This window comes from Ahaetulla prasina, chromosome 3 (genome assembly GCF_028640845.1).
Source record: "Ahaetulla prasina isolate Xishuangbanna chromosome 3, ASM2864084v1, whole genome shotgun sequence".
In the NCBI taxonomy this organism is placed as follows: domain Eukaryota; kingdom Metazoa; phylum Chordata; class Lepidosauria; order Squamata; family Colubridae; genus Ahaetulla; species Ahaetulla prasina.
In genome coordinates this window covers 204,654,459-204,726,547 of record NC_080541.1, presented here as the reverse complement: position 1 = coordinate 204,726,547, position 72,089 = coordinate 204,654,459, and the positions used below count along the sequence as shown (strand labels likewise).

The following is a 72,089-nucleotide window of genomic DNA, read 5'->3' as shown; positions in this document are numbered from 1 at the left end:
AGACCACAGTATGGTTTACCATGTTGTGGGAATGTGACAGTTATGAATAAAAGAAAGCCGTTTGTGCTGCCTTATACAGGTGTTTTTTAAACTTGGCAACTTTAAGATTTGTGAACATCAACTCTCAGAATTCCCCAGGCAATATCCTAAAGTTGCTAAGTTTGAAAACACTGCTTTATACTATGTCATGGACAGCTGCCCAAATGTAAAAACATAACAAAAATGATTAAAATGGCACGAGGTCTGTGAGAATACAGAGATCGTGAAAGACTTGGTTATCTCATTTTGGTTTTATGAAAAAGAATACTTCAATTATTTTTCAAAAATGGGATGATCATAAGTCTGCAGATAAATATAATTCAAAATACTGAACTGTGCCATTTGCAGAAACGTTCTGCCAGGAGAATTTAACAGAATTCTGCAGAAAATGTTAAATAGATATTTTCTGCTTTTCTCCCTATAAGTTCTCACTGAATTTAAAGAAAGAGAATTTGGTCTTGGGATTTCTTTCAAAAGAGAAGAGTATTTTGATAAGGTTTTTATAAGCAGAAGATGCAGTTCTGGAACTTATTTACTTACCAGATTGGTTAAGAAGTTTGTATGTGTGTGTTCTATCTTTACACAAGTATACCCTTCATATTAATCCCTTCAGGAGTACAGCGTGCAGAAAAGGAATCAGAAATCAAAGAACCAGAAGGCATGAGATAAGATAAAAAGAAAAGAAACTGTAGATAAACTTGAATTTCTTCATGCTTTCTGTCTTTGGAAAGTCTTTGTATGTCCACCACATTTATATAATACTTCACACATTTCCTATTGTTCTCTCTTTTTGATGATCTCATCTATCCAATCCATCTGCAGATGTCTTGGTTTTCCCTCTTCCTTCATATATTTGTTTGCAATTCTATCTGTATCGGAAATCACCCCAACATATTTCTATTGCAGATTTGTTTGTCATTCATTCATTCTTAAACATAACTCTTCTTGCAATCCTCCTTATTCTTAAATCACCATACTCATATCCACTACAGTCAACTTAATTTTGTATTTGTCCCGTGATACCCATCTGTACTTCCAAATTATAAAGTAAATAGGTACATGTTCATATAAATGGCAATTTTTATTTATTTTTTAAAAACCATTCTTTACAACAAATCAAATATTACCCACTACCTTTTTACCAGCATATCTTCATGTTTCTCCATTCATGTTCCCAACTTTAATAAATATTCTATCAAGGCATAAAATTTCTCTAAGTTGCTCTAGGTTTTTGTTATTTATGTATAATTTGCAATCATTCACTTCATTTTCTCTGCCAAACGCAACTACTTTTAGAATAGAATAGAATAGAATAGAATAGAATAGAATAGAATAGAATAGAATAGAATAGAATTTTTTATTGGCCAAGTGTGATTGGACACACAAGGAATTTGTCTTTGTGCATATGCTCTCTATACCTCTCTATGCTCTTTACCCTCACTATACCATGTTTTCCCAAAAATAAGACCCTGTTTTATATTTTTTGAACCCTGAAATAAGCATTTGGCCTTATTTTCAGGGAGGTCATTTTATTTGGGGTGCGTGGAGCAAGATGGGGCTCCTCTTGCTGTCTTACCTGATTTCCAGCTCTGCGTTTAAATATTTTCAGGGAGGGTTTATTTTTTTGGGGGGAGGCTTATTTTAGCACATGCGCTCAAAACCCCGATTTGGCTTATGATCAGGGGATGTCTTATTTTCGGGGAAACAGGGTATTAATTTGCAGATCCATACTCTGCACTGGAAAATGTAGTCTATTTAATATTCATTGCAAATCATTTAGGTTTTCAGTAAACAACAAGGTGTCATCTGCATACAAAACACATATATATTTCAATTTCCAACCTACACACTTCTAATATAACTCCAATCATCCATAAATTAAATAAACATGGGGATATCACACATCCTTGTCTCATTCCCTGCTCAAAGCTGAACCATTTCCTAAATATTACATTTTATTCTCATGGATGTTTTACTTTCAGCACACATATCTTTTATCAACCAACAACAACCAACCTTCAACTGCATGTTTGCAGGAAACATTCCATATTTCAAGTCTATTTACCTGATTGTATTATCATATGCTCAAATGATGATTAACAAATGCACAATAAACTTGCATTCTTATATTTCTTAATTATTTATAAAAATAATTTCCAATGGTTTCCAAAAAGTAAAGAGTGAAGATCTGGTCTGCTCAGCATAAAAACCCACATGCCAAACTTTGCTCATTGTCGCATTTTATAACCTTACAGTCAAATTTCTTCTAATCACCTTTCCAAATGCATCTAATTCTCCTGTATTTTTTGCATTCATTCTTGCTACCGCTCTTTTTGAATAGTGGAAAGACAATAAATTCTTTCAGTCACCAGGATTAAATTAAATCTTCACACACACATCAATCCATATAACTATTCCATAAGAAAATAATATCCTTATAAAATTTAACCCTTATGCCATCTACACCTACAGTCTTAATATTTTACAATTTTCTTTTATTCATATTAATTGGATAATGACATTTATAACATTTGTTTTGATTCTACTCTTCAACATATCACTACAGCTCTCATACAATATTCCATCCAGCATTCCTTCACTTTAGTTTCATCCCAATTAATTTCATCCCTTTTAATTAAACAGCATTCCCTCTTCTAGAGGTTCCATGTTTAGCCTGCTCCAGCTGCTTTCAAAATCATATCTATTCCCATCATAGTTGTTCTGCATTTTCTCTGCTTCTTTTAATCTTGATCTTTCTTGTTTTCTTTGACTACATTCTTCACAGCTCCCTTTTTTCTTCTATTAACTTTACCCCAGGGGTGTCAAACTCGCATCAGGGTTGTGTTTGACCTTGGGGGACAGAGTGGGTGTGGCTAGGGTGGGCATGGCCAGCTCAACGTTACTCGTGTCAGGAGTGCCTGTGGTGGCCCGAGCACTCTGCCAGAGAAAATGGGTTCCTGAGTTCCATTTTCAGTCACGATGGCCTCCTGCAACTCTCTGCCAGTGAAAATAGAGCTCGCGAGGGCTGCCTGCAGCCCTCACGAGCTCTGTTTCACTGGCAGAGACATCTCGGGCCAGTTTCCAGGGTGGCCCCATGGGTCAGATCTAAGTATCCCATGGGCTGGATCCGACCTCCGGGCCTTGAATTTGACATCCCTGCTTTACATAATTCTCTCATAGTTCTTTTGCAGGAATCAATTTATATGGATTTTTCTCATCATAGTAATTACTTATAGTAATCATCTTTTTCATCCTTCTCCATGCATTGCTGTGCCACTCTAATAACTGTTTTCCCTCTATTCAAAGTAGTTTCTGTATAATAATTCCTTGTGTCTTTTTTTTATTTCATTCTGTTTTATCTTAAAATACAGGACTTGCATTTTTATTTATTCCACTCCTTTTCTCTGTTACTTCTATGTTCATTTTTCTTCCAAATCCACTCTTGATAACACCCAAAAATCATTTCTTCTACATGCTGAAAATCCTTTCATGTGTTTATTAAATTCACATATCAATATTCTTATTCATTCTTGGACCTCCAAGAAGCCCAATCACATTTGGCTGTGCTCTATCATTTTGTCTCCCACCAATACATAGCACATGCTCAGAATACTTCCTTTTGTTGTGCAATCATTGAAACAAGAGCAACAGGTGGTATAATCAAGGAGTTTTCAAGCATTTTGAGAACAAGGTAGAAAACCAGAGGAAAAAATGAGAAATTGAATAGATTTTGGCATTATAGTTAAAATAGAGGTTAATTAGAATTATTTATTTATTAGCCAAGTGTGATTGGACACACAAGAAATTTGTCTTTGGGGCATATGCTCTCAGTGTACATAAAAAGAAAAGATACATTTGTTAAGAATCATAAAGTACAACACTTAATGATAGTCATAGAGTACAAATAGGGACTTGATGTCAGGCACAAGTAACTAGGAATAGCAATTGAATTCAAAACACCAGAAGTTTATTACATGCTACCCATACACAAGAATCTGGTCTACTAACAGTCAAACCAAATTGGTACAGGCAAGGGTGAGCAAAATTCACAGGGATGGACTTGGGTCTTTTGTGGTTGTGCAGCAATTCTAAACTGATGGTGCATTTAACCCCACCTTCAGGCTTAGCCTGCTCATCTCCTATACTTCAGGAATAAACAGAATCCTTGTGGTTGATATAAAATTGCCTTACACACTGTAAGCCGCCCTGAGTCTTCGGAGAAGGGCGGGATATAAATGTAAATTTAAAAAAAATAGGTGCCACAAGTAGATGCTTTCTTACCCGTACCCCAACCTAATTCAAAGTTTTTTAAAAAAACTATACAACTGTGCTTGTGCTGGGCTCAGCAAATCTCCCAACCCAACACTTGGAGAGGAGACAACTCAGCTTCCGGGGAAGCCAAGAGAATTGCGTAGCTTCTTCTCCAGAAAGATTACACTACTAACCAGAGCATACAAAACATTTGCTAGACCAATTCTCGAATACAGCTCGCCTGTCTGGAACCCACACCTCATTTTGGACATTAATACAATTGAGCGTGTCCAGAAATATTTCACAAGAAGAGTTCTCCACTCCTCTGATCACAACAAAATACCTTATGCCACCAGACTTGAAATCCTGGGTTTAGAAAATTTAGAACTCCGTCGCCTTCGGCATGACCTGAGTATAACTCATAAAATCATCTGCTACAATGTCCTTCCTGTCGAAGACTACTTCAGCTTCAATCTCAACAATACACGAGCACACAATAGATTTAAACTTAATGTAAACCGCTCCAATGTTGATTGTAGAAAATATGACTTCAGTAACAAGAGTTGTTAATGTCTGGAATGCGCTACCTGACTCTGTGGTCTCTTCCCAAAATCCCCAAAGCTTTAACCAAAGACTATCTACTATTGACCTCACCTCATTCCTAAGAGGTTTCTAAGGAGCGGTCATAAGAGCACCAGCGTGCCTACCATTCCTGTCCTAATGTTCCCTTTGACTGTATCCAATTTATATGGTTATTTCAAGCTTATACTTATATATACTGTTGTGTTTGACAAATAAATAAATAAATAAATAAAAAATTGAAGCGCCCAGATCTTGGGGGAGGCTGTGAATTGTATAGCACCAGGACAGAAATGACACATTTCTTAGGTCCCATCAAATGACTTTCTTCGATTCTGGAATGGCATTGATACAAACTATATGATCCCTGCTTCATTATCTAACAAATGTTAGAAACCAGTATCTAAATATGTGGTTTTGACATGAGTTTTAATCTATTTGTTTTTAATTGGAAACAATTTTTTTCACATGGGAGATAATGTGTGAAGACAGTTTGCATCTTCTGCTATTTTCCAGATATTGTTATATTTAGAATTAAGGAGAAATTTTCCCTCTACTATCAAATGTCACCGAGTGGGTACAGATGACTTTTCTACAGTAAAGTAATTATATTATAAAAATCTGATATATGTTGGAAACAGTTTTGAGAAAATGGAAATGTTCTGTGATTTGGTGGTTATTTTCTGTTACATTACAGGCAATTACCGCTAGTCCTTGACATACAACAACTTGTTTAGCAGTTGCTCAAAGTTACAGCATGGAAAAATGTGACTTATGGCTGGTCCTCATATGTCCATCCATATAGCATCCCCATAGTCACATGATCAAAATTCAGGTGCTTGGCAATTGGCATGTATCTGCAATGGTTGCAGTGTCCTGGGTCAGGGGTCTCCAACCTTGGCAACTTTAAGACTTGTGGACTTCAACTCCCAGAATTCCTCAGGAATTCTGGGAATTGAAGTCCACAAGTCTTAAACTTGCCACGGTTGAGACCCCTGTCCTGGGTCATCTGACTGTCATTTGTAATCTCCTCACCTGACTTTTGACAAAGAAAGTCAATGCCGGAAGCCGGAATCATTAATGAGCACATGATTCACTTAAGAACTGCAATGATTCCATTAGTAACCATGGCAAAAAAAGGCCATTAAAAAAGTACTGATTCACTTAATAATCACCTTAGGTAGCACTATAAATTATGATCCTAATTGTACTTGTAAATTAAGGACTACTTGTAAAACCAGGAAGAAGAATAGAGGGAGAGGTTTCAAAAAGTGTTATGAATTAATGAATCACCTCCATATTCTCACCAAATTTCATAAAAATGGTATGAGCTATGGCTATAAAATATAAAATATTTTTAGATATAAAATATCTAAAAATCTGGCATATGCCCTGCCAGATCCCAGCAACATTTATCTGTGGGAACACAAACCTGGTCCCAACGTTAAATTGGATTTTAGGCATCACAACTACAAGGAGATGAGGAAGGTGTGTTCTTTCTCACAAAGGGCTCAAGGGTTTGTCTCTTCATTAATTCTCTTCTCTTAGGAAACGATAGTATTAAAGAACCAGGGAAGGAGGATTATGTAGACCAACTTGCTGGTACTGGACCAGAATTTGATAGATTCTTGCAAATTAGAAAGAAATAGATATAATATAAATTCTTCATAAGACCATACCTGGGATACCGCATCCAGTTTTGGACACCACATTACAAAAAAGATTTTGAGACTTTGGAAAAAGTGCAGAGAAGAGCAACTAAGATGAGCAGCTAAAACATAAGGAACTGTTGTAGGAATTGGGTAGGGCTAGCCTAGACAAAAGAAGGACTAAGGGTGACATAATAGTAGTTTCCCAGTATTTCAGGAGCTGCCACAAAGAAGAGGGGGTCAACTTATTTTCCAATGCACCAAAAGGCAGGACAAGAATCAATGAATGGAAACTAATCAAGGAGAGAAGCAACTTAGACCTAAGAAGAAACTTCCTAACAGTGAGGACAATTAACCAATGGAACAACTTGCCTTCAGATGTTCTGGATGCTCCATCACTGGAGGTTTTTAAGAAGAGACTGGACAGTCACTTGTCTGAAATGTTATAGGGCAGTGATGGCTAAACTTTTTGGCACTGAGTGTTGAAACTGGAGCATGCGTGCCGAAATGCCAGAACCCGGAAGAAAACAGCTATTCAGTGTGCATGCATGTCGGACCAACTGTCTGGTGCATATGTGCATGACGGAACCCGGAAGAGCAGCTGGCAATGACGCATGCTCCCACAGAGAGGGCTCTATGTGCCACCTCTGGCACGTGTGCCATAGGTTCACCATCATGGGTATAGGGTCTCCTGCTAAAGCAGGGGGTTGGAGTAGAAGACCTCCAAAATCCACCTTCTTCCAGCTCTATTCTGATTGATTGATCTATATTAGCATCACCATTAGTCTGTACCTGCAGTCTGGGACAGACTTTGGCTTTCTATGTGAGGTTCCTGCAGATAGTTGAAAAAAATTGTTCCTGTACTCCCCACTCCAAATCATCCTATACAGACTTCTCCTTTGGGCTAAGGTCTTCCATCTCCTGTAGTCTTTCCTCATAAGACCTCATTTCTAGTCCACGGTTCACGTAATTACTGTTCTCAGATTGGGGTTTCAATTTCTTGAAATCTTTCTTGAAATAAAATGTCCAGAACTGGACACAATATTTGATGTACAGTCCATTCAATATATAATATATAGGAACTGCTATGATCTGGAAAGTATACGTCCATAAATAAAATCTCCTTCGGATTTGACTCCTGGGAGTTGATGGATACGTGCATGTTATTTTCCTAGCAACAAGATAGTTTATTCCTAATTTATTCCTGGCTATTTTCTCATTTTCTACTCTAGTTCCACTACTAACAATGTCTAAGTCTGCTTAGAGATTTTTTAAAAGATCAGGCTAAATTGACTAGATATGAACATAGATGCAGCCTTAATGTTTAGCTTGTGATCCACTACAGTTCCAAAATCACAATTACATTTTTTTAAGCTAGGCATCCCCTGCCCTATATTTGGTCCTTCCAATTATTGTTCAACTGAATATCTTCATATTCCCTCTATTCAATTTCATCCTGTTAATTTCAGCCTGCTTCTACCTAGCAAGCTCATTTTTAATTTTGTCTCCCTCTTCAAAAGCTTCAGCTATCCCACTGGTTTTATATTACTTGAAAATTTTGGTAAACATTCCCTTCATCAAATCTATAATGAATACGTTGAGTATTACTTCCAAAAAGTGAATTCTTGGGATAGTCTACTTCAGATTGTCCTCTAATTTGCCAAGGACTCAAGGAGATATTGCTGACCATTGACTGAGCAGTTTTTTTCTGAGCTAATTCTGGTTCATAATCTCTGATTCATGATTAATTCTGATTAATGATTTCTCCTGAGTTTTCATAAAAGTATGGCTAGACCATAAGCAATTTCCTTCAGTATGATAGAAGGAAATTAATCTGGCCCTGGATATCTGAACTCATTTAAGTCACAAGAAATCCTTCACTGTATTTTTTTATCAAGCACCAGCTAAAGTCCTTTCCCTTCAACTAGTGGTTCATAATTGGCTGGCATAACATACTGTATATCTTCTTCTCAGAGACGTCAGAGTCAAATAAGACATGAATAATTAACCTTTATTATTTGTGGTATTACACCGAGCAGCTGGTATTCTGTTTCTTTTCCTTTCCTTTCTTTTTAAACCCACCAGAAGACCTTTTTGTAGTTGTTACTTTTGGCTCACCTCAATTCATTCTGACTTTTAACTTTCCTGAAACTATATATAATCCTGACCTGTTTTCTTTTAATATCTGTCCTTTTTTAAAAAAGAATTTCCTTCTATTCTGAGCTTCTTCTCCTATCGTGGAATCCTTCTTATTATTGCTTTGAGTTTATCAATATCTGCTTTCTGACCTTGATTGTATGTGTATTAAAATACCCCTATTTTAGGCAGGTGCATTCCAAACTAAATGTCAAGGCCTCCCAACATTTGGAGAGTAAGATCATTGATTCAGGGGAAAAAAGTATCATTATGGGTCAGACAATCGTCATCCCCCATCTGGTTCTTCAGAGCCTTTATGTTTTTCCTTTCCTTTGGAAATCACTTTTTGAATCTGAAGTATTACTTCAGACATCACAACCATCCTAAATATGAGTAAGTTGCCAAGTGTCTGGATTTTGATCATGTGACTATGGGGATGCTGCAATGGTTGTGAAAAACAATCATAACTTGTTTTTATCAAGTGCCTCTGTAACGTTGAACCGTCACTAAATGAACTGCTGTACAGGATTACCTGTATAATGTGCAGATTCTTTTTCCCCCAGGAAAGTAGAGCTATTTCCAAGCAGTATGCATAAAAAGCAAGTAAGAGGGAAGGATGGAAAGTGAGCCTGGCAGGTTTTCAAGGAGGTTCTTCAGATTCTGTGTGATCAACAGCAAAGGGCCATGACTTCATTTAACATCTAATACTCACTGGAATTGCTATCTACATTAAGCAACAGAAAGATTGGGTGGAGGCGGTAGATTTCTGCATTTTCTCAGCCTCATCCAAGACTGGTGTTTCAGACTCTTAACACTGCCTGATTATTTTGCCTGTGGTGTAAAGTAAGTTTCTGGAAGTGCCCAGTCTCTGGCCAAGATGTCACATGTGACATAGCCAGTGGGAGACTGAAGATGCCACTTAAGAAGAGGGAAGTCTGTTATGAAATCCTGGAGCCAGAGATTTAAAACAGCCATCTCTTGTTTATTTCCAGCTTTGTGGAAAAAAAGTCCTCTGAGTAAGTGGCAGAAAGGGCAGAGAGCTGTGGGATAAGGTAAGGGAGGGCAAGTGATAAGGCACGCAGTGTGATGTTATGACACAAACTCTGTGCCTTACATTCTCAACATCTGATATAGCAGGGCTGTCAAACTCCCAGGCCGGATGTTTCATGCGCCAGCCATGTCCACGCCCGGTTTAGTGAAGGGGGAAAAAGTCCCAATACATCACGTGACGATGCCATGACACCGTGAGCTTGACACCCCTGTGATATAAGGACACTAGTGTTCATATTCAGCAATAGATTCCTTTCTTAATTCAAAAGCTTCCCTCATCCCTCAGATTTGTTCCTAATCCTCTGCAGGAAGTCAAAAAGACCCAAATGATAATTACCCCTTGGCTTGAAGGCCAACGTCCTGCCAACGCAGCAATATGCAGCCAAATATTGTATGGGGTCCAGTTAAAATCCATTGGCAGGAGGCATTGGCAGTTTAACACCAATTAGTGTGTTAAAATACTCTTGCTCTCTAAGCCAATTTGCTTGCCACTTGAAGTAATTAGCTCCATCTGTCTAAGTAGAGGGCTGAATCTGAACTTGACTTTAAAAAGACAGAGAGTCACAATAACAGTTTGTGGGTTTTTCATTTGTGAAAGAAAATCATCAGGCACTTGGTGAAAAGAAATACTTTAGGAAATGTTCTAGGAAGTCAAGCATCAAAGTTTCATCAAAGTCTATAATTAGGAGCATGACCTAGAGAGGTAGGTATTGCAGTGGGAATCAGGTACATATCAGATGTAATCCCAGCCTGACATTTGGATGTCTGAAGGAAGCTTTCTCAGTGCTTTAATATGTTTTTTTTTCTATTTGTTTTCTAACCTAAAATTAGAATCAGCTTTTTTTTAAAAAAAAAAAAAAGCAATTGAGAACTACAAAAAAAAATTACAAATAAATATTTGGATAGAGTCCTAACAAATCTAAATCTTTCTTCTCTCCAGAGACATTATTAGAATGGATGATGAGACATTACTAGGGGTTCAATGTAGAAATGAAACTATGAAGGGAATTCTTTGCTTTGATCTTCTGTTCTGCTTTTAACCTCTTGCCCCCCACCATCCCAAAAGAAAGAAGTCGGGATACTATACAACCAGAGTGGGTTACTATTTGAATTGGAACAATGGTGCATGACAGATATGACTGTTTTAGTCAACCTTCTTTCACAACTGTCTTGGATTATAATACAGGACAATCAATGGGAAATGCAGTATGACGTTTTTGAGGACTTCTAATTGGGAAGCCTAAGTATGTTTTTAGTCCTATCCTGAACTGCCAGATGGGCTGCTAATAAATTTGACAAATAATAAATTTGATAAATAAATAAATAATTTTTTCCCCTTAAAAACTGTCAATTTACACAACTAGTAATGATCTACTGTTCCTCTGTGCTCCCTTCTCCAAGAATTAATCCTGTAGAAGAGTATGTTTCATTGAGAAAAAAAGATGTGTGGGCATTGCTTTGTAAGCTAGAGTTTTTTAGGGCAAATATTTTCCTGCTCTTTTTCTACAGTTTTTACTTGACAAAAGATATACACAATTATAGAAAATGAAGAGAGAAAGGAGGAGAAAGTTGCAGTGATACAGAATTTTTAAATGGAAATAAATAGAGATGAAAAATCTGAATTGTTGGCTTATTTTAAGATAAACAGAAGCATAATTTAATGTCTGTGAGCCACCCAGAGTTACCCTATAGTAAGATGGGTGGCCAATAAATAAAATAAATAAATAAATGATCTCACCATAATGAAAACAGGACCTGGGTTTAGCTCATAGAATCATCCGTTGTAATGTCCTTCCTGCCAATGACTACTTCAGTTTCAACTACAGTAACACAAGAGCTACCAACAGATTTAAACTTAATGTCAACCGTTCCAGTTTAGATTGCAGAAAATATGATTTCTGTAACAGAATTACCTATGTTTGGAATGCGTTACCTGACTATGTGGTCTCTTCTCATAACCCCAAAAGCTTTATTCAAAATTTATCCACTGTTGACCTCACCACATTCCTAAGAGGACTCTAAGGGGCATGCATAAGAGCACAAACTTGCCTACCGTTCCTGTCCCATTGTTTCTTCCCCTATATATATATATGCTTATACTACCTTGTTTCTCCTCATATATATGTTTATATATTATATAATCTTTTGTGTTATGTTTGTGTATATTGTTATGACAAAATTAAATAAATAAATAAATAAATAAATAAATAAAAGAATGGTTAGATTATCTGCATGCCTGCTCATTTTGCTACCTAGGGGTTAAACTGAGAAGTTTGCTTTTTAGTTAAAAACAACTTAGAGTAAAATGCTCTAAATAATAGTAACTATTGGCAGGTGAGTATTTTGTCTTCTCTTCCTTCCCACCCCCCCAAAAAAATCTGTATTTAGATTGGAAAACATTCAAACAGAAATAATCTTCGAGCAGAAAATATGGATTGCTAGCTCTCCAAATAGAGAGGATTCCCAGCTATGAAGTAGGATCCATGCCAATTTTAAATCCAAAGGAGAATATTGATTTGGAAGCAGGCTCAGGAAGAAATATTTGTCTTGCTCACAAGCATTTGGCCAAGGAACAACCTCTTAAATGAGAATAAACATGCTTTTTTACTTACCTTCATGTTCTCCTTGTCATACAAATTGTCAAGATAAATTCAGAGAACCAACCACAAGTGTGTAGCTTAATGGTAGTAAACAAACTATGTAAATGGAAGATGGTAAGTTCAACCTCTGACAAAGTTCTTGCTTTCCTATAGAACTCTTGCAAGATAAATAACAGTTCCAAATTGGGGAAGATGTGGTAGGTCAGGGGTCTCCAACCTTGGCAACTTTAAGACTTGTGGACTTCAACTCCCAGAGTTCCTCAGCCAGCAAAGCTGTTAAGTGTTAAGTTTTAACTTAACACTTAACTTTAACTTTAATAACTTTAAGTTAAGTTTTAACTAAACACTTAAGTGTTAAGCTGTTAAGTATTAAGTGTTAAATTTGTACCCTATGACCATCATTAAGTAGTGTAAGCAGTGGTGGGATTCAGCCAGTTCGCACCACTTTGGGAGAACCGGTTGTTAACTGTCTGAACAGTTTGGCAAACTGGTTGTTGGAAGAAATCATTAGGGCAGAGAACCAGTTGTTAAATTACTTGAATCCCACCACTGGTTGTAAGTGTTGTACCTTGATGAAGGTACCTTTTCTTTTATGTACACTAAGAGCATATGCACCAAGACAAATTCCTTGTGTGTCCAATCACACTTGGCCAATAAAATTCTATTCTATTCATGACCTGTTTTCCTTGTTAACCTTCTGGGAGGAGGCTTTGTGATATCCGAAGCAGAATATCCAGATTCAGCCACAGTTTTGTTTCATATAGTATTGATCTTGGAAACTCTCAAGTTTCCTCTTTCCGCTATGTATTCAAGATGGACAGTGATTAATATTTATATGTAAGGCTGTAGGTATAGATAGATAGATAGATAGATAGATAGATAGATAGATAGATAGATAGATAGATAGATAGATAGATAGATAGATAGATAGACAGACAGACAGACATATACATATACATATACATATACATATACATATACATATACATATACATATACATATACATATACATATACATATACATATACATATAGCATATTTATATGTGTGTTATATATGTATACACTTTTGAGAGCAGGCAACCAAATTTCATTTTTAATGTGTGCCAGTGTGCACACAGTTAAAAGTGACAAATGTTTTCCTTCCTTCCTTCCATCCATCCATCCATCCGACCCTCCATCCCTCCCTCTCTATCTATCTATCTATCTATCTATCTATCTATCTATCTATCTATCATCTATCTATCTATGTATCAATCAATCAATCATCCATCTATCTATCCTGCAACACTTGACATATCTGAAAACCTGTTTTTTCCCCCTGAAGCTTTAGGGAAAATTGGATGCGGTCAATTGATACTAAGCCTGCAAGACTAAGCCTACAAAACTAAGAAACAAATGCCGTGTAGATCAGGACTACTTTTATGGTAAAGCTACAATAACAGAATCTTGCAAGTCAAATGTACTTTCCACCCCCACCCTGTATGTGTATCTGTATGTGAGTTGGGGACACGTTCACATGTCTGAGACATTTTCTCAAAATAGTTTCTTGACTGGGCCTCACGCCCCACTTATCTGATCATTGACTTGGTAGTGGTTCTTCCTCCTGCCCTTCAAGGTTGTTCCTTATGTCCTGTACATTTGATATGCAATGTCTGCTGTTTTGGATAAGGTGTGTTTGTTGCCCCATTATGTTTTTTGCCTATCTTTTTCAGTTCTAGGTATTGCATCTGTTTTTAATCTTTATGCTATCTAGGGAGGGAGGGAGGGAGGGAAGGAAGGAAGGAAGGAAGGAAGGAAGGAGAATCCAGACATCATTGTTCTGCATTTATGCTGTATTATCCTTAATCCTATAAGGTCAGTACCAGTGATGGGCTTATTACTAAGGCAGAATAGAGGTCAGCTGCAGGAAAAATTATGCTGGCCCATTATTGTCTTGATTCAGGGATGGCGGAAATGCACATCATACTTTGGACCAGGGTCTCATATTCTGCAGTGGTATGAAGGTGTAGGACAGTATTAATGCAGGCTTTAGTAATTTCAAGCTAATTATGAAACCAGCTTCCCCCAACTCACTGAACATTTGTTCCTTAAAAAAATTAATAAAGGGATTCCCCCCCCCCACTCCACAAACACACACACTTGTTATCAGTAAGGGAAAGGAATACTTTGCGGGGTGAGAAGACATTCCACACGTTCCACTCCATTACCCCCTATTAACTTTCCAAGCACCCTGGAACCTTTGCATAAAATACCAAGAAAACTAATTAGGGCAATAAAGCATGATGATTTTTGTCAGGCAGTCAGAGGAAGTGAGCAACCCTTTCTGATTTTTCTCTTTACTTTTGTGTGTGTGTGTGTGTGTGTCTGCGCACACATTAGCAAGTTGCAAGACTTTGTAATGAGAAATTATTTTGCAGTCAACAACAGAAAGCAAAAGCTTGAAGGAAGCAGAAAGGAGTAAAGTCTTTTGCAGAAGAATGGTATATACCAGGGGTCTCCAACCTTGGCAACTTTAAGCCTGGCAGACTTCAACTCCCAGAATTCCAGAAAAACCAGCAAAGCTGGCTGGGGAATTCTGGGAGTTGAAGTCCGCCAGGCTTAAAGTTGCCAAGGTTGGAGACCCCTGGTATATACAGTTTAGAATGGCATTTGTATTTCCCCTTCCTTTTCCTATGCTCTCAGACAGAGACATATATGGGTAGTCCTTGACTTACACCAGTTCGTTTAGTGTCCGTTCAAAGTTACAATGGCGGTGAAAAATGTGACTTATGACCATTTTTCACAGTTTGCAGATCATGTGACCAAAATTCAGTGCTTGGCAACTGGCTCAGAGTTATGACCTTTCTGACAAGCAAAAGTCAATGAGGAAGCCAGATTCATTTAACAACCAGGTTACTAACTGGACAACTGCAGTGATTCTCTTAATAGCTGTGGCAAGAAAGATCATAAAATGGGCAAAATTCACTAAAAAAATGTCTCACTTAACAACAGAAATCTTGGCAATGACTCAATTGTGGTCATAAGTCGAGGACTACCTGTAAATGTTATATCATGTGTCCTTTCTATTGAGTTTACCAAGGTTTCTAGCTCCTCTCCTACTGGGTAGGAATTGGTGGTGTACAGTACATCCTGAATGGTATTTTTATTTATCTTGACCATCAGGAGGCAGTATACAACTGGTTCTATTTGGAATTTGCATAGCTGATTCTATAGAGCAGCAGTCACCAACTGGTGGTCCGTGAGAAAATTTTGGTGGTCCTCAGAAAAATTATTTGCATTTTTTATATTGCACTAAATCAGAGGTCCTCAAACTATGGTCCCTGGGCCGGATACATGCAATGAATGGTTGTGAGAATGTCTTCCCCTTTGGGGTCTTTTTGTGTGGGTCAGAGGGGGGCAGAAATTCCAACTTGGGGTCTGCTTCAGCCTTCTAGTATGGGGTTTTGGGCAAAGGCTAGAAGGAAGTGCTTCTGATGGCAAAGAGCCAGGGTGCCTTGTTCCAGTGGGACTGCCTCATGGCCTGGAACTGGCTGACCATCTGAGCCTGCTGAGCCTCCAGGTGCCGGTACCTGGCCTTGTACTTGGAAAGCCTATGCTCATGGTCCTCAGTGAGGTGCTTCTGCTGAGCCTCCTTCTTGGTCATATCCAATTTGAACTGAGCCAGATGTTTGGCCAATTTTTTCTCATGGTGGCTGCTTAGCTCCAACAACTGCTTCCTGTTGGGGCCCTAAGGAGCCTGGGGAAGCAAGGAGTGGCTGGGAGTAGCGAGTAGAGGCTGGTGAGGCCCCCTCCATGTGAGTGATACCGAGTTGGCCATGCCCACTCATTCACATGACAACCTAGCCATCCCTATCCAGCCGGTCATTAGGCAGATGATATTAGTGGTCCACAGGATTTAAAATTATGAATTTAGTGGTCCCTGGGGTCCAAAAGGTTGGTGACCCCTGCTAAGGAGGGCATTATTCAGATGCCCAGCAATGTTGCAAGAACAATATTGGAACAACAGGTGGAAGCTGTGGCCAGGCTGCTGTTCCTGTGGCAAGTACATGGAGTTTGCAAAGCCAATAGGCCTTCTTGGTTTTGGCAACTATGCCTTCAAACAGAATGCATTAGGTCTCTTCTTCTTTGTATTCCATAACATAGTAAAAACAAAGTACATTTGTGTCTGTCTATCTGTCTGTCTGTGTGCCCATGCACATGCCTTCCAAGTCAATGTTGACTCCTGGAAAGTGTCTGGACAAGTAACTGCCGTGTTTTGTTCAATAAAGCATTTGAGTAGTCCCTATATCAAATTAAAACAAGACAACATAAAGGACACATGCAGTGGCACAAGTGTTAACTAACTGTGGTGAAGTTGGGTTGTTGGTTATAGGTAGTTTGAAATGTCTCATATCTTATAAAAGAGTCAAGGGAAGCGTCTTCAAGCAAATGGACAGCACAAGGATCTCTTGGAACTACCTGGTTTATAAGGCATGTGATTTACGATGGACATGATACAGATTTTAGGAGTACAAATGTAGATGTTGTGGCTTTGCCCCCAATTGGAAGCAGAAGCAGCACTGAAATGATCCAATGCAGCCTTTCCTAATTTAGCGCTCTTGAAATATGATTGACTACAATTTCCATTCTCCCCAAAACATGCCGACTGTCAGAGAACAAAGGTTGTAATCGATATATTTGGGGAAAGTTAGCCTAATACCCGCCCCAAACTATTATGTGCTTAGATCAAGGAGAATAGTAGGTTGAAGATAATTGAATTATGTTCATGATGAAATCAAGAAATATGCTTCAGGCAAACCTGTCTTTTGGTCAGGGCAGGTTCTATAAGCTTTGTTGCTTTTGCAATTAAGTTGTTCAGTTGTAATGAGACTGAAACCTATTTCTCACTTGGAGAATCGCAACCACTTCAGATTGTGGCTGGGGGCTCACAAGATTGTATTTACTTTAGTGGAATAAAAACAATATATTTGAGGCAGTTTACAAACACCATAAAAGCAATATAAAGCAAAAGGATCTGTTATAATTCGGATGATCTAAAGCTTTCCTCGGTTAAGAGGATTCATAAAACATAGCATACGGAAAGTGAGATAACTTTTCAGGGATGAAATGAGTGTAGAAGTTAAAGTAAGTAGGTTCAAAATACCCACCACCACCCCGTTTTTATTTTTACTCTATATAAGAATGATTAAGAAATTCTGAGACATATCTGCTTTCCAGATCAATTCAATCTTTGGAGGGAAGATTGTGCATAACAGAATATCTGTTTTCATTGTAGAAATATATTATTTCGTAGCCTATAGCTAACACTGTAAATACAATTTGACGCCAGGAAGAAATAGTCATTTGGTTTTTCTTCAAAACCTTAGTATTCTATAATATCTCATGCCACTCTATACCTTGGGAGGGGCATTCAGATTTTGATGTATTTTATTTCTTTTCACATTAGTTTGCTTCAAACAGAGCGAATGCACAAACATATCTGCCTGAAAATTCACATTTGTGTTGAAATCAGAATAGCTTGCTGCGCATCACATGCAAATACACATCCCCTCAAAACAAAAGAGGAATTGATTTTAATTCCTTGAATACTGATTTATAGAACTTTTAGAAATAATTACTTCTATAGTGAGGAGGATTATTTATTTTTTATTATATCTTTTTATAATAATTTTTTTCTATAAACAATTTAAGGCAGTGAACATATCTAATACTTCTTCCTCCTCCTATTTTCTCCACAGCAATAACCTCTGAGGTAGATGTTGAGACTCTATGAGGCTTTCATGCCTAAGGTAGGACTAGAATTCACAGTCTCCCAGTTTCTAGCCTGAAGCCTTAACCCCTAGACCAAACTGTATCTCCTATGAACTTGTTTTGTCTTCTCTTCATTGGTTATAGGTGGACTATCAATCTTTAGATTTAAGCCACACCTGAACTGGACAGTGGACAACCCTTCAAACAGAAGGCACCTCTAAATACAACATGGTTATATCCAACACACAAATATAGAACTATTGTCTGTAAAACTGGACAACTTGGCTTCCTACTATAATTAAGCTAATGAAAAAGTGGTAGGATTTTATCAACTCTAAAGTATGAAAATTAGGAGCTATTGAAAAGATTAGTGGTGTACACCTTTGCAACCATTCTTAGATAACTAACTGAAAAATGAACTACTTTTTTTAAAAAAAAAGTGCTAAAAGGAAAATGATTTTGATCAAATTCTCATGGATGGCTGCAGAATTCAGAAAAGCATGAATGTGATTATCCCACCAACAGAAAACAAATGGTAAAACAATAACGAAGAGCACTATCAAAATAAATTCTAAGGACATTCTGAAGAACTTTTCAGACTGTGGTAGAAACAAACTAGCATACAATTGAGGGTGAAAAAAAATATATTTTCCAACATTATACACAATAGTGTGTAAATTTACTCCATACGTTTACACAATAGCTTGGAGGGGACGACTCAGGATATTGGACTTTCTTTCTGAGGCAATGAGCTCAGTGGCATCTGCAGCAAATTGCAGGGATACTAAAATTGTGACACCCGCATAGTAATGAAACTATTGCCATTATGTCCTTGCATCCCAAAACCTGACTCATGTCACTTGTACAATGATGTCATTCTTCACTTTTGTCATTTGTTCCCTCTTGCCTCTTTCCTCCAAAGGGATCACCCAGGAATATACAACTAATGTCCCTACTCAAATACTTGGGACAGTTTTTACTTGTTTTATGAATGCAGGCAAGCATTGCCTTTAAATCCCATTGATTTCAGTTAAGTGATAGATAAAACAGGCTTATCACTGAAGAGATCACAGAAATCAGTGATACTTAACAAGTGTTTAACTTTAGCTGGATCATGAGGGGAGATTTACAAAATGTCCAAAAGTGATGCCGATTCAATCTCTTTTATTGACCTGCATGATGCGCTATAAATATTTATCTCCAGGAACAGAGCATGTTTTAAATTGATGGTTTTATAATAATGTGTGGGTGGAACTTCAGAACTAATAATATCTAATCTTTGTTTTGAAGATTGAAATATACAGCAGCTTTGAACCTTGCAAGGACAAATTTCTCTTTAGAAGATTGCTCAATTCAAGTCCAGTGAAAGATAAAAAAGAGAAGAGCACAGGCCTTGATGCTGCCCATCAGTGGTGTGGATGGCAGTCTAAACAATTACATAAGTCACCTGGACCAATTTTAACTAGTTTCCCCCCCCCTTCCTTTTATAACGCAACGTCTGTACACTCATGCAACACTCAATGCATTCTTTGTATTGTTTGCACTGGGCAAAATAGTTGTTTCCTGCAACTATTTCTTCCTGTACCTAGTTTTTCTAGACCTCTTTTATGTTTGTTTGTTTGTTTTTAATGGTTGTTTTCAGTGTGGCTTCTATGAGAAAAAAAGTACAAGTAATAGAAAAAATATATAAACTCAAGTTGCTAATATGAATGTCTTTATACAAAGCCATCATACAATCATACTGTAAATACAGTTTGGGTTGTTTTAACTTTTCTCTATTGGTAACATCCAAAGATGGCAAAAGCCACAGCACTATCCTTCTAATTTTGTCCCAGATTAATCCAAAATTAATTTGTCAATTATCAAAAGCTTGAAAAGATACGGAAAAATAAGCCGGGAGGATGGGGAGGGCAGAGCAAAATTGCTGAATAAAAGCTTAGTAAATCTTTTATGTTTGAAAACCTCATAATCCCGTCCCCCCATTCCCCAAAAAAGTTTTGTGAAAGTTGACACATGCCAGTGTTTTCCCCTACCAAACATCCATTGTAGGAAGGGGTGGAAGTGGAAGATAAGTACCAGAATCAAGCAGCTTGTAGATGGTAGGATGTCCAGTTGTGCTTAAAGATGTAATTTCATCTAGTCGGGGTACAGAGGTTTCAAAGCACCTGGCTGAACAACTTGCTTCTGTTTAGATTAAGCAGGCAAAGCTTACTGCAATTAACATAAAGTCTTCAACAGACAGCCCAAGAGTATATGTGAGCAGCAGAGGAGGCCAGAAGCTTGGCAGAACTTGGAACAAACAGTATTCATGAAAGCACAGCAGCTGAATCTGCTTAGTGGTCTTTTCTTCCCAAATCCCTTCCCCGCTCCTCCCCTCCCCTTCCTCCCTCCCTCTCTCTCCCTCTCATATATGCTAATTAACATATTTTATTATTAAATGCACAAAGCCATAATTAAGTAAGATTACCACAAATTGGGTGGCCCAGCCAGTTTCTATTATCTGCCGGCTGCACAGCCCAGATCTAAGTGCCAGCATCCATATGAACAGTTCATCTTTTTCTTCACGGCAGTATGCTTGCAATCCCATGCTTGATTTGGTCGAAGCTGACAGCCAAGAAGGAACACGCTGCCTTTGGACAATGTTCTGTTTGAGAGTTGGAGCAGGGGCGGGGGGCGGGGGAGTTGAATGATGCAGTCTGACCAAACCGAAGCTGACTGGCCTTTGCTTCCTTTTCTGTTTTCTGATTTATCTCCAGATGGAAAATGCCTCCAGTGCCCCAGCGTTCTTGTCAACTTTATCTGAAGGAGAAGATCTGATCTTTGGAACTCTCTATTCATTCTTTGGTAAGCTTGGGAGGAAGGGAAGCATTTTTGCAAGAAAACAATTTGGAGAGTAATCACCCTGTTGGATGAGGCCAAGGCCTGTATTATTCCACATCTCACCCCTCACTTTTTAAAGCAATTCAAGTTAGTGATCATTGTGACAATAAATTCTATAGGTTCATTATGGTACATCCCGGGCAAATTATTACTGTATATTCTTGGGACTGTCCTAAGTTTTCTTCCCATTAACTCCCAGCATTGCAAGCTTTCTTTTTTATAAATAAATATTTGGAATTTTGGAATTTGTTTCAAAAAGCATCTTATTTTCTTGCAAGTACTTGACGAGTTTGCATGGCTGGAAAATCAATCACAAGATTTTAAAATTTAGTGGATCAAGGCAACACTGCCTAAGACAACATCCAGAATTTAAAATTTCCTAAGAATTAAAATCCAGGCATCATGTATTCAGTGTTTTTTTATTAATAAAATTTATAATAAATGGATAGCATTTCCCTTCAGGCTACATATCTCCGTATACATCTCCACCTCAAGCAGAAATACATTGTTCAGGTGTTTATTCAACAAGCAGATGGCCTGAAACTCTCCCTTTTAGCTAGAATGAAACATGATTAGTATTTTTAAAAATAAAGCAAAAGTTGCTGAAGAAGAGGCTGGAAACCACATTTCCCTTCCTCAAACTTAAACTAGAATCTGCAGGAAACACAATTTTCAGGTACCATTATTGTAACAGAGGCCACATCTATTCAGAAGTTTATCTATTTTTTGGGTACAAATGAAAAATTAACTAAGGATGTGTTGGAAGAAATGTCCTTCTGGGTTCAGTTCCAAGTGGGGAAAAAGACACTGGATTCATGGAAGTTGCTTGGAAAGAAGGTTTATTGATGAACAGGATCACATGGCTTCCTGAGTTCTGGAGTAGGAAAAGGGCCGAGATGCTGAGAGTGCCTTGGTTTTATGCCCTCTGTTGGGCTTTGAATTTGAGCTTGTATTATGATTCGTTGTCAGACTCCCATGGGGCCATGCAGGGGCAACTCTGTAGGCTGTCCTGAGTCCCAAGCTTGCTTGAACCTTGCTGGGTGATGCAATCTCCCCAGGTGCCATGTGGTGAGCTCTGTTGCTAGATGGGTAAAGGGCTAATCCTACCTTTGTTGGATTTTGTTGGTGAGGGTATTTGCTTATGAATAGACCTAACTATCTCTTTATCTCTTAAGTGCTGACGTCTGCTGTGGAGTATTGAGGATAGTGGGGGCTATTAAGAGTGAGTCAGCTTCCTGCCTAAAAACATGTTTCTCCATTTCTCATCCAGGGAAATATAATATTCTGCCTTTTTAATATTTCCTAGAATATTTCATTTTCCTAGGAGACTAGAGATGGGTTTCAGCAGGTTCTGACCATTCTGGAGAACCGACAGCGGAAATTTTGAATAGTCTGGAGAACCGGTAGTAAAAATACTGACTGGCCCTGCCCTCATCTATTCTCTGCCTCCCGAGTCCCAGCTGATTGGGAGGAAATGGCGATTTTGCAGTAACCTTCCCCTGCCATGCTCACCAAGCCACGCCACGCCCACCAAGCCATGCCCACAGAACCGGTAGTAAAAACATTTGAAACCCACCACTGTAGGAGAGGGTGGTGCTAACTTCCTACAGATGGCACCAAGTTTAATTTCATTTCTGTACCTACTTTATGATGTCATGAAGTCTGTCTGTTAATGCTTGAGATACTTATGTTCCCTGGCCCATCAGAGCTATTTCATTATGAGTAGAATGTGTCTGCCAAGAATTGTATATTATCTTTTATTGTATCTCTATGGAAAATTCATTTCAGATACTTTCTGTGTTTAAAATACCTGTACATTTCTCCTCTTTGCCCTGAAATGTTTTACATATGATTACTTAAAGGGGAGGGGAGTATCGTCTTCTCCTTTTTTTAAAGAATAATTGTATTACTTGTCACAGTGATCTATCTTCCAAATGGAGTGGGAGATGCTACTTATCTCACACTACAGGCCAAGGATGTGATCCTGTAAAATGTATTTCATTTTTACTGAGTTTATTTTCCCACCAGTTGCGAGTGAGTTATGCTGGCTGTGGGGTCCTTGCCCATCCCACATGTCACATTTTAAGGGGAATACAGAAGGTAAAAACTTTGTCCTGAAAGATAGCTGGTGGTAGCAATAATTACCAGACAGTTCCAGAAAGGTAGGGCTAAGGGGTATATAGTCAGAGAATATCTAGAAACGAAGGTTGAGTCTTTCATTCGATAGACTCATTTACTCTAGGCATGAATAATGATGCAATTAAATAGCAATAGCAATTGCACTTAGACTTATATACCACTTCATAGTGCTTTACAGCCCTCTCTAAGTGGTTTACAGAGCCAGCATATTGCCCCCAACAATTTGGCTCCTCATTTTATCAACCTTGGAAGAATGGAAGGCGGAGTCAACCATGAACCTGGTGAGATTCGATCTGCCAAACTGCAGGCAGCCAGCAGTCAGCAGAAGTAGCCTGCAGTAATGCACTCTAACCACTGCGCCACTATGCCACTGCAGCTCAGAAAAAAGTTTTTCTTTTTTTAAAATTGACAAAAGTGTGAGTGCAGCATGTTCTTAAAGCAAATGCATTTTTCAGGTTTCGGAGCTGATCTGAAAAAAAAGACATCCATTTTTTAAAATCTACTTATTAAAGCAGCCATATCCTTTTTCCCCAGGCTCCTTAAGCATTTTCTTCCAACTCTTTTGTCAGCATTGCCAAACTTAATACTTATGTGCTTAACATATTTACAGATTGCTTTCTAATCCTATTCACCCACATAGCAGCAGATCTAGCATCAGCACAGGGCATCCTTAGGCAACTAGTAGGCTTCATCACAAATGCATTGTTCCAGGTTTTTCTTTAAACAATGTTTGACCAGTGTCTTGATCAGCAACAGGCAGGTATCCTGTTCCAGTTTGTTTGTTTGTTTGATTGATTGATTGATTGATGAGATTTATATTGCCTCCTATTTGCACATGGTGACTCAAGACGGCTTACAAGAATATAAAAACATCACCTAAAAACAATAAAATTAATAAAAGAGAATCATATATAATATGATTATATACCCCACCCCGGCGACAACACATCTTACGAGCCATTTAATGGGCTCCATCCTGCTCTGCATTCCCCAGGCCCACTGGCAGAATCAGGTCTTCAGTGCCTTCTGGAAGAGTGTTAGAGTGGGGGTCATTCTAATCTCTGAGGTAATGATGTTCCAGAAAGAGGAAGCCACCACAGAGAAGGCCCTTCTACTGGATCCCACCAGGTGTATCTCCCTAGGGGATGGGACCCATAATGTTCCTTGCAGGGGTGGGTTCTAATTTTTTTTACTACCAGTTCTATGGGTGTGGCTTATTTTGTGGGCATGGCTTGATGGTCATGTGACAGTGGATGTGGTTTATTTTTGGGCGTGGCTTGATGGTCATATGACTGGGTAGGCGTGGCCAACTCAATGTCTCTCATGTCAAGGGGTACCTCGCCTGGCCCCTCCCCTCCCAGCCATTCCTTGTCACACCCAGCCTCAACATATCTATAGTTCTGCAAAAATGTTGTTCATCTTTTTTCAACTTTATTATCTACATACTATAGATCAGGGGTCTCCAAACTTGGCCACTTTAAGACTTATGGACTTCAACTCCATATGGGCCGGTGAATAGCGCAGGCTGGTAAAGCCTGTTATTAAGAACACAAAGCCTGCAATTACTGCAGGTTCAAGCCCGGCCCAAGGTTGACTCAGCCTTCCATCCTTTATAAGGTAGGTAAAATGAGGACCCAGATTGTTGGGGGGGCAATAAGTTGACTTTGTAAAAATATACAAATAGAATGAGACTATTGCCTTATACACTGTAAGCCGCCCTGAGTCTTCGGAGAAGGGCGGGGTATAAATGTAAACAAAAAAAAAACAACTCCCAGAATTCCTCAGCCAGCTTTGCTGTCTTAAAGTCTTAAAGTGGCCAAGGTTAGAGACCTCTGCTATAGATGCACTTTCATGGACCACTGAAAGGAGGAAATGGCTCACATGCTTTGCCCAAGAGTGTGATAGGCAACAGTCTTTTAAGAGGCTACTAGAAAGAAGGAAGGGAAGTATTTTTCAAAGCACCAGAAGGCAAAACAAGAAGCAATGGATGGAAACTCAACAAAGAGAGAAGCAACCTAAAACTAAGGAGAAACTTCTTGACAGTGTGAACCTGTGGCTCAGGCTGTAAGATAGCCTGTTATTAAACACAGCTGCCTGCAATTACTGCAGGCTCGAGTCCCACCAGGCCCAAGGTTGACTCAGCCTTCCATCCTTTATAAGGTAGGTAAAATGAGGACCCAGATTGTTGGGGGGACAATAAGTTGACTTTGTATATAAATATACAAATAGAATGAGACTATTGCCTTACACAATGTAAGCCGCCCTGAATCTTCGGAGAAGGGTGGGATATAAATGTAAATAAAAAAACCAAAAACCTATATAGGTTTCAGTCATAATTTCACATATAAAATAGCCATTCATGTAATACAACCTGCATATTGTTCAAAACAGTCATTAGTATTATGGCTGATGTTTGACAGCAAGCCTAAAATCCCCATTCCCTCCCCACTCCAGGGGAAGGTTACTTCAAAATCCCCATTTCCTCCCCCATCCCACTAATCTGTTCTGGGAAGGAATCAAACTCCCCCCTCTTCATTTCCCAAATAAAATATCCCAGATAATTAAGGAATAATCAAGCTGCTAGCAAGGAACCTGCCTGGAATTCCACATTCCTGCCAGCTGCATAAAGGAAACTTTGTAAGCAGAGATCATAGAAAGTAGAAGCTGGAAGTTTGGCTCCATTTACAAGCAGGCAGAAAACTCATTCAAGACAGGATACTTCACAATGGAAATCGCCCAAACCTTTTTAGAAACACAAAGCCCATGTTGCACAAACCCCAAAACTTCAAAAACATTGAACCATATAAGAATTCCTCCTCTTATCCAATTTGTTGTTCAGCTGACCCAAAAAGGAGCTTCTAGCAGCTCTGTCAATTTAAAACGACAGTGTTTCTCCCCACCCCCCACTTGTTTGCCAAACGATCTCCTGGCTGAGAAGCAAGCCGATCAGTTGGGAGGCTTCTTGGCTTCTCAATTTAATGGGACGGTGTCTTGTTTTTTTTTCTCTTCTTCGACAAGTGAGTCTTGATTTTTCCCTTCTAGCTGATCAGCTGGGAGTCCAGAGGCAACAATAGATTGGGGGCGGGGCCAGGCAGAATTTTTACTACCGGTTCTCCGAACTACTCAAAATGTTTACTACCGGTTCTTGCGAATTGGGGAGAACCGGTAGCAACCCACTACTGGTTTCTTGCCTACCCACTCTGGTGGGTTGGGTAGATGTGACCAGCATCATGCCATGCCCCTGGTCATCACACATCCAGTTAGAACTGGAAGAATAGAATAGCATTTCAACTGAAACTCAACGCACACAAACCCAGCCTTCTGCCTTCCCAGGGACTTGTCCGTTTTAGTCTGCCAGAAGCAGCAGTAGAAATTATCAGTGATAGTCCTGTCTGCTTCTTGGAGATGCTTAATGATGCACTGAAAAAGGGATCACTGCTGTCAGAGAGAAAAGGGATTGATGGTCCCTTGGCAAAAATAACATCTGAAATGAAGTGATCAACTTGGAGTCTGACCAGGCAAAGCAATCTTCAACTCTGGGTGTTGAAGTCCACAAGTCTTAAAGGGACCAAGGTTGGAGACCCCTGATCTAGATCTCAGGGCACAAGTCAGTCAGGTCCCAGATTTCTAGTGACAATAATTTTTTTTGTCTTTTAATGACCCTGTAATCCCTTACATCAGGGTGGTGTCAGGGCAACTAAATGAAGCTGAATATTTACTGGCCAGATAACCTTCCTATCACCAATGCAGAGTTCACAACAGATAATTTCTCATGTGCCCAGAGAGAGAAATATCTGCTGCTATCTAGGATCAAACTCACAACCTCCTGATCGTGAGGCCAGAGCTCCACCTCCAGGCCACTGCACCACTTTCTAGTGTCAATATCTGACTTGGATATATGTGGAAATATTTAATGGGGTATGCCATAAAAATTATTATGGACATCCGGCTTTGAAAAGATGTCGCTCTGGCGGCTGCTGCTGCTGCTGCTGCTGATGATGATGATTTTTATTTCATCTTCATGTAGAACATCTTGGAAGCAAATTTCTTTGTATTCATAACCAGATCATTCTGATCAGGATCTGGTTGTCTATTCAATTTCTGTCTTGTTTTTAAAGAATTCTATATTCATATTCTGCAGCAAGCACAGCTGAATTCTGCAGTCTGCATACATTAATGAAACTGATGATATTTGCACAGCTTTCTCTTTTGGCATAATTTTGTATGTAATATATTACTGTTCCATATTCTTTAGCTGACACAATTGAATACATAATACTGGAGATAAAACTTTTCCATCCATCCCAAAAGGGTCACCCTTTCATCTTTTTTTTTCATCATTGCTGAGCAGTCTTTAATCTCAGTTTCAAATTCTTCCATTTACAAACTCACATATCTATATTGCTAGTCAGTGTAGTGCAATTTTTATTTTTATTTATTTATTTATTTTGTCACAACAATATATGTTGGTATCATACAAAAAGATTATATAGTATATAAACACATATATGAGTAAATAATAGGAGGTATAAGCATATATATATATATATAGGAAGAAGAAAAGAAAAACATCAAGACAAATGGACTTCAACTCCCAGAATTCCCAGCCAGCATGGCTGACTGGGGGAATTCTGGGAATTGAAGTCCACATATTTTCAACTTGCCAAGGTTGAGGAACGGTAATATAATGGGACATGATATATACAGTAAAGAGACTCAATTCAACATTAGCAAAGAAGCATATATTTCTCACTGCTCCTGAAAGAAACAGATAGCAAGCCAGCTTGAGGATCACAGTGAAATTTGCACTGCGTATAGCTCTTGTTGCTCTTAATTCCACTCCTATACCTCTTAACACCTCAGTCTAATGGTAGGTTCAATCCTGGAGACTCTCAGCACCTCCAAGCATTTCTGATGGAGGATCTCAAGTGTATATTCAATCAAACTTCAAAATGTTTTTCAAAAGTGTTCCACAAATGTGTCCTAAATAGCTATCACTTTTAGCCAAAAATAGAACTGTCTGCCTTTCTGTTACCAAATTAGAATTAGAATGTGACTTTGAATATACTGTGCTTACTGCGTGAGGGAAAAAAATGGTTCCAGAGAAGAAAGTTTCTCCAACAGTCCTTGCGGTTTGTTTATTCTCCATCCCCTCAAATGACTTTTGGATGACATGCATTAATTTGTCATTGACCACCAAATCAGCCTTTAGCAACCATCTCAACATTGTGAGCCTGACTGACAAGATCCTTGCAACACCATTCCATGTTTTCAGTTCATTCAGAAATCAGCCTCAGTAAAAGACAGGTTTCCTCCTGGGAACACTTTGAGTAGCAGGCAGGTATTATACTTTGTCTGCTTTACACTTTAAGAAAAGAGGAACGGACAACCTTGTTCTCGAAAGAGTCTTGAAAGGGCACAAACACTTGATTCCATAGGACTTAAAGATGAAGGATGTCAACATGCTCATATAATGTGGAGTGCACTCTGAAACCAAAGTCCATTAACTGTGAGACAAGTATGTTGATTACTGTAAGGCAGCCTTCCAGCTGCCTTACTGGGTTCCCAAATCCCTGGCCATCAACTGGAGGGCGTGAGGATCAGAAAAGGCAAGTGACATCTCTTCAGATTTGCAGATAGGCATAAAGGATATCTCAGCTGCAGAAGTGTGTACATATTGATTTCCAATGACTGTCTATGGACAGATGACCTTAACATATTGAGCAATTTTTGTAAGACTGTATTCAATTCTATAAGAGTGATGGACTGATGAAGATAGTCTGCTCCAGACATCAGACAGACATATTGGGTTTTCTGAAAAAGTCTGGGAAATTATCCAATAATCTTCTAGGAAGGCCCCTTGCACATCTTCCTAACCTCTGGAAGGCTATTTGGATGAGACTACCCGCAAGTCATATCTCCTTCCTCACAGATCCTGATGGACTCATTGGTTTTCTGAGGAGCCTCTGGAGACAAAGTGAATGAAAGATGCCTGGAGCATGGTGACAGCAACAGGGAAATATTCTCTGTTTCTCTGTCCTGATTGTGTTTGCAGATTCATGTCCAGCACCTGTCAGGGTTTCAAGTAATAGATCCATCGCAAGCAAGACTCTGAGGCAAGTAGATTCCTCAAAGAATAGCTTTATTGGCAATATCGGACTGGCACATATCTGTATACAGACACATATTTGTATGTTTGTTATGTAGTATTGCCTCAATCTAGGCCATTTGCCTAGATTAAATTTCCAATTTAAAATCCTCAATAACAATCAAAGCAGGTCCACAATTTGGAGATCCTCTTGGAGACATGGCTCCTTCTAGAACAGGAGGTGGATGCTGTAGCCAGGGGTGCACCAACTGCATATTTTTCTGAACTAGGAAGCCATGATGACACTGAATCAATCATGCCCTTCTCATACTCCACCTAGCTTATTACAATGCATTCTACATGGAGATATCTTGAATTTCAACTGGAAGCTTCAATTGGTCCAAAGTGCAGCAGACCATTTGCTAATCGAGGGCAGCAGATTTAGCCATATGACAGCCATGCTATAGCCACTATACAAGTGACCAATTTGCTTCTGTATCCAATTCAAAGTGTTGGTTATCTATACACTATGAAAACTCTTGCGTCCATTTGATTGCTTGTAACTTTCAGTTGACTGAAATGATACATCATAGTGTAACAATTTTTGAATCTGGGACCCATGAGTGGCATGGGGTTGAAATTTGGCAAAGTTGTAGCCATGTCTGTGCTGCTGCAATAAGCCACAGTTATGTCATTGTCATTTCCAATGGACTCTGCCAGCTTCCGACAAAGAAAGTCAATCTGTGCCATCAGGATCACCTGAATGGTGCAAATTGGTGTGGAGCCGTCTTGGAACTGTTGAAAGAACTGTGTTGTAGTGTTGTATATTTTGGGAAACACACAGATCTTTACCCTCACATTATTTCCTCAGAAGGGTCTGACAATCCAAGCTATTGTACCTTCTGTACATTCACGGGATTTTTTTCTTCTCCCCAGCTTTACTTCTCCATCTCTAACTATTGTCAATCTCAATGAATGGGAAACCTGTGGCTTTTTGATATTGCGGAAGTATAACTGCCAGCATCCTAAGCCAGAATATCAAATAGCTGAGAGTTTAATCGGGCAACCTTTGGAAGCCACTGACAATGTCTGTTGTTCAGTTTTCCTATCATAACAACATTATTAACCTACTTTCAGCTCATCCAGGATAATGTGACTGTCATATCTCGGCTGTAAAACTCTGGCTGTAAAACTCAGTCTATGGAGCGTCTCAATTATCCAGGTCATGGTTGTCCCAAAGATATTTCCGAAAGACGTTTCATTTCTCTCACCCAAGAAGCTTCTTCCGTTCAGTTCTTTTTCGGTTTTTTAAAAACTGAAGAAGCTTCTTGGATTAGAAGCAAAACGTTTTCAAGGCAAAAAAAAAAAAAAACCCAAGAAAGTCTAGTTGTCTTTTGCAAAAGCACCTTTGCGACATCTGGAGGAGATGGCAGATAAGAGATATGTTGAGTGGGTATCTCATTTTATGCAATCCCAGATATGGTAGGACTATAGAATATCAAAACTCAGCACTCTTCGTATTAGACTTTGATAAAGTTCTGAGTAAACGAATAAGGAATTAGTGCGTCCAAAAAATTATGAAGAGGAAACATGAATATGTAGATCCCATTTTTTTCAACTGAAGTGATTTATACTCAGAACTCCAGTGCATGTTGAGTAAGAATGAGCCCCAAAGGATTTGGGGGAAGATAAAATCACTAGAGCAGCTATATTCTATCTTCAGCATGTTACTGTTATCATAATATTTAATTTGCAACCCAATCTATCAGGCAGTCATTCCAAATGCCCCAAACCTGTCCTTGGAGTAATGGGGGGGGGGCTCCTTTGTGAATTATGTAGGAAAACACTTTTTAAATGAAATTAGCCTGACTTAATGGAAAAGGAAAATCCTAGGCATTAAATTTTAATTACCAGTGTTGTCTCAAGTATGTTCAAACAAAATAACATCTTGTCTCCTTAGCTTCAGTTGCGTAATATTTTCTTCCTCTCTTTCACTTATTTTGGCATGTAATATATTATTGTATAAAATAATTCTATGAGAGAGAGAGAGAGAGAGGGAGAGAGAGGGAGGGAGGGAGAGGGAGAGAGAGAGAGCTTATAATTTATCTCAAACCAGTAAAATAAATCTCTGCCAGAAATGGTTGTAAATGGCTGTTTAATTAGAATGAAGCTTGCAATCAAAACCCCTCAAAATAAACACTATACTGTTCAACATTTTTCAATAGGGTACTGATTCTTAACAAAAGTTAACTGAATTCTACTTGAGAAATGTTGTGATTAATATAGTTTTAGCCAAAGGACCAAGCAAGACAAACTTTTATAATTAACAGCTGTCTTATTCACATTTTATGGGAATTTAAGTGCAACAGAAATGGAGGCACCAGGCTGAGAAAGGATAAAATATGGAAATGGACACTTAAACTAGGTGTTGCAATGGCCATATATTAAAAAGCTTGGGAAATAGGATCAAATCGGAAAAGAACATTGCTGGTTGATTGTACAGATAGCCTTTGTGAAAAATTGGCCCAGATCCTATAACAAACTTAACTATATTAAGTGGGGAGGATTGTAATATATTGTGGGAACACCATAAATGAGTTAATTGATTTAGTCAACTAATCTCCAGGAGATTAAATTTAATCCAAAACAAACTGAATCATCTCTACAGCAATGTTTCTCAAACTTGGCAACTTTAAGATGTGTGGACTTCAACTCCCAGAATTCCCCAGCCAGCTCTGCTGGCCTGGGAGTTGAATTCTACACATCTTAAAGTTGCCAAATTTGAGAAACACTGATTTGCAGGATTAAATTAATTCTACCCAAACAGTTATGTGGTGGGAATATTTAATTTGTCTGCATATTTAGTCATCCAAGAAAAAAATATTGGAGAAAAAGAGTGGCTGAAAAAGTAAGACTTTCCATTTTACAACTCAGTATCAAATCCTTGCAATACTGAACATATCTTTTTAATACTGACTGGCTCCATTGCCCAAATCAGCTGTGTTGCTGTCTGTGTAGCCTTGGAGATAGGCTAATATTTCCTGACACCTCATCTAACTGTCCTGATTCATGGCTTTAAGGGTTATCAGAGAAAGTAAATGGGGACTCTAGAATCCCAAAACTGTAGATTATAATGCAGCAGTGATTGTGTATTGCCAGAATTAGTAGTAAGGTTTTTTGACTAGGTTAGTAACCGAGTTAAACATATTGTCTGAACAGAGCCATGCTCTTGCAAAGAAAGAAACAAAAGAAGATTCAGGCTATAAAGCAATTGTCCCCATCCAATGCCTTCCAGAAATTGGGATTACATCTCTCAAAATTCCAAACCAACGTCGCCAATAATGCACCAGGAAAATATCAGGTCAGGAAGGAGTACCCTAAATATGTATAAACTTTGCTATAATTATCATGACTATATAATGGTTGCTATTAGATGTCGTTGTAGATGCAGTTCTTATGCAATCCATAACAGTTTATAAATATAGTGGCTGAATATGCCATCTTCTTTTTCCAGGTACTAAATCACAATTTTGATTTGCTTTCAGGTGTGGTGTCTCTCTTTGGAAATTCGCTTCTTCTATGGGTTGCCTACCGGAAAAGAGCCCTTCTGAAGCCTGCAGAATTCTTTATTGTGAATCTTGCCATCAGTGACATAGGCATGACTTTGATCTTCTTTCCACTGGCCACACCATCCTTCTTTGCACACAGGTAGCTCCATCCATTCAGCCATTTAATTGATATAATTGGATTTCTTTCTTCCCTTCAGAAGATCAGTGTGGTTTCCATTGACTCAGTTTTCTTCTTGGTACTTTTTCAAGAGTGTGGTAATCAAGATTTAACATAGGTATATTATTTTGAAGCCATGTATATGTTTAAAAAATCAGATAGAAGGGAGAAACAGTAGATCCAGAGCAGAGAATGATGGAGTTTAGCTGTTTCCTCCATGACCTCATTTTCAAACTATTAATAATATGGGATAAAATCAAGGAGTTTGTCTGCCTCCAGATAATGCAAAATGTAGTCACGATGTATCTGGAAAGTTCCAACTTAGTGGAAACTGACTTGGTCAAATGATGTTCAAGCAGAAGTTACCAAACCAAGCTGGTATCCTGGACAAATTTATTTATTTATAAAATGTTTAAACTTTCCAAATTTTGAAATTCTTTAAATGGTACAGAAAGAGCAACAGCAATAACAAAGCCAATGCAATAATAAATATGCATGAGTATAAAGTTAGAATTAAATACTGTATTAACACTTTCACATCAACTTGCCTGACACTGAAGATTCCCACCGATTGGAATTCAAAAATGTTCCAGAACAGCCATTTTTTTAAAGGGTGGGAGATGTTTGAGAGTGGTATACACAGTCAGCTACAAAGCACCTTTCAATCAGAAAGTAAACTATTAAAGATTGCACTCCCTCCCCTCCCAAACTTTCTGGGAAGGTTTTTACAATCTTAGCCTACCTTTATTATTATTATTATTTTCTAGGAAGGTGGATGCACTCTATTCAGGATACTGAGCTGTAATTACCCACTAATTTTATTCTCTAACAATACTTGGACTCTAACCTCTACATGGACTTCATTGGCACAATTAGGAAAAGGGAATGGTGCTTTACTTTGGTAGTATATTAATGTTTCTATTTCCCCTCCCCCCCAAGAAATGTTTTAAAAAATGAGAACTACGTGCGGTAGATGGCAGTGCAGATATTTAGAAAGCATGGATGAAGACATTGATGTCCATTGGACATACATTGAGGTCCTAGGTGCTAAAACAAGGGGACGCAATAGCTCAATGATTAAAGACATTGAGCTTGTCGACCAGAAAGCTGACAGCCCAGGTTCAAGACCCAAGCGCAGGGTAATTGGGTTAGCTCCCATTACTTACCTAGCAATTTGAAAGCATTGTAAATGCGAGTAGATAAATAGGTACCACATCGGGGGAAAGTAACATTGTTCTGTGCACCTTGGCCTATAGTCATACTGGCCATATGACCAGGGAAATGTCTTTGGGCAAGACTGACTCTCTCAGCTAAGAAATGAAGATGTGTACTGTTTCTAGAATCGGACACTACTGGACATTTTCTTAGATGCTAAAACATCTCTTTCCAATTAAAATACTGGAGACTTAATTTCTTCTGGTCATTTATTTTCCCATTATCTCTTTTTCTAGGTGGCTGTTCAACCATGCCATGTGTATCTTCTACGCCTTCTGTGGAGTTCTCTTTGGTCTGTGCAGCCTCACCAGCTTGACTGCACTGAGCACAGTTTGCTGCATGAAGGTCTGTTATCCAGCTTATGGTAGGTGGGACATGCGTCTTAAATGCCCTTTTCTTGCTGACTGTCTTAATAGTAATCCTGTTCATCTTGACCCTTGTTCCATCATCCCAAATCTTTCCCAGGATCGTACAATCATGGATCTCCTTTTTAAAAAAAATGAAACATTTCATTAGATTATAGAATAAAATACAAAAATGCAAAAGCAAATAATAGAACACAGTGGAGAGGAGAAAGGGAAACAAAAGTGAGGAGGGGAGGGAGAAAAGGGGAGAAAATAAATAAATAACTTCCCACTCTCTGTGTTGCAGTAGAATAAAGCATTAACATCGAACCTCAATTTTTTACTTTTCCATAATAATATAATAATATATAATAATATAAACTAGCCATTTCTACAACAATGCAGTCATGGATCTCTTAGCAATATGTCCCTTTGGAAATCTTTCCATTAAACAGTCTAGTCATCAAACCTTTGAAATAGCAACAATTGGCATAAAAAAGAAAAATAGCAGCTTCCAATTTTCCCTTTCTGTTTGCATATGTAGATTAGACCTCAGGCTCTTTTGCATTTAACCTGTAAGTTCTAAGGATCTGACGGAAGAGGCAACTTATTTTTCACCCCTGCCAATCCCTGGGGTATTTATTTAATTTATTTATTTATTTATTTATTTAAATTTTTATACTGCCCTTCTCCCGAAGGACTCAGGGCGGTTCACAGCCAAATAAAACCACAATAATAAATATAATAAAACAGTAATTAAAAAACCTATCAAATATGGCCCAATTTAAGATACATATAAAACAATAAAACCCAGTTAAAATTTACAACCCCAATAATAACATATAAAATTCTAAAATCTTATGCCAGTCCTGCTCGAAGAAATAGGTACGTCTTCAGCTCGCGGCGAAAGGTCCGAAGGTCAGGAAGTTGACGAAGTCCCGGGGGAAGTTCGTTCCAGAGGGTAGGAGCCCCCACAGAGAAGGCCCTTCCCCTGGGGGTCGCCAGCCAGCATTGCTTGGCCGACGGCACCCTGAGGAGTCCCTCTCTGTGAGAGCGCACGGGTTGGTGGGAGGCAAATGGAAGCAGAAGGCGGTCCCGTAAATAGCCCGGTCCTAAGCCATGGGGCACTTCAAAGGTGGTGACCAATACCTTGACCACAGGCAGCCAGTGCAGCTTGCGCAGGAGTGGTGTTACATGGGAGCCACGAGTGGCACCCTCTATCACCCGCACAGCTGCATTCTGGACTAATTGGAGTCTTCGGGTGCTCTTCAAGGGGAGCCCCATGTAGAGAGCATTGCAGTAGTCCAAGCGAGAGATAACAAGAGCATGAGTGATCGTGCATAAGGCATCCCGGTCAAGAAAGGGCGCAACTGGTGGATCAGGCAAACCTGATGAAAAGCCCTCCTGGAGATGGTCATCAAATGGTCTTCAAAAGACAACCGTCCATCCAGGAGAACGCCTAAGTTGCGCACCCTCTCCATCGGGGCCAATGACTCACCCCCAACAGTCAGCCGCAGTTGCAGCTGACTGTACCGGGGTGCCGGCATCCACAGCCACTCCGTCTTGGAGGGGTTGAGCCTGAGCCTGTTTCTCCCCATCCAGACCCGTAAGGCTTCCAAACACCGGGACAGCACTTCGACAGCTTCATTGGGGTGGCCTGGGGTGGAAAAGTACAGCTGCGTATCATCAGCATACAGTTGGTAACTCACCCCAAAACCACTGATGATCTCACCCAGCGGCTTCATATAGATGTTGAACAGGAGAGGCGAGAGAATCGACCCCTGCGGCACCCCACACGTGAGGCGCCTCGCGGTCGATCTCTGCCCTCCTGCCAACACCATCTGCAACCGGTCAGAGAGATAGGAGGAGAACTACCGATAAACGGTGCCTCCCACTCCCAAACTCCCCAACCGGTGCAGCAGGATACCATGGTCGATGGTATCGAAAGCTGCTGAGAGGTCTAACAGGACCAGGGCAGAGGAATAACCCCTGTCCCGAGCCCTCCAGAGATCATCAACCAACGCGACCAAAGCTGTCTCTGTGCTATACCCTGGTCGGAAACCAGACTGGAACGGGTCTAGATAGACAGTTTCATCCAGGTACTGGGGTAACTGACGTGCCACCACACTCTCTACAACCATCGCCACAAAACGAAGGTTGGAGACTGGACGATAATTTCCTAAAACAGCCGGATCCAGGGAAGGCTTCTTGAGGAGGGATCTCACCTCCTTCTTGAGGAGGGGTATCTTATAGTTTTTCTTCTCTTCTGTCATCCTTCATCTCTTTCTAGTATCTAGATCAGGGGTCCTCAAACTTTTTAAACAAGGGACCAATTCATGATCTGTCAGACTATTTGGGGGCCGGACCAGCTGAGTGGGCATGGCTAGGTGGTCATGTGACTGGGTGGGTGTGGTCAATTTAGCAGTCCAAACAATACACACAAATTAAACTTTAATTTGTTAAGCTCCTGAGGGTGGAAAGCAGGTTAGTGAAGAGATGTGGCTGCCTTGGGGCATGTATGAGGGACTTCTGACTCTGTCTCTCTCTGTGTCTCTGTCTCTGTCTGTGTCTGTGTCTTTGTCTCTGTCTCTCTCTGTCTCTGTCTGTCTGTCTGTTTCTCTCTCTCTCTCTGTCTCTGGACCGGGGAGGCAAAAACCTGGCCCGTTTTTAGCCTCCAGAGGCCTCCTGTTTTTCGCCCCCCCAGCCTCCAATACCTCTTCCCGCCCAAAAACGGGCCCGATTTTGGCCTCCCCGGCCTCCAGAAGGTGAGGGGATGGCAAGTAGGCAGAGCAGTGTGGGGGGCAGCCTCATGGTCCTACGCAGGCTGGATTAATGGCTTCAGTGGTTTGAATGCCCCTGATCTAGATTAAATGCAATCACTTGTTACATCACTTGAAGTGTTTCAAGTTTATGATGATGAAATAAAAATCCAAACTTGCTCATATAAAAAAAATGTTTTGATGGGAGAATCACAGAATCTAAAAACTTATTTATTTATTTTATTTTTATTTTATTTTTCAAATTTATATACCGCCCTATCTCCCTAGGGACTCAGGGCAGTTCACAGGCACATAAAAATAGATATAAATACGAACTAAAATAACAAATAAAAAACTTATTCCACATAGCCGAATTGTTAAAAACAATATAAATAATAAAACCCATTTAAAACCAGTAAATTTAAAATCTAATCCAGTCCTGCGCAGATGAATAAGTGTGTTTTAAGCTCGCGGCGGAAGGTTCGGAGGTCCGGAAGTTGACGAAGTCCTGGAGGGAGTTCGTTCCAGAGGGTGGGAGCCCCCACAGAGAAGGCCCTTCCCCTGGGTGTCGCCAGACGGCACTGCCTAGCTGACGGCACCCTGAGGAGTCCCTCTCTGTGAGAGCGCACGGGTCGGTGAGAGGTATTCGGTAGCAGTAGGCGGTCCCGTAAATAGCCCGGCCCTATGCCATGGAGCACTTTAAAGATTGTTACCAAAACCTTGAAGCGCACCTGGAAGGCCACAGGTAGCCAGTGCAGTCTGCGCAGGATAGGTGTCACGCGGGAGCCACGAGGGGCTCCCTCTATCACCCGCACAGCCGCGTTCTGGACTAACTGAAGTCTCCGGATGCCCCTCAAGGGGAGCCCCATGTAGAGAGAGTTGCAGTAATCCAGACGAGACGTCACGAGGGCGTGAGTGACCGTGCATAAGGCATCCCGGTCTAGAAAGGGGCGCAACTGGCACACCAGGCGAACCTGGTGGAAAGCTCTCCTGGAGACGGCCGTCAAATGATCTTCAAAAGACAGCCGTTCATCCAGGACTTAAAAGAATTCCCTTGCAAAGGTCAGTCAGTGCTATTTTCTGTGGACAGCAATTCAGTGGAAAAATTGGCCCATGTAGAAGCTTTCATCAACATAGCTCTTCTCACATTATTCACCAACCAGAAAGCCTACCAATCACTGAGAGGGAAGGAAAAAAATTCAAAATGTACTGGATTCCTTTGGCAAGACTTAATGCACACGTTCTTTAGGTAGACAAACTAAGTAACATATATAATCTTTGGAATAAATGGATTGAAAGAAAAATATAACCCAGATAGAGGAAACTGGCTTAATTTGCAGTTAAATTCTGGGAATTGTGTCCAAAACATTTCTTCCAAATCAAGTTGGAATGAGCAGCATCAGACTTTAGTCAACAGATCCCTGTGTCAGCTGGCATCCATTCTATGCTACGTGTAATACAAGATTTATTTATTCTCATTAAAGTGCATCAATATATTTTGGATACATTTGTAACAGGAATGGAAAACCTGATTGAATCAGAACATGTTCTGTTGACTGAGTTTAAACTGAAGAGATGATGTGCCTTTGTACAAATCATCACAAAATAGAAAAAGTTCTATATACTTTCAATCCATTTATAACAGTCCTAGACCAGAGACCAGAACAAATAAAAACACTCAGTATCTACAATTATATACAAATACTCAGTGTATACAATTAAAAATTCTAATATAAAATAATAAATAACATCTATAATAAAATCCAGTCTGTCAATTATACATGATCTGACTATAGGATAATTGCAATTCCTAAACTGTGGGGCCCATTGTGGGTTCAATGCTAAAAGGAAAATGACTAAGCTGCACAAAGGGTTAGCCACAATTGTTATATACAACGTTATGGTGGAGAAGACACGTATTTGCAACAAATCCCCAGTGCATCTGCACAGAATCTGGCCACCTGCGCTGTAGTTATGGACAGTTCATCCTTAAGCAGGCACTGAAGATAGGTAGTGTCAGAAGTTATTGGCAGGATATGATTTTTCCTAACCTCCATATAAAAGGAACATCTAAGGAGCATGTGACCCACAGTCTCCACCTCTTCTGAGCTGCAGGAACAGAGTCTTTCCATCAATGGTATGTTCCATATACAAAAAATGCAGAGAGATGGATAAAATGCCAAAAGCAGCATTTTTCCAGTACAACCAAAGTTCTGCCCTTTTTGTGTATGTGATATGGCAATCCATTTACAAAAGTAATGGAATTTGCAGCACAATGCTGCTTTGGTCAGTTGCCCTCTCCCAGTCAAAAACAGGATAACTGACCCAGTGTTTTCTATAAACACAAATTAAATAATCTAAATGTGATGAATCTTGTATTTCTGTAGTCCTTGCTTGTGTTAAATAAAGTGTTTAAAACTTTGCTGGATAAAAGATATTGAAGGATCAAAAAAGTGGGCACATGTGAAAGAAAAAAACCTAGCAGGTGTTCATTGAATAGATCATAGTTAAATACCATATTTTTCGGAGTATAAGATGCACCGGAGTATAAGACGCACCTTAGTTTTTGGGGAAGAAGATAAGAAAAAAGCGGATTGGCAGGTGGATTGGCCTCCCGGAATAGCCCCAATCAGCTGTTCCCAGAGGTGAATTTTAGCAACAGGTTCCTTGGTTGTGAGCTCTGTGCCTTGCCTTTTTTTTTTTTTTTTGCATTTTTTTCTGCCTCTGAAAGCCTCTGAAACAGAGCTTCAGGAAAAAAGCCTGAAGCTCTGTTTGGGAGCTTCTTTTCTGAAGCTCTGTTTGGGGTTTTTTTTCTGAAGCTCTATTTCTGATGCTTTTTTCAGCCTCTGAAATTTCCATTTGAGAAGGTGTGCAGGGCTACATTCGGAGTATAAGATGCACCCAGATTTTCACCCTCTTTTTTTGGGGAAAAAGGTTCATCTTATACCCCAAAAAATATGGTAAATCATGGCTACATATAAACCATCTCTATCCTAGAATAGAGTGTCAACTATTCTCTAAAGCACCTAAAGGCAGGACAAGAAGCAATGGATGGAAACTAACCAAGGAGAGAAGCAACCTAGAACTAAGAAGAAACTTCCTAACAGTGAGAATAATTAACAAGTGGAACAGCTTATCTTGAGAAGTTGTGTGTACTCTATCACTGGATGTTTTAGAGAAGAGATTGGACAGCCATTTGTCCAGAATTGTATAGGATCTCCTCCCTGAGGAGGGGGTTGAATAATTTGGATTACAGATTCCAGGGTGCCTTTCCAACACTGTTATTCTGTTTCCCTTTAATACTCCAGTTCTTAACATGGCTGGATCTGATTATTCCTTAGTGGGAGATCAGCAAGAAATATCAGACTTCAAGCATTGGAGAGCATCCTGGGAGAAGTCAGTAATGAACCACTTCCAAATCCTTGTCAAGAAAATTGCATGGGATTCCAATATGACTTGAGGATGTTGATTTATGTCAACTGCACTTTGGCGTTCCTGGTGATTGATTTGATAAGATCAAAAGGAAAAATTATAAGTTGGCACACAGATTTTAAAGTAAATATGCTGAAGCAGAAGCACCTCTCTTTCCTTCTCTCCAACCACTCATCCTTTTATTATTGTAGACCAGCCTTCCCTTAATCTAAGCCAACTGGAAAATCCTGCACAGACCTCAGTAAAAATGATCCAGCCCAGTCACTATCAAAGGTTTAGGAAACATTGGGGAGGGGGGGAAGGTGAAACCAAATGTAGGCAAATAAGCCTAATTCCTACAGCTAACTCCAAAATTAGCTTTCTAACAAGTGAAAAATAGAGAAATGCTTGCATAACAAATATACTATATTGCTATTATGTCACTATTTATAATAGTATACATCTTCCTTTCTTTTTGAAAATCTATCATGAGGAACTTCATTTACACAGTCAAGACGGCACTTAAAGGCCCATTCTTCCAAATTACAAAGTTGACTGAAAAAAATAGAGGAAAGAGCTGAAGATTAATTTTAGCTATTAACCATCAGCCACCAACTAGCCTCTCTCCCTTGTGCAGTTTTGGCTTGTCTTCTAAGTACCGTGAAATAATTTTGTGGCCTCAATAGCTTATCTTTCCTCTAGTGCACATTAGCTGGTCCCCATGAGGCAGTGAGTAAAGTCAGCATATCTCAAATTGCTTAGTTTCAAAGAAATATTATTCCTATGTATGTGTGAAGACTCCAACAGCGGATAGGGAGGGAGAGTTGGAGTTTTTAAAGTCTTTAAGGAATCAAAGTGTTTAAGATTTAAGGAGGAGATGAAAAGGGTAGAAAGGACTCTGAGGAAACAAATTTCAATTTACAGGAGTTTGATTTTTGATATCATACAAAGCCTCTGCTTTTTTTTTTTTGCCACATTTTACATTTTTAAATATAAATGAATTACTTTGGTGGTCATTAACAAGCACAACATTTTTAAATAGAGTTCTCTTCTACACATACCTTTTTTTAAAGAGAGATTTACCAATTACAAATATAATCTAGGAGTAGTTTTTCAACTGGAAAATGATAACCTTTTTTTCTTGAAAAATTAAACGATGCAGCTGATATTGCTTCATAATTTCAATCAGTTCCTTAACTACTTTGAACATTTATTTTTGCTTCTTGTCCTCGAACTGTTTCAGCCTGGGATTTATACTTGATTAATTCTGCCACACTGTAGACTGTTCTTAATTACAAGCAAAAAAGAGTATTGCTTTTTTGGGGGGGAGGTTGTTGGCAGTAAGGAGAGAGAGAGAGAGAGAGAGAGAGATGACTAATTGCCTGACCATTTGCATGCATATGAAGGGAAAGCTCTCCAATGTAAGTTCTTCATGCCAACATGAGCCTGTCCAGAAAGCAGCTGTTAGTATAAAGAGTGTTGGTGCATATAACTTTATGGGGACTAGTTCTGATATCCACTGAATGCACAAACATCATGGTGGAGCTAATCTACCTTTCTCCATAGGTTTATCTCATACACAAACACATAAGTGAGAGTCAATGAGTCAAAGCATCTATCTGCTAATGTGCACTTGACCAGGAGTGGGCTTCAAAAATTTTAGCAAGGGGTTCTCTGCCCGGTTGCTGGATGGGCGTGGCCCTGGTGGACATGGCCTAATCAGCCTCCTGCACCACAGCAGGGGGACACTTTTTTCTCTCCCCGGGCTCCAGAGGCTTTTCTTGAGCCTCCAGAAGGGTGAAAATGGCCTCCCCAGGCTCCGGAGGCCCTTCCCAAACTTCCAGTAGGCCCGTTTTTCGCCAGCCAAGAGTGGGATTTGGGAGTTCTCCAAATTGCACAGAATCTTAGCTAGAGGTTCTCCCCAACCTATGCGAACCCCCAGCAGCCCACCCCTGCACTTGACCAACATGGTAGATTATTGTCAATTCTTCTCCTTCTTCTTCTTCTTATGCCATATCCGTCATCAGACATTGGCAATCATGTTGGTGAGCCTATTTTTATCAACAGCAGCATGAAAAAGTGCTGATGAGTTTTTTAGTCAATTACCTTCAATGAATGGCTGCAACCTACAGCCATTGTTTTGAGGTGCCACCAACCATCCCTGCCACAACACAATCTATATCTATTGCCTGTTTGAAGAAACAATGTAGAACAATAAGTAATTCTGCTTATTTTGTACTTAAAAAGGAAAGGCTACAAAGGAATGAAAGGAAAGATTTGCTCCTCAAACCCCCCAGAAGTTATGTTCTGTAACCAGCCAGAAATCCTAGTTTGTGTATATCCAACATGGGGCCAATTTCTAGCATGCCTATAGATCATCCTTCTAATCTTGCACTCTTCTGATGTATGAATACAGTGAAGATAACTAAGGGAGTTGTGAAACAAGGTGAAAAGTGTTCCAAACTGGCAAAGGAATAACAGAAAGTCTGCATACTCCCTGCCTATTTATATAATTTATATGCAAAACATATACTAGAAAAGCTGGATTGGAAGAAGATGAGCATGGATTTAAAACTGGAGGAAGAAACATCAATAATCTGTGCTATGCTGATAACACCAGTCTGATTGCTGAGAATGTAGATAATCTTCAAGGCTAGTAATGAAAATCAAAGAGTAGGGAGGGGGGGAGAGAACTACGATTAAATGTAAAGAAGGCTAAAGAAATGACAATAGATACATCAACCATCGTAAGAACTGACAACAGACATTGAGGTGGTGGATAGCTTTGCTTTTTAGGATTGATCATCAACAGCAAAGTCAAGAAATATCTCTCAGACTAGCACCTGATAGGATTTCAATGAAAGCCTTGGAATGATGGATCTGTACCAACAAAGAATAGAATTATTCATCAATAGTTTTTTCTGTGACATTCTATGAATGCAAGACCTACTGTAGACTTTGAAGAAACAGGACACAGTTGAACTTTGATGCTGGAGAAGCCATTTACCCTGGATAGCCAGGAAAACAAACTAATGAATCATTGAACAAATGAAGCCAGAATTCTCCTGGAAAGCACTATTGATGTGGCTCCAACTGTAATATTTTGGATATATCACCTAAAAATCCCTTAAAAAATCCATAATTCTTGGAGAAGCTAAAGAAAAGAAGAAGAAACTAGCATCAATGTGGATGGATTCAATTACAACAGCAATCAATGCATCATTAAGAGATCTACAAGGCCCTCCTGAGGACAGATCATTTTGGGGAGAATCTATCCATATGATCACTAAGAGTTGACACTGACTTAATGGCACTTAATCAGTGGGTGGAGTTGTAGACCAATCATCTGGAAAGCACCAAATTGAGGAACACTGCTGAAAATGATATATCTTTTTTCCAATGTGATGGTTGAATTAAGGCTTTACAAGTGTGAATATTAGTCCTAAATATAGTTACAACCCCAATATACCATTTTAAAGATGCATAGGTATCCATTAAGACAAGAAGGAGAATGCTAGAAATTTAACAAGCAGGTATTGATTCTGAGAATACAAAGGTATTTATTAATTAAATTTGCTCAGAAGTTCATTTGTTCAATTGATTAAGATACTGTAGGTTAATTTCAACTAGTTTGTTAAATGTATTTTGTGACCCCTTATTTGGTGACTTTATGATTCAGTATTTTATGTTAAACAAGGAGTTAATTTACTTATCAAATTAATCAATCAAGTCATATATGAACTGGACATGAACTGAAGAAGCTTCTTGGATGAGAAACAAAACATTTTCAAGGAAAAAACTGAGCAAGTCCAGTTGCCTTTTGAAAAGCATCTTTGAGACAACTGGACGATTGAGAATCTCCATAGACAAAATGGTTGTTGCTTAACTGGAGTTAGTCCATAACACAAATCTTGTACTATTGTTTCCTGATGGCTTATTTGTAGCCTATGACTATCATTAAGTGTTGTAAGTGTTGTACCTTGATGAAGTTATCTTTTCTTTTATGTACACTGAGAGCATATGCACCAAGACAAATTCCTTGTGTGTCCAATCACACTTGGCCAATAAAAAATTCTATTCTAGCTATCGAAGTGCTGTCCCGGTGTCTGGAGGCCGTACGGGTCTGGATGGGGAGAAACAGGCTCAAGCTCAATCCCGCCAAGACAGAGTGGCTGTGGATGCCGGCATCCCGGTACAGTCAGCTAAATCCGCGGCTGAACATCGGTGGCGAGTCATTGGCCCCGATGGAGAGGGTCCGCAACTTAGGCGTCCTCCTGGATGAACGGCTGTCTCTAGAAGAGCATTTGACGGCCGTCTCCAGGAGAGCGTTCTACCAGGTTCGCCTGGTACGCCAATTGCGCCCCTTTCTGGACCGGGATGCCCTATCCACGGTTACTCACGCACTCGTGACGTCTCGCCTGGATTACTGCAATGCTCTCTACATGGGGCTCCCCTTGAGGGGCATCCGGAGGCTACAGTTAGTCAGAATGCAGCTGCGGGTGATAGATGGAGCCCTCGTGGCTCCCATATGACACCTATCCTGCGCAGACTGCACTGGCTTCCTGTGGCCTTCCGGTGCGCTTCAAGGTTTTGGTGACCACCTTTAAAGCGCTCCATGGCATTGGGCGGGTTATTCTGGGACCGCCTACTGCGACCGAATACCGCCCACCGTCCCGTGCGCTCTCACAGAGAGGGTCTCCTCAGGGTGCCGTCAGCGAGGCAATGTCGTCTGGCGACGCCCAGGGGTAGGGCCTTCTCTGTGGGGGCTCCCACCCTCTGGAACGATCTACCCCCCGGACTTCGTCAGCTTTCGGACCTTCGGGCCTTCCATGGGCTTAAAACATACTTATTTAATTGTGCAGGACTGAGCTAGATTTTAAATTTTGGGTTTTAAATTGGGTTTTATTTCTATTTTTAATTGGACGGGCTTTAGAATAAGTTTTTTAAATGTTTTATATTGTATTTATATTCTATTTATCTGTTTTTAGTGCCTGTAAACCGCCCTGAGTCCCTTGGGAGATAGGGCGGTATATAAATACGATTAAATAAATAAATAAATAAAATAAATATTGTAATGTAGGTATTAGGCTGTCCAAGAATCTTTGGTGTTTCTGATATACAAACTATGGTTCCACCTGCTTATCCCAAATTGATTCCAAACAACTTCTTTATTTCTGGCTAGCAAGTCTAAAACAGGACAGAATGAATAATGCTAACATTCTATTGTATTAGATAAATCTCCATCAATATGATATACGCTTGGCTTTATAAAGCAGGCACTGATGTGCCCACAAAATCACTCACCTTGAAGTAAACGGAAGTTATTTTTATATACAGAAAGAATACAGTTCTCAAATCCAAATCTTTTGATCAAACCAGACATTACAGATAATGTGTCAAAAGGGCTTCTGAAAATACTGGCCAGTGCAGCTTGATATGTCCACACAAATGTGCAATTTCATGTTTAAGGGCCATTCGTCAGAGTAGTTGCTACAGCTTTTTGAAAGAAAGCAGAGGGACAACCGTGCATGCAAATAGTGTTTTTAAAAATAATCTCCAGCAGTTCTTTGAAAAAAGGGTCATTCAGGCACCATGTAAATCTCAGAACCTAAAAAGCTGAATCTTGTCCCTTGGTATATTACTTGTTCCCTGAGATCAAATTATCTGGGAAACAAAAACTGAGAATAATCATAGTTACTCTAAATAATGACACTGGTTGTTATTGTAAAGGCTGAAATAGCTTCTAATAAGATAAGTCAACAGCAATCCTCCCCTTCAGGGATGGGGTTCAAAAATGTAAAAACAATACTCAAAAACTTGCAGTCAAAGCCTATCTCCCCCCCCCACCCCCCACCCCCGGTTTTATTCCAATCACATGGTTTTGGCTCTGATGACAGGGTTGATTCTTTCTCACTAGATACTTTTCCCCAATCTGTCATGTATTCCAAATTATAAACATGCTTTCCAAGTCCAGAACAACATGTACAATTTAATAATGATTTTATCCATTCAGTTGTGTCTGACTTGGCCGTTCTATGGGCCAGGTCTCTCCGCATCGTCCAATCCTGCACTACTTCTTTTGAGTTTTTCTATGCTCTGACAAAAAGATTAGCCATCACTTGCTTAGAGGTAAAACATAAGCTGTATTTACAAATAGATCCAGGTTTTCTCTCTGATATTTCTAGACAGAATTAGTATAGAAATAAATAGCTTATGACAGGGGTATCACTAGGGAACAGTTCCCAAAATCAATGAAGTAGCTCTGATGGTCTTATCCAAGTGACGCACACAGAAAATGAGTAAAGTTTTGATTGCATCATCACTGCTGCCATCTCAACTTTTATGACTACATCCTGCAGACATCCATGGCTTATGGTTGATAGAAGATAGATTCCCATGTTATTTCTATTAGAAGACCTTGTATAAATAGTCCTCAACTTACAACCAGACATTTATCAACTATTCAGAGTTACCACTGTTCTGAAAAAAGGGACTTACAACCCAGATTCAACATTCCAATGGTTCCCTCCATGGTCATGTGACCAAACTTCAGGTGCTTGGCAATACCTGCATTTACGGCTATTTGCAAAGTCCCACAGTCACATTACTGTGTTTTACAATGGCTATGCCAAAAAGCAGCACTTCCAATTTTCAGCAAAATTGGATCCATTGGTTCACTTAACCATTGCATCCTCTTTACAACAGCCACATTTGCTTTATGACATCACGTTCATTGAACAATCACCAAGAAAAACATCATAAAACTGTTTTATAATTGTCATAAGTGTAGTGGACTATCAGTGCTTCCATCCCAAGACATTTCAGTCAGTACTGTAGAAAATGTGACTTCGCAAATTCTCACTGAGCTAAAATGTAAAAATCAACGTATTTCATTTATATTTTAGACCAGAGGTGTCAAATTCGATTTCATTGAGGGCCGCATCAGAGTTTGTTTGACCTTGGGGGGCCAGGGTGGTCGTGGCCAGGGTGGATGTGACCTGCTCAACGTCACTCATGTCGGGAGCGCCTGTGGAGGCCCAAGCGCTCTGCTAGTGAAAACAGGCTCCAGAGCTCCATTTTTTGCTGGGATTGCTTCCTGCAACTTCTGCCAGCAAAAACAGAGCTTGGGAGTGCTGCCCATGGCCCTCGCAACAGGGATGAAATGATACTGGATTGGCCCGGATCATGTGATCTGGTAGCGATTGTGGCTGGTAGTTTGGTGATCCGGTAGCGATGGCGGAGCAAAGCTCCACCCATCCGCCCGGGTCTCATTAGTTCCTGGTTTTAACCAGGAAGTAATGTATTTTTTTACCTTCTGAGCATACGCAGAAGGTCTGTGCGTGCATGTGACGCACATACACCCACTCCCGAGCCAGTAAGGAAGGTAAGTAATTTCACCCCTGCCTCGCAAGCTCTGTATTTGGCTGCAATTGCCTCCTGCAACTCTCTGCCAGCAGAAACAGAGCTTGGGAGGGCTGTGTGCAGCCCTCCTGAGCTCCATTTTCACTGGCAGAGGCTCAGCAGGCTGGTCCATTGCTATTTCCAGAGCAATCTGGTGGGCCAGATCTGGCCCCTGGGCCTTGAATTTGGCAGCTCTGTTTTAAACTGTTAGCTTTGATTATGCTGCCCTGTCTGTTTTCTTGCGTCCATTTCAGGCAAAGAATCCTTTAAAAGAATAAACAGATTGCCTTATTGGAAAAAGCTCTGATCCGTCTCCTTCCTTCTCTTTCTTTAGGTAATAAATTTTCTCCGCCATATGCTGGGGTCTTGCTAGCGTGTGTCTGGATTTATGCATTCATCTTCGCAGCGGCTCCTCTGGCTGACTGGGGCAGTTATGGGCCAGAACCCTACGGGACAGCTTGCTGCATCAAATGGAAAGCCTCAACCAGAGAAGCCAAATTCTACATCATGGCCCTCTTTGTCTTCTGTTACATCATTCCATGCATCCTGATAATCATCTCCTACTCACTCATCCTTTGGACAGTGAAAGTGTCCAGAAGAGCAGTGAAACAGCACATGTCACCCCAGAGAAAACCTAACAGTGTCCACAGCCTAATTGTCAAGGTAAGGATTGAAGCATGATGTGGATAGGTTTCTGATACTCATATGGAGGCAGTTTCATTAGAAAATCTCTTAATTTTAGGTTTTGTATTCTGGGATGTTTTCCTGCAAGAAGGAAAATAATCCCAAATGGTATCTCAATTTACTGACAAAAACCACCAACTGAAGGATGCTATATAAGCATCAAATGGGGGAAAGAATTGTGTTAAGGTGGAAAGCCAGTCTCTCAGTTCCAACTCAGGCTCTAGGCTTCTATAGCTAATCTGTATCTTCAAAAATTATGCATCTGTAACAGATGCAAAATACATAATTCACATCATTTGCAAAAATCATTTCCCTCCAATAGATATCTAGGTTTGCTTACGCCTTTTTTCAGTTTGGGTTATTATGGATTTGTTATGCAGGGTTCAAGATATGTATACTTACAACCATTGATTTAGCGGCCATTAGAAATTACAACAGCCTTGAAAAAAGTGACTGACAACCATTGCAGCATTCCCACAATCCCATAATATATTTATGATGGTTCCACCATTCTGAAGTCAGGTGATCACCATTTGCAATCTTCCCAGCTGGCTTCTGACAAGAGCAATCAATAGGGGAAGTCAGCTTTCTTAATAACTACAGTGATTCACTTAACATCCATGACAAAAATCTATGGAGATCCTCAGTCATGGTTGTCCCTAAGGTGCTTTTTCAAGAGGCCTATGGGCTTTCTGGTTTTTCTTTGAAGATTCTCACTTCTCATTCAAGAAGCTTCTTCAGCTCTGACTGAACGGTGGGGAATGGGAGGATTTATACTCCTTGCAAACAGCTGGTAATTTGCACTCTTTTAGCAGGTCATTAAGGTCACCTGGAGGTTTATCTGTGTTGTGCTATTCAATTTTGACATAGATGGCCTCTTTAGAGGGGCTAAAGAGGCCATCTAGTGTCAAAACTGAACAGACCTCTTGTTAGATCGGGCAACGGAAGAGACAGGACATGGTTCCAACAGTAACAGCAGCTCTTTATTAGATCAATGCAACCCAGCAACCAGCTCATCCGACAGCTTGCCCTTTTATAGAGAGCTGTCAGAGAAGTTAGCCAATGAGGTTTGAATATTTTCCCGCCGGTTTGGCGGACTTGAGTGAAGCCTATGCTTCCTCCTATTCAATATGCAACACCCCTCCCCTCCTGGACAAAACATAGTCCAATCAAAAAATACATTTACAACGTAGTCACGTAGGTAGACGGGGCTTTGTCAAGCCCTAGATGACCTGCGCAGCTCAGTTGGTTCCTGGGTGTCGGCCTGAGCAGTTAGATTTGTTGTTGGTGCAGTACTTGCCAATGGAATCTTTGGGATTCCATCGTGAGGTGGAGTCTCTAGGCCCAACCCCTCTGGAAGTCTACACTGGAGTCTCGGTTCCTCAGGTGGGTGTTCCCGCTGTACAATCAGATTTGAGTCATTGTTAGACATTTGTTTATTTTGTTGGCTAGTTTCAGCCTCTTGTCAGATTGAACTATTTCTGGTGGTCGCAACTGTGAGCTTTCATCACCACAATCTACTGCCCTCTAGCTCGACCTTGTACGAGCAAAGGCCAGATATTTCAATGTCTGGAATCCAGATGGCACCTCTGGCATAGTTTCGGGTGTATACTGGGGCCCCAGTGTTAAATGACTGGATTTTCCCCGTTGAATCAGGAGGTCTTTCAGTTACATAGTTTAGGTGCAATTGGTCTAATTGTGAATGTATTCTCCTTCCCATGAGGAGTTCCGAAGGGCTCCTATTAGTTGTTGCATTTGGGGTTATAATTTGCACTAAGAGAAATTTATTGATTCGTGCTTGCCAATCCCCTGGACCCATTCTGGACAATGCCTCTTTTGTGGATCTTACCATCTGTTCAGCCTGCCCATTACTGACCGGATGAAAGGGGGAAACGAGGGGATATCTGATACCATGCTCTGCAGAAAGAGTTCAAATTGGTTGGCCATAAATTGGGGCCCATTGTCTGATACCAAAACATTGGGGAGGCCATGCATGGTGAACAGTCTCCAGAGCACCCGGATGACTGCTTCGGCCATGGTTGTAGACATCAGGAATATCTCCAGCCACTTAGAAAATGCATCAACCACAATTAGGAAGGTTTGTGCCTTTACTGGTCCCACAAAGTCAATATGCACCCAGGACCATGGTGCATTAGGGGTTTCCCATTCCCTTGCCAGGGTAGAGGGGGGGCGGTCTGGATTCCTGACATGGTGAGCAGGTGGCGACCCATTCCGCTATTTCCTAGTCCATATTTGGCCACCAGATGTAGCTCCGAGCCAGGGAGCTCCTGACTATTCCAGGATGTCCCACATGTAACACTTCCAGCACAGCACATCTTAATCTAGGGGGTATGACAACCCTCTCCCCCAACAACAGATAACCTTTCAACACAGATAATTCATTTCGGGGTATATAATATGGTTACACAGTACCCTGAAGTACTGGCCAGCCACCCTTGCCATACATAGTTCATTATTTGCATTAAGTCTTTATCTTTAGCCGAGTATCTTGCAATTTCAGCTACAGTAATTGCTCCAGTGGCAATGTCCTCAATAAGGAGAACCAGGCAAATGGGGGCAGGGCCTTCAACCAGGTAAGCAGCAGGCAGCGGCTGAGAGCATGTGAACTAGGGACTGTCCAGACCAGTGAATCAGCAAGTAGCTGTAAGCTGCCAGAAAAATAGTCCACGTGGTCATTCTGGGGGACAAGATCATTGGTGTGAGGTGGTCTTCGGCCAATAAACTCAGAAGGAGTTTATGATTGGTGACAAACACAAAGTCTCTCCCGTACAGGTAGTTGTGGATCCTCTAGACCCCAATGACTGCAGCCAGTGCTTCCCTGTCCAGCCGGCTGTAGTTTCGCTCAGCAGAGGACAGGGTCCTAGAGTAATAGGGAATGGGTGCCTCACTGCCATTAGGCAGATGGTGGCTAAGGATATCCCCGACCCCAAATGGGGAGGCATCACACCTTAGCACCAATGGTAATGTCTCGCTATAGTGGACTAGCACACTGTCAGATGACAAAAGTCTTTTTACTGCTTCAAATGTGGCAGATTCAGTGCAACCCCAGATCCAGGAAGCCTTTTTTCCTAGCAGCTGGTGCAAAGATTCTGCTGCAGTTGCCTTCTGTGCCAGAAACATGCTATAAAAATTAAGCAATCCCAGGAATGCTTGCGATTCTTTTTTAGTTTTGGGAGTGGATGCATCTTAATTGCTGAGACTTTGCTTTTAGTGGGGTGTATCCCGGACCCATCGATCAGGTAGCCCAGGAATTCCACCCTATTTGACATTTCTTGTGTTTGACTGTAAGTCCGGCTTCTGTAAATTTAGTGAGTACCGCTCTCATGCGGTTCAATAGTGTTGCTTTGTTAGCAGCGGACACCAGGACATCGTCAAAATAGGGTGCTACCCTGTAATAGCCATTCCATTATACTTTGGAACAATCCTGCTCACACCAAATTGTAGCCGGCAACACTTGAACGTACCTCTGTGTGTGACAATCATCTGTGCTTTGGCTGTGCTGTCATCGACTGGCAACTACTGGTAAGCCTGTGCCAGATCCATCTTAGCAAATGTATTACCTTTTCCTAATGAATGAAGCAGGTGCTGAATGATGGGTACGGGATAGGTGTTCTGTTGTAGGGCCTTATTGATGTTACATTTATAGTCTGCGCAGATGCAGACTGATCAGTCAGCCTTAATAGGCATGACAATAGGGGTTTCCCACCAGGCATGATCTACGGGTTCAAGGACTCCCTGGCCAATTAGTTTATCCAATTCTTTACCGATTTTGGGTTTGAGGGCAAGAGGGACCCTTTGCAATTTGAGCCTAATTGGGGCAATTTTTGGGTCTAGGCTGAATGAAAAGGGCGTTCCTTTATACTTGCAAGGTCGTTGCTGAACATGTCCTCAAACTCTCGGATGAGGTTGTCTGCGTCATTGTGGCAGACGGCATTGATTCCGGTCACCCCCAGTCCCAGAGCCTCAAACCAAGCGAAGCCAAGCAGGCTTGGTAATGCACCGACAACGACCATTCATTTCAGGGGTCCAGAGAACTCCCTAAATCTGATCCAGAACAGATCCCTGTTCCCCATGACAGGGATGCGGTTTCAGTTGTATTCTCTGGAGACTTAAGTCTCTCTTCTTGAGGCCAGGCACAGCCTTCCTGATTGTCTCCCAGAACACGATCATCAATGATGACCCTGTGTCAATTTCCATGTTGCATTGCAAGTTCGCTATCTGAATGGCAATGTGTATTTTCTATGCTTTTGAGGATCTTGTCTGCCTGATGTTGGTTTGATATGTGTCCTTTTCCTCAGCTGGCGGGTTCTCTCTGTGCCTGGACTTCCAGGATGCCAGCTTCCTTCTATCAGCTGGTGCAGTGGCATTGGGTTGCTGTCATGTGCAGAATATGGAGGGCTGGCTAGTGCAGCAGACTCTTTGCAAATGCCCCTTTAGGTCTCATCTCTGACATACTCTCTCTTTATATCTGCATGCTGCCCTGGGATGTTTGCCGCCACATCCTGCAATCAGTGGCTGTCTTCCCTCTGCATCTGGGAATATTTTCTTTTTCTCCCTCTGCGATTGTAAGTGGCAGATGTCATTTTCTTCTGATGATGACTCGATTAGCTTGGCGCTGTCTTGGTAAACTGCAGAGGATGGGCACAAAGTCATCACATTTCCTGCCTTTTGTAGAGCTGCCATAGATTTGTGTGAGGACTCTGTTGCTCTGACCTCATCGAACGCTATCTGTAGAGTGAGGTTAGGCTTTGCTAACAGCCGCCTTTGCAAGCTAATATCCCTCACTCCACTGATAAGTTGCTCCAGCAATACATCCTCTAATTCTCTAAACTCACAATGGGCCGCAGCCTTTTTCAGTGCTGCCACATAATGGTTGAACGATTTGCTTTCCTCCTGCACTCTGCTATAGAATTCACGCTGTCGAATGAACTTGTATTGTACTGGAGCATAGTATGCTTGCAATGCATTCTGCCTAGGGCACCATTTGCACAGCTGCTGGTGCAACGAATGCCTTAGCTGTGTCAAGAACCTCGGTTCCATAATAGCTGAGAAAAAATGTTCTTTTTCTATTGTCCGAAAGTCCTAGGAGATTGTTGGCCTCCATAAAGCACTCGGACCTAATCATATATGGGTCCCAATTGTCCGTGACTGGGTTAAACAGAGTTGGTGGGATGTGAGCGGTCATCATGATGGCTGATGCGATTTAGTCACTACAGTTGTAGTCTGTTGATGCCACTGGTGGTCCCTTCCTCCGTTGGGACTGTGATCTAATTCAGCTCTTTTTGATTACTGCTCTTCCAATCCCACCTTCATTGCCAGTGTTAGATTGGGCGATGGAAGAGACAGGACATGGTTCCAACGGTAACAACAGCTCTTTTTTTTTATTGAAAAAGTTTTACAACAACAATTAAATTTTTCCCCTCCCCTCCCCCCTCCCCCTCCTTCCCCCCTCCCTCCAAAACCCCCCTCCCCCCCGACTTCCCGGAGCAAATACAAAGTATAGTTCAATAAACAAACAGTCATACATTAAATTTTTAAAATCTAACACAATTATAATCCTTCTCTCTCACATAACCTGACTTTTTCCATAAAAATCAAAAACAACGTCCTTCATTCAAAGGCAGTCTGAAATTTCTTAATCTGATATCTATTTTGAATATAATCAATCCAATTCTTCCATTCATTTAAATATTTTTCTTGAGTACTGTCTTTCAAGAAGGCTGAGATTTTAGCCATCTCAGCCAAATTGGAAACTTTCAATATCCATTCTTCTATTGTGGGTAATTCTTTTTTCTTTCAATATTGTCCAATCAACAGTCTTGCTGCTGTTTTTAAGTTCAAAATCAATTTAGTCTCAATCACTGTACAGTCTGTTGTTATTCCCAAAAGGAAAAATTGTGATAGTAACTTTATCTTCTTCTTCAGAACATTCTGTATAATCCACCAAATTCTTATCCAGAAAGACTTAATTTTCTTACAAGTCCACCATACATGAAAATATGTAGCATCATCACAATTACATCTCCAACATTTCGCTTGCATATCTGGATACATACATGATAATTTCTTAGGATCTAAATGCCATCTATAAAACATCTTATAAAAATTTTCCCTTAAATTCTGCGCTTGCATAAATTTAACATTTCTAACCCAAATTTTTCCCCATGTTTCCAACATTATTGGTTCCTGAATATTCTGTGACCGTTTTATCATACAATCCTTTATTAAATCTCTTTCAGAATCTATTTCTATCAACACATTATACAATCTCTTTATATGCCCCTGGGTTTGATTTCTAATTTGTTTAACCAAATTTTCTTCATTTTGAATAACACCAATTTTCTGATCTTCTTTCCATCTAGCCTTTAACTGTCCATATTGAAACCAAGTATAATTCCTCCCTTCTTCTTTTAATGTCTCCAAAGATTTTAGTTGTAAATTTCCCCTCTCATTATATAAAAATCTTTATAAGTAATCATTTCTTGTTCCTGTTCTATATTTATATTCTCTACTGCATGCTGAGGACTTGCCCATAAAGGAATTTTATAATTTAACTTATAATAATATTTTTTTCCAGACACGCAGAAGAGAAATTCTCAATACATGATTCTTAAAAGCTTTATCTACTTTCTTATCATACAATAAATATGCATGCCAACCATATAATAAATCATAACCTTCTATATTCAAAATCCTTTCCTCCGTCAAATTAAACCAATCACTTATTACCAAAAGAACAACTGCTTCATAATACAGTTTTAAATTAGGCATTTTTAATCCTCCTCTTTCCCGTGTATCTTGCATTATTTTCATTTTTACTCTCGCTTTTTTCCCTTCCCATATAAATTTATTAATTCCAATCTGCCATTCTTCCAAATTTTTGTCTTTCTTAATTATTGGTATCATCTGAAACAGGAACAAGAATTTAGGCAAAACATTCATTTTTATAGCTGCTATTCTCCCCAACAAAGATAATTGTAATTTTTTCCAAGTATTCATTTCCTTCTGAATTTTTTTCCATAACACATCATAATTATTCTTACACAATTTTACATTTGATGAAGTAAGAAAGACTCCTAAATATTTAACCTTTTTTACAATTTCAAATCCTGTTATTTCCTCTAGTTTTTCTTTCTGGTTCTTAATCATATTTTTGGTTAACACTTTTGTTTTATTTTGATTCACTTTAAACCCTGAGACCCTTCCATATTGATTAATTACTTCCAACAAATATACACTCGAATTTATAGGCTGAGTCAACATAACAACCAAATCATCTGCAAATGCTCTGATTTTGTATTCATGTGTTCTAATTCTAATACTCTCTATCTCCCTTAACTCTCTTATCTTATCCAATAAAGGTTCCAAAGACAAAATAAACAATAAAGGTGATAAAGGACACCCCTGCCTTGTTCCTTTCGCAATTTTAAAACTATCTGTCGAACTACCATTAATTATTATCTGAGCTGTTTGCTCTCCATAAATTGCCCTAAGTATTCGTATAAAACCATTTCCAAATTGCATTTTGTCTGTTAATTTAAATAAAAATTCCCAATGCAAACGATCCAAAAATATAAATGCTGCCAGAATCTGACTTTTCTTTTCCAAATATTCCAATAAATTCACTATCTGCCTAACATTATTCCTCATTTGTCTCCCTTTTATAAAACCAGACTGGTCAGTATGAATCCTTTGTTGTACAATTTCCATTAACCTATTTGCCATTATTTTCGCAAAAATCTTATAATCATTATTCAAGAGTGAAATTGGTCTATAATTCCCAGGCTTAGTACAATCCTGATCCTCTTTTGGTATCAAGTAAATAAAAGTAGTCCTCCATGATGGTGGCACTCCTCCTCCCATCAGTATCTGATTAAATAACTCCATAAGTGGACCAACTATCTCATCCTGTAACTTTTTATAATATATTGCTGTAAGTCCATCTGTGCCTGGGGATTTCCCTATTTTTAATTGCTTTATTACCAAAGTAATTTCCTCAGAAGTTATAGGCCGATTCAACTCTTCCCTTTGTTCATTAGTTAAACCTTTAACCTTATATTCTTTCAAATATTTATCAATATCCATATTCAATATTGTATCTCTGGCATATAAATTTGTATAATATTCCAAGAAAGCTTTTTTAATTTTATCCTGTTGAAATCTCACTTTACCCTTGTATTCAATTCTTTCAATAGTACGTGCTTTCTGTCTTTTCCTTAACATATAAGCCAACCACCTCCCTGATTTATTGGCATTACAAAAAGTATTATGTTTAGCATATTGTACATTGGTTGCCACCTGATCTGCCATTAACATATTAAATTGACTCTGTAATATTTTTATCGCCTCATTAATTTTTAAATCATGTGGATTATTTACCAGTAATTGTTGTTTCCTCTGAATTTCCTCTTCTAAATCCCTACGCTGTTTTTGTAATTTTCTCCTCTGTCTACTATTAATATATATCAAATTTCCTCTCATAAAGGCCTTGCTAGCGTCCCACACCATTTCTATCGAAGTTCCCATATTCAAATTAAAATCAAAAAATTCTTTCATTTGTTTTTTTACATTGATTTACATTATCCTCATATCTAAACAAATTTTCATTTATTCTCCATGATCTTCTTCCACCTTCATATTGCAACTCCATCCATACCGGACTATGATCAACAACAGCTCTTTATTAGTAGATCGGTGCAACCCAGCAACCGACTCCTCTGACAGCTTGCCCTTTTATAGGGAGCTGGCAGACAGGTTAGCCAATGAGGTTTGAGTATTTTCCCGCCAGTTTGGTGGACCTAAGTGAAGCCTATTCAATATACAACACCTTTCTCAACAGAGGGGGAGGGATGCAACATAATCTATCTCCAATCTACAACACTGTCCTTTCAACAGTTCCAAGAAGGCTCCACACCAATTTGCAACACTCATGACACAGATAAACCTCCAGGTGACCTTAACAACCTGCTAAAAGAATGCAAATTACCAACTGTTTTTAAGGAGTATAAATCCTTCCATTCCCCACCATCCAATCAGAGCTGAAGAAGCTTCTTGAATGAGAAGTGAAATGTATTCAAAGAAAAACCAGAAAGTCCAGTTGCCTCTTGAAAAAACACCTTTGGGACATCCATGACAAAAAGGTCATGAAATCAAGCAGAACTTACTTAGCAATAGAAATTCTAGCCTCAATTTTGGTTGTACAATAAGTCAAAGAATATATATGGTTCCAGTTCAATGTATAGTTATGTTCTATAGTAAAGAAATTAAATAATGTGTAACTGTGGAATTAATGGCCTCTTTTCTTATATAACTTCTTCAACATTGAGTGTATTTTGACTATACTGTTGAATGAAACTGAACACTGTATCTTTGACTCAAAATCTGGCCCCAATGACATCATTTGGCCTAAAAATTGATGAAAAAATTGTATAGGCCCTTTCAAATTATCCAAGGAATATTTTGATGATTTAAGAAGAGATGTTGACCAAATGGCAAAAAGAAAATGTGGTGTCGAAAGTCAGCAAGCAAACAAGAAACAAAGCATTTAAGAGGGCTATTTATCACTCTTTAAGTGGTATGATGGCCTAGAGGTGGAGCTTTCACCTCACAGTCAGGAGGCTGTGAGTTCAATCCTACATAGCAGCATATATTTCTCTCTCTAGGAGCAAAGAGAAAATATCTGCTGTGAACTCTGCATAGGCATCAGAAAGGGCATCCAGCCAGTAAATGTTCAGCTCCATTCAATTGCCTTGATTCTACCCCAATGCAAGGGATTAGAAGGTTGCTAAAAGTGTGTGTGTGTGTGTGTGTGTGTGTGTGTGTGTGTGTGTGTGTATCTTCAAACACTACTTGAATAACTAATGCTGCTCACCAAAGCATCTTGGGAAATACAAAGCATAAGGAAATGAACAGCGCTTGTTCTTCATCAAGAAAACCACAACAGGAGCAAAAAGTTATATCCATGCTGCTCTGGTGGGTATCTAAAGAGAACCTACAGTGTAAGGCTGCACATAAATGTCCTAAGAGGGAGGTGAATGGAGGAAAACAAGAGGGTGTCAATCTGCTTAGAAAGCTATTCTAAGTCATACAGTTGGGGTATTTACTTTCAGTAACGTCCCTACTACCAATCTAAATGCACCCACCACCCTTTCTTGCCAATGGTTTCTTCTTCCAGAATCCCTGGGAATCCTCATAGGAAGAATCTTCAATTTGGGGGAATTTTTTTTTTTTTTAAATTTGCTTCCCCCATGAAAATGCCATCGGAAGACGGAAGTGGCGTGATGAATCAGGCACCAGCACAGCAGCAGGCAAAGATAAAATGAGAGAGAGAGTTCGATTACATCAGGATGATTTGCTCATTCATGTTGCCCGGCTGCCTGTCATGATTTGACAACTTAATTTAACTGTGTACACACCTTACCCTCTTGATCGGCAAGCAGTATGTCAGCAGCATATCACAGCCTGCTTATCTAAAGAGAAGAGAAACTCCAGGGCTTGTTTATCGTCTGGTTGAATGCACTAACCAATTCACCAGTTGAATTAATTAACTCATTAATTACAGGCTAATTAAATATACACACCAGCAGCATATTATTCTGAGCTGCAGTAGATAGTTTCTCTCCAGAAGTACGATAGATACTTATTTATCTTCCGGCGGCTAGATCTCTTGAGTACAGAATGATGCTATGATGATGCTATTCAGTTGCAACACATTGCTTAGCTCTGATGCAGTCCTGCTTTTATAGGAGAAGCAACTGGAAACATTGGAAGGAAGCAATAGCAACCACTTCTCTACTGTTGCCAAGAAAAATATGGATATCTCTATGTAATCCCCAGATGTCAGTTTTGATTCCAGGGAGATTTTACCTTATCTTTTAAAGAAACAAACAGCAAAATCTCATGCATAGGAAATGCAAGAGGCTAATTTTTTCACATTGAAGCAGGGGTGAAATCCAGTAGGTTCTGACAGGTTCTGGAGTACCGGTAGCAGAAATTCTGACCAGGTCAGAGAACCGGTAGTGGAAATTTTGAGTAGTTTGGAGAACCAGCAAATACCACCTCTCGGTGGCCCCTGAGTGGGGTGGGAATGGAGTGTTTGCAATATCCTTCCGTCAGGAGTGGGGTGGGAATGGGGGTTTTGCAGTATCCTTCCCCTGCCATGCCCACCAAGCCATGCCCATAAAACTGGTAGTAAAAAAATTGGATTTCGTCACTGCATTCAATACATTACCTTGCAAAGGTAATGCCCATATAAACATCACCATGCTGAACGAGGGAGGGAAGGAGGAAGGAAGGAAGGAAGGAAGGGACTGAAGTTGATAACCTTCCATTTTTTGTCACAGAAAAGGCTGTGTGGCTACTAGAATTATTCCCCATTGTCTGGAATTGACTAAAGCAGACTAATGTGGTTGGATGTACAACAGAGGTGGGATTCAGTTACCTTCCCTACCAGTTCGCAAATGTGAGTGCGCCCACCTTCCACACATGCTCGGCCTTCCATGCATGCTCTTTGCTCATGCGCACACCTTCCACACATGCACACAGCCTCCAAAACGTGGCGAAATAGGACGGCATTATGTCCGAGTGAGTGGGTGGAGCCTACCACAGTCACCGCTACCAGTTCACCCGAACCGGACAGAACCAGCTGAATCCCACCACTGATGTACAACATATTTGATGGTCAAGTCACCTTTTTGTTCTAGAGAAGCCTGGGAAACAGAGACATTTAGGAAGATTGTCTATTTTTAAGGAACATCTCAGTACTCTCAGTGCATAAACACACTCTATATTATAGTTTCAGGAAGTCCTGAGAATTAAATTCATTTAAAACTAAAGCCTATTTGTAGTACCTCTGACCCTAAGATATTCAGCAGAGATTGTAAGACTTCTGCCCTGGTATGTCACAAAGTTCAACGTTCAACTAGATTCTACTGTATAAGCTTAATCAAAATTAAGAATGGCTGAGTTATGGATGGCTGAGTTATAGACTTGAGTCACAAATTACAATAAGCCATTGCTTGCTTAACCATGATTTTCTGAATAAATTATCATTGGCTGGGTTTATGTATTATATTAACCCAAACCAATCAAGCCACACTCTTATTTTATTGCAATGTAGGAATCCCCTTTCAAACCTTAAAATGAAGCAAAACATGGAGCATATTACGATTTTCCTCTTGGTTGTTCCCTCTCTTTTCCAGCTCAGTGTTTCTGTGTGCATTGGATTTCTGGCTGCTTGGACCCCCTATGCCATTGTTGCTATGTGGGCAGCATTTGGCGATGCCAGCAAAGTGCCAATCCTAGCCTTTGCCCTGTCTGCTGTCTTTGCCAAGTCCTCGGCCACCTACAACCCTCTGGTGTATCTGCTCTTCAAGCCCAACTTCCAGAAGTTCCTTTCTAAAGACCTCTCATTCTTCCAGGCAGTGTGTGCAGTCTGCTGTTGCAGCCGGTCCAGGGTCATCACCCTCCGATCCTTCCACACGCCAGATGGCCGGGCTTCCATGAGATTCTCTACTGCTTTCACTGACCACCGTGGATCCTGTAGGAATTGTTCTGACACCTTTGAATGCTTCAGCAATTATCCCCGGTGCTACAGGCTTACCCAGAAATCTGATACAGCCTCCAAGACTAACCCTCTTGCAATTCTGAGAGATGGAAGAGCTTGCCGGCCAAGTTTTAAACGAACTGTGCAAGTCATGGTGCTCATGACCAAGAAAAAGACTGGAATAGGGACTATGAATGTGGCTGGAGATGTTCTGCCTTCAAACATTGTGAGAGATCTCATGTAAGCATGGTAAGAGGAAAGGGTTCAAAGGCAGGGGTAGGTCCTTTCTATCGAGGTCAACCTTCCACTACCTAAAGCTATCCAGATTTATAATTTTCATCATGCCCAGTTAACATGGTAAAAGCTGGGAAACGTGTTTTTTTTTAAACTACCTAAAAATTCATCTGTTATCCTTACATTCCATTGTTCCCAAATTGTTCTTTGCAAATTACACGTTTTTTTATAGATGTAATTTTGTATCAGCAATTTTGCATCCGTAAGAAAAAAAAATCAACAATGCCAAGCCCCCAAAACAAAACAAAACAAAACATAAAGGCCCTTCTGGCATTTATGACATCAGAGCATCACAAACTGCGAAACGGCTCAAATGCAGGTTCCTACCTGTTCAATCTGTACTGTACTGTGAGTGACTTGCCTAGCTCAGTTTCAGTCAATCCACGCAGATGATGCTGAAGGTAGGAATAATTAATTGCACACATAACTGGAGTGCGAAAAAAATTAATTCAATCGAATTAGATTGATAAGAGCTCAGAGACATAGGGCCACTTGCTTATCAGATGTGCTGACAAAATTACATAGTGACTTGGATAAGTTTTACGTCTGTTATTCAGGTGGATTCTATGGCTCAGGGGTCTCCAACCTTGGCAACTTTAAGCCTGGAGGACTTCAACTCCCAGAATCCCCTAGAGCCCTGCTATGGCTCCTACAGTCACAGTGCTGATGTTTGCTGTAATACCTTAGCTAGATTTCCCTCTGGCCCATAATATTTTTAAAGGTCAATTCATGCCAGCACGGAACCAACCCAGTGTGTTGACTCAGATATTACTCATCTAATTTCCTACATGCTTTATTTTCCCCATTTATCCCCGCCTTTAAGGATGATTATGATGGTTTATTAACGATAAAGAATATTGATTTCTCATAAAGTATCACATGGTAGAAAGCTAAGAAATCTAAGGTGCTATTACAACAGATGTTCCATCCTGTCCTCTACAGCCTTAACATCAGTTGTGGAACTCAATCATGAAAATTTACTGTTTCCACAGTTCTACCTGAGGGGTAAATGACATCTTTCTACCTCACACAAGAGGCTTAAGTTGAGGAAACATCCTTAAAAAAAACCCTGCAGTTCTTTAAGCATTCTGCAGTTCTTTAAGTAAGCATTCAATAGTACTGCTTCTGATTTAAATCCATCACTGTCTAAGAAAAGAACAACTACTCAAAACATAGTGAAGAATTTTGACCAATGGTCATTTCATGCCCAAGCACGGCATTGAAAATAATGGCCTGCAAGGACACCGCATTCTCTATGGTTGGACTATAAAGATAAAGTCTGGGTTTTACAATGAGCTCCCAAGGCATTTGGTCATCACTGTAACAACAAGAAAAGGGAGGCATGTGCTTAGAATGGAGGAACTAGATGTAAAGATTTTTTAAAAAATAGTATTTCTCTCCATCTGAGAAGGACAATCCCATCCCTTTCAGGTTGGCACATATTAAGACCGCCAAGTGCCAGTGAAATACCAGGACTCTGTAATAAATAGCTTAAACTCACTAGAGCCTTTTTGGTGACAGCTATTATGCAATGATGCTCAAAAAAGACCAAAATAGGAGCAAATAGGACATCGGCAATGCTGTTGTGTCTGGTTAATTCCTTCCTATTTCTCAACCTCCACTTTCTAAAAGGTACAGCAGAACCAACATTTTTAATGGCATATTTTTAAAATGCAGAACAAATCTTTATTTTTTTTAAAAAAGTAGATCTTAAATAAAGAGATTGCTGTATTTAAAAAAAACCCGCAATCTTTTAACATCTTTAATGATTCTCCTCATAAGAAGATATAAAATACAGAAACTTGGTAGGTATATATAACAGCATTGGGACATGAACAGTAGTTATTTTCTACAAGAAAGCAATGGGGATGAATAAAATTCTGAACCATTCATGCATTTGTAGGAATTAAGGGGAAGCTTAAGAAACAAATGTCCCAGACAATAATTATGTATTATGTAATGTATTACATACACATGTATTATGTCTGAATGATCTAATGCCCAGTATAAGAAAAATAAGTTAATTGTTACTCATCTCATAGTAGAGATTTAATTAATTTTTATAATTCCTTTCCTTTCATTTAAAATATTAGACTAGGAAGGTCATTCATTTTGCCAACTGGATAGTTCTTGCCTCATCATCATGGCGAAAAGCTGTGGTGGCACAGTAATTAGAATGCAGTATTGCAGGCTGACTCTTCCCAACTGTCTGGAGTTCAATCCTGACCAGTTTAAGGTTGATTCAGCCTTCCATCCTTCCGAGGTAGTTAAAATGAGAAGCCAGATTGTTGGGAGCAATATGCTGACTCTGTAAACCACTTAGGCACTATGAAGTGGTGTATAAGTCTAAGTGCTGTTGCTAGCTGAGTGGTCTTTGTATTCCCAGCCTCAGAAACAGATCTTCAGTGAAGGACAAGAGGAGAAAACGGGGGTGCCCACAAAGCCTAATATCCTTGAGGATCACTAGGCTCACAGCTGATTTTTCCTCCTAACAGCAAAGCATTGTCATAAAAAAGGAGAGGAGAGTAAACAGCCTTTACAATTGGCCAGAATAGACAAAAGGGCATGGTGGAAGAGAGACAGAGATTAAAATTATAGCCAAAAAGTAGAATAGGGTATATACAACCTGTTTTCTGAGGGTCAGAAGCCTTGACTCTATTCATCTGTTTTCCCTCCAACTTCCAATAATCTGAAAGTTGAGATAGAGCCTAATGAACCCATTCATTTACTGGCCTCTGTTCAGAGAGGTGGATAGCCAGGCAATTTGATTTCATCACATATTTTCAATTACTAAACAATTCTGAGACAGATAGGAGTTGAGCTAGAGACATGATGGGATTGCTGATTTTGGTCAGCTGTTACATCCAACATCTAGTTTCTGCTTTTAAAAAAACAAATATAATTATTATTTTGACAGTACAGCAGAGACCAACACTTCTCATCATGGTATCATCTGCATCCAATTTGGTTCAGTACATGCCAGGGCTCAGAAGAGCAAATGTTAGGATGATCTATCTCTAAGTTTTATTCTATGGTTTGGTGTGAAAATATCATAAAACAGCTACAGCACTTGTCTGGAGCCTACACCCAGTGTAACAATGCCAAAAAAGTAATTCTGAGCCAAATTTCACTTCAACCTATTTCTGCTAAGCACTATATGTGTTACATTCATAGTAAAAGAAATACCAGCCACTCTCAATCCAACTTTGGTCAGCCTCTCTTTTCAGTGCTGGACTGCTGAAAGGTAGAAGAAGTCATAATAACCAGTGGGATTTTTCACCTCCCTTCTGTAGTGAAGGTGTTTCTCATCTCTGGTCCATCATAATTTATTTTTCCCCTTAGAGTTATTAGTTACTGAAAAAATTTAGCAGCTGTAGCTATCTTTCCTACTGGTAACTGTCTCCCTTTCTGAGTTTATCAAGGGAGAATATCAAGGAAGGAAATATTTATTGTCCTTGAGCATATCTCTAAAACTGCTGGTTTTAGAGAAGCATATGGATTTGGTTTATAGCAGGGTAGAGGATTGGTCTACCCATCTAGCTTACTGCCAATTAATCTCTGATCTGTTAATTAGAATTAAGCCTAAAAACAATGTGGGTCACAATAATTCACCTCTGGATTTTTGCATATCTCTTATGTCCTAAAAATCATATCAAAATTGCCTTACAGCGAGTAATCTATTACACACTGCCACCTTTGTTGCAAAATGAATGGGTTTATTATATTATCTATTTTGAAAAAATATGTATCTAGATCAGGCATCTCCAAACTTGGCAACTTTAAGCCTTGTGGACTTAAACTCCCAGAATTCCCCAGCCAACAAGTCCACAAGCATGGCTGACTGGGCAATTCTGGGAGTTGAAGTCCACAAATCTTAAAGTTGCCAAGTTTGGAAACCCCTGGTCTAGATGTTATTTGTCACTAAAAAGTAACCTGAGAAAAAGATGGGGAAAAGCACCTTCTGGTGTTCACTCCATGATGGAGAATCAGAAGTTCATTGATACATTCAATTAGTTATAACATCTAGCTGACAGATGTGCCATTTCATATTGGCAGTTCACCCAAGACCTCTTAAAGGGAATGTTGCAAAAGAAAAGTTTTGTCTGAATTGAATCATAACGGAAAAAAGAGTTTCTCATATCATCCTACTTGTACTTCTTCGCTCTATATACTTTCCACACCATAGGATAAATTACTTGTGTAGGATGTTGGTCTGAGCTCTGAGATTAACAATTTGATTGTAAATGTTTCATCACTATTCGAGAAGACATAGTCAGTGTGCTTTGAATTGTGCTTGTCAGACGAGCACAATTCAAAGCACACTGACGATGTCTCCTCAAATGGTGATGAAACGTTTGCAACCAAATTGCCAAGCTCAGAGCTCAGACCAATAGCCCAACTACCAACCCAGGCTACTTATATTCAAATACATTTCAAATTACTTGTCTTTCTGTATTCTATAATCTGATTTTCCCCCTCATACTGTCCAGACACAGATACTGTTATTGTGTGTGTGAATTCCTGGAGAAAAATGTTGGTTCTGTACCTTTTTGTTGAGCAACAAAGTCAGAGGAAAGGGAATATTTAGCCAGGGAACAAACAACTTGTCTTAAAGTAGGCCCTCCATTGCAGACTTACTGGAGGAGAGATTAAGTCTCCCTCTTATAACTAAAAATACCTGGCATCAAAAGTGCAATTTGCATACATTTTTGTGTCAAGAAGAGCTGCAGAGTCATAAAAAATCATTCAATGGCACACCAACCTACAATGCCTTGGAGAATTTCTGAAGCTGTTTCATGCTACGTCAGACCATTGGACCATCCAACCCAGTACTGTCCACTTTGACTGGCAGCAGCTCTCCAGGTCTCAGAGAAAGGTGTTTTTTTCTGCCACCTGAGACCATTTTAATCAAAAACACCAGGGATCAAACCTGGGATTTTCTGCATGCAAAGCATGTAACTCTCCCACTGAATTAAGACCTCCTCAAAATGATATGCCTTCACTTCCACTTGATTACATTCACAGTATTTATTCAGCGTGGAGTAAAACTAAGGAGAGGAAATGAAGTTTGTTAAAACAAAAACAAAAAGAAACCAAACTTCTCAGTGGGAGCCACTCCAGGAAAAAAAAAGAAAGAAAAACCAGACAATATCTGAAGTGCTTTCCTCTTGTATAACTGGAGCACCAAGCACAAAATCCATAAGCACGTTACTGTTGGCAAGTAATCTCCTCTGCTTCACTGAAGCATTATTCTTCATGGGGAGATAATGTCAGAGGAACAGCAACATCTAAGGAAGACAAGATGAAGGGATACAGAAAAATAACACACATATGAGCTACAATGGCTTTTGCTTCTGGGAAGAAATCTACCAGATAAAGCAACATGTGTGAAAACCTAAGATGATGGAGACCATCATCTCCTCCTCTGCTGTTTACAGCAGAGAGGTATAATTTACACCACCCGTGGAGTCCTTACCTCAACACTCCCAGGAAGGACCAACCACGATATTATATTATTGGGCATTTGCTAGCCATTTCAGTTCTTAGCTAGGTGAATGTGCTACTGCACCCCTTCTGCAAAAGCAGCCCTTATGCAAACATATAATCCAAAATGGGGGTGGGGGAGACAAAACACAGAATGACAATATTGGATGTGCTTGAGTCATTGAGAAAAGTTTCAGAATTAGGAAGGCTCTTTAAAATAACACAGGGTTAAGTGATGAGGTTTGCAACTGAAGTAGGGAGCTGTTCCGTGTCACACCATGTTGACATTGGTAGTGAGATGAATGATTGCGACTGACCCTAACGAAAAGTCCAAATTATTGTGTGTTGTCTCCAACGCATATATCCTTGCATTAGGTAGAATTGTAAATTTCCAATCAGTTGGGAGTTGCGAACAGCTGCATTCTAGAAATCGGGTTCTTAGATTGCTCTACTGGGTTGCTACCGAAGTTTGCCGTACGAATGCAAACTACAGTCCATTTTGGTTTGAAACTTAATTGTTAAAATTTATCATATGGTATGATTAACCATGGCCTTGATGTGTGCGTAAAAATAAGGCTAATAGCTAGGGTTGCCAACTTTTCAAACAGGCAGAGCATAATCTCTTTGTCTTTAACTGCAATTTGAACAGTAGATCTCAAAAAGCCATATAAAATATTTACCTCCTATGCAGTAAAGACTTATGCTGTGTGCAAGTTTGATTGTTCTTCTGTATAGATCAGATTTACTGTTAAATAAACTGATATCAATTCCCTGGGTGTTGGTGCCAGGTTAGTTGGCAACCCTAGTAATGACCCTGTTCAAATTAGTCCTTAGCACATCTCACTTGGCCATCAAACAACTTTTCTCAGAGCCATCCCTGAAGGTAACAGATCAAAAGTAAAACGTTTGCCTAGCTATGATTGCTTGATATATTCCCTTTCTGAGCTGTTCTTCTCCTCATGATATCTCTTGCGTGCTTTAGTCTCATTTAGGCTGAAAGAGGAAGACCGATAATGCAAGCACTTCATGTATTTGTGCTGGCGTCTTCATTGAATCCCTAGCTGCCATTTAGATGCTTTGTGCCTGAAATTTTCTTGTGCAGTTTCCATTGGGTAGAGTATTCTTCCTTGCTTGCTGTCCTTAAACCTAGCATGTAGCATTGAGTTGTTGGACAGTTGCTGCACTTTAGTCCAGAAGTGACCCTACTTCTGCAGTGTTTGCAAAAGCGATCGCTGTGTTATTTGAACAACAAAACGCACAAAGATCAGTGAATCGCTCAGAGGCTCGCGAAGCACTTTGGGATCCATCCAGATGGCAGGAGCTTTCTTAGATGTATAAGCATAACTTTTTAACATGGCAATACTGGTCATAGCTCTAGCAAGCATGGCAAAGCATGAGCCATGCAAAATGTGGCAGAGGCATTGGCCTCACTGGTAGTCTCAGCTAGTCCGCAATTTTAACTAGCACACGGCTTTTATGTGAGTGGGGCACATGAATAAAATGGGCCGGGACTTCCAATTTGTCTCAGATTTCCAGAATTATAATGCAAATGGGTGCACCAGATTCTCTGATGTTATACATATAGGGTGCATGAGCATGTGCAAATAAGCAAATAAGCCCAGATTTTGCAGAGTTGCGTACACATTGCCAACTGTACTACCATAATGTGTCTTATTGGGATCCACAGAAACAACTGCATAAGGCTATATTAGCCAGCTAGCCTTAGTTTACTGAAGAATAGAGTCATAGAGGGCTCCTGATACAAAAGAATCTTGTCTACTACTGCAGTGCCTAAGGATTAGAGCTGTCATCTAAATGGCCTGTATATACAGTAAAAATTGGGCAGGAGATACTTGGCCTGGCCTGAAAATGAGTGGAACCCGGAATTAACTGCTAACTGACTGTAGGTTAGTCTGTGGCAGTCAGAGCAAATAGGCTGGCAACTCTGTTTTGTGTGGATAAAGTTGGTGGGTTGCAATCCAGATGTTGACCCTGTGTACTTACATCCATTCCTGAATCACAAGAGTTGGGATTCTCTGTTTTTCACCTCTCTGCAGAGCTCCAGATGTTCAGGTAGAGCAGCTTACCAGCTACAAAGACATACCCAACTGCTAATATGGTATGCCTGATTCGGTGGTAGATGTAAAAGTATATAGGTAATTTTCGGCTTGTGCAATCCAGCTACGCTGTGTGTGTGGCATCTTTCTCTCTGTATGTGATTCCTTGAAATTTACTGATACTGTAGGGGAAATGTTGCTTCCATGATCCCCGGGAGCTGCTTCATAATCGTACAACAGGGAATCTATTCCAGACAGAAAAATAGGATAGATGTGAGATCCCAGAGTATTATTCAGCTCAGGACCCCGATATTCCTCAGCCCAATGCTGGGTCCATATGACAAATATAAGCGCACATGCAAGTTTTTGCACAATTGGGACCTTAGACATCTAACCAGCCATCTAACCTGTTTCCCAGAGATTCCTACATAGACAGAAAGCTGGGTTAAACAAGTTGCTCTGGGCTTCAAATCTTATTGGTGCTATGCAAAGAACAAAAATACTGTGAAATCTCTGTAGCTAACAAGCAAACAAACAAGAGCAAATTCCAACTGTTTGCAGGTGCTTTTTTTCCACCCTTTATAAGCTGGAAAGCCCAAAACCTGAATTCCTCACTCCAGACTACACCGTGGCCACTGTTAAAATATCAAGGGCTACAGCTGCCAAATCTACAGCACTACCCACCCCTGCCACATGAACAAATAATCCAACCCAAACCCTGTATGAATATCTCTGCTTATGAACTCAATTGTTGTGCAGAAATGGTCCTTTTTTCCCCCAAATAAATCTGCTTGTGCAAAACTATCTGTCGCTGGCTTGGTTAAGTGTATGTCTGTTTGTTGAACTCCACCTTCTGCTGAGTGAATGAACAGGAGCATTGACAAAAGAGCCTTTGGGGCATAAGAATATGAGAAGGTTTCAATCTCTACACTTAATAACATCATCTCAAGGAGAAGGGAGGACAGTGCACTTGTCAGCAACCAGGAGCATACTTGAAGCTTGGGAGACAAATTCATATTCTCCACAAATGACTCCTTTCATCCTCAAAATGACCAAACCTCCATTTTACCTGAACTGGGAATAGTTTCAGCATCTCTAGCTGCATATCAATGACTAATGAAGCTCAGATTCTAGGAGACTCCATTTTTCAACTTGCCCCTGAGGCTGTGCCTTTCACGGTAACTGGAGGCACAGCCAATGGTGGGGAGAAGGCTGATCAGTCGATGGGAGAAACAGTAACAGTAACTGAGTTGGAAGGGGCCTTGGAGGTCCTCTAGTCCAACCCACTGCTCACGCAGGAGACCTGTAGTAGGGATTCGAACTGCATGTATGTGTTTGCTTTCTAAACACTGAAGTGCAGTTTAAGGCAAGGAAGCAGGTACATTTCCTCCCCCCCCCCATTCCATTCCCCCCCCAACAGTCAATTGGCAAGTCTACTTTGATCAAATCAAAAAATATTAAGCTTTCAACCCTCCAGTCATGGAAGAGAGGAAATATCCCTTACTTTAATAGGGGATTTTTAAAAAATGGTATAGCCAGCAGCTGTATTATTAGGTAGCAATAAGAAAACAGTAAGAATTTCAAATTGGCAGAAAATGTCAGCTGTTCCGGAGCAAACTGCATGACTTCCCATTATTTTGAAGCAAGAAATACCTAAATATTGCAGTACATGATTTAAAGCAGGGGTCTTCAACCTTGGCAACTTTAAGACTTGTGGACTTCAACTCCCAGAATTCCTTAGCTTTGCTGGCTGAGGAACTCTGGGAGTTGAAGTCCACAAGTCTAAAAGTTACCAAGGTTGGAGACCCCTGCTTTAAAGGATGGACACTGATCAAGGAGAGATTCAGCCTGGAAATAAGGCGAAACTTTCTGACAGTGAGAACAATCAACCAATGGAACAGAAGTTGCCTTCAGAAGTTTGGAAGCTTCATCACCGGAGGCTTTCAGGCAGAGATTGGACTGCCATTTTTCAGAAATGGTGTAGGGTCTCCTGCTTGGGTGGAGGTTGGACTCCCAGAGTTCCTCAGCCAGCTTTGCTGGCTGAGGAACTCTGGGAGTTGAAGTCCACAAGTCTTAAAGTTACCAAGGTTGGAGACCCCTGCTTTAAAGGATGGACACTGATCAAGGAGAGATTCAGCCTGGAAATAAGGCGAAACTTTCTGACAGTGAGAAAATCAATCAATGGAACAGAAGTTGCCTTCAGAAGTTTGGAAGCTTCATCACCAGAGGCTTTCAAGCAGAGATTGGACTGCCATTTTCAGAAATGGTGTAGGGTCTCCTGCTTGGGTGGAGGTTGGACTCCCAGAGTTCCTCAGCCAGCTTTGCTGGCTGAGGAACTCTGGGAGTTGAAATCCTAATCTTAAAGTTACCAAGGTTGAGACCCCTGCTTTAAAGGATGGACACTGATCAAGGAGAGATTCAGCCTGGAAATAAGGCGAAACTTTCTGACAGTGAGAAAATCAATCAATAAATAAATAAATGAAGTTAGTAGAAAAGCTGATTTTCCTGTTATTTCTATAAACTCTAAAATTCAGGATCGTTCAGAATAACAGAGTTGGAAGGGCCTTGGAGGTCCTCTAGTCCAACCCACTGCTCACGCAGGAGACCTGTAGTAGGGATTCGAACTGCATGTATGTGTTTGCTTTCTAAACACTGAAGTGCAGTTTAAGGCAAGGAAGCAGGTACATTTCCTCCCCCCCCCCATTCCATTCCCCCCCCAACAGTCAATTGGCAAGTCTACTTTGATCAAATCAAAAAATATTAAGCTTTCAACCCTCCAGTCATGGAAGAGAGGAAATATCCCTTACTTTAATAGGGATTTTTAAAAATAGTATAGCCAGCAGCTGTATTATTAGGTAGCAATAAGAAAACAGTAAGAATTTCAAATTGGCAGAAAATGTCAGCTGTTCGAGCAAACTGCATGACTTCCCATTATTTTGAAGCAAGAAATACCTAAATATTGCAGTACATGATTTAAAGCAGGG

General features: G+C 40.0%; 1 protein-coding gene across 1 annotated transcript; it reads left to right on the top strand.

The window, feature by feature from the left end:
- The first annotated feature begins 20,814 nt into the window (after positions 1 to 20,814).
- Positions 20,815 to 61,514, top strand: LOC131195877 (opsin-5-like). Its single transcript, XM_058178168.1, has 5 exons — positions 20,815 to 20,902; positions 32,711 to 32,873; positions 34,343 to 34,470; positions 48,356 to 48,684; positions 60,927 to 61,514. The coding sequence occupies exons 1-5, from the start codon at positions 20,815 to 20,817 to the stop codon at positions 61,512 to 61,514; spliced, it is 1,296 nt and encodes a 431-aa protein (XP_058034151.1).
- The last annotated feature ends 10,575 nt before the right edge of the window (positions 61,515 to 72,089 follow it).

Coding starts and splice junctions, on each gene's coding strand:
- LOC131195877 (XM_058178168.1), top strand. CDS start 20,815: ATGGAAAATGCCTCCAGTGCCCCAGCGTTCTTGTCAACTTTATCTGAA. Junction 32,874..34,342: donor CCATCCTTCTTTGCACACAG/GTAGCTCCATCC, acceptor CTCTTTTTCTAG/GTGGCTGTTCAACCATGCCA. Junction 48,685..60,926: donor TCCACAGCCTAATTGTCAAG/GTAAGGATTGAA, acceptor TCTCTTTTCCAG/CTCAGTGTTTCTGTGTGCAT.